At 37.0% G+C, this 72089-nt stretch overlaps 2 protein-coding genes across 3 annotated transcripts; both read right to left on the reverse strand.

Annotated features, from left to right (window-relative positions):
* Positions 1-8529: 8529 nt before the first annotated feature.
* Positions 8530-16361, reverse strand: LOC115918607 (receptor-type tyrosine-protein phosphatase O-like). 2 transcript variants are annotated; one of them, XM_030984796.1, is made up of 4 exons: positions 16043-16361; positions 15614-15768; positions 13893-14037; positions 8530-13173 (listed from the first exon to the last, which is right to left on the reverse strand). In XM_030984796.1, exons 1-4 carry the CDS (start codon positions 16181-16183, stop codon positions 13123-13125), a joined length of 492 nt encoding a protein of 163 aa, XP_030840656.1. In that variant the 5' UTR covers positions 16184-16361; the 3' UTR covers positions 8530-13122. The 2 variants fall into 2 exon arrangements, with proteins under 2 accessions (XP_030840656.1, XP_030840655.1); XM_030984795.1 differs by having other exon boundaries at positions 15614-15771; positions 16043-16344.
* Positions 16362-16389: 28 nt separating this feature from the next.
* LOC100888548 (receptor-type tyrosine-protein phosphatase beta) lies at positions 16390-60259 on the reverse strand. Its single transcript, XM_011662455.2, has 37 exons — positions 59946-60259; positions 57012-57272; positions 56451-56741; positions 53958-54251; positions 52595-52855; positions 52019-52309; positions 50711-51004; positions 49348-49608; positions 48777-49067; positions 47470-47763; positions 46096-46356; positions 45538-45828; positions 44427-44720; positions 43000-43248; positions 42492-42782; positions 41227-41520; positions 39815-40063; positions 39299-39589; positions 38057-38347; positions 36872-37156; positions 35398-35538; positions 29919-30068; positions 28544-28828; positions 28015-28160; positions 27450-27579; positions 26408-26556; positions 25780-25945; positions 25184-25330; positions 23541-23763; positions 22415-22485; positions 21858-21951; positions 20664-20909; positions 19924-20005; positions 18571-18661; positions 17695-17762; positions 16811-16962; positions 16390-16462 (listed from the first exon to the last, which is right to left on the reverse strand). Exons 1-37 carry the CDS (start codon positions 60223-60225, stop codon positions 16390-16392), a joined length of 8028 nt encoding a protein of 2675 aa, XP_011660757.2. The 5' UTR covers positions 60226-60259.
* Between the last annotated feature and the right edge of the window lie 11830 nt (positions 60260-72089).

Raw genomic sequence — 72089 nt, forward strand, 5'->3', positions numbered from 1 at the left:
AAGAAACATTATGCAGAGACATGCAATCCACCTATTGAGTTTAAAATCTGTCAATGTCATTTGTGTTATTCATGTGGTAATGAATATTTTAAGTTTCCATCAATAACTAGTGGATAGTTATTATATGGGTATTACATTAAATTGAATGTAAATGCACATTGTAATTACACCAAATTCCTATAACAGTGGCACGTCTTTAAAAGTTGGAGGTATAGGCCGTTGTGATTTTTTTCTTTCTATTTATCCTCTTTCGAGGGACTTTATTTGTTCATATCATAAAATAACAGCTATTTACAACAGTGTTTAAATACAAAATTCATGCAATTGTAACATATCATACATAGTACAGAACATGAAACTAATGTGACATAATCACTAACTAAAATAATGAAAACATTTTTGTAACTTTTGTAACTTCGTTTGTATCGAATTTCTTTTGATTACATTTCATATTGAGATAGGTGCGAATTTCCACCTTTAATTCTTTTATCCAATATACAGCATGTTTCCTGTGCTTTTCACTTCCAAAACATTCTCTAATATAGTTCCTATAGATAATAAACTGAGCGAAGTTTAAAATAAGATTGACAAGATTCATTTCTCTTCTCTCTATTTCATGACCTATTAAAAGAATTTCTTCGTTCAAAAGGATTTTAAAATTAAACAAAGTATCAATTAATTTGGATACAATCTTCCAAAAAAGCGAAACCTTCTTGCAAGCCAGGAGAAGGTGGTTAGTTGTGTCTGGAATCTTATATATAACATAGATTATTATTTTTAATCTTCCATTTACATAAATTGTCTTTACTGGGCAATATTCTATGAAGATATTTAAAATTAAACTGCTTAATTCTGTTGTCATTTATAAAGTAAAATTTATAATGGAGCAAAGTTTTCCAGTTAAACTCATTGGGTAAATCAAAATAAGCGTTCCAAAAATAAATGCACGGCAGATTCTGTCTATTTTTTACTAACATCAAATTATAATAGTGTTTGGCTTTCATGACCGCTACATCAATGGAGTCACCTGTTACTATTTCTATTGTACTGGATTCCACTGCAGACGGTGGACTATTTACATATTGTAACCTATTACGTAATTTCTGCAACCAAAAATTCGGGAATGCACTTTTTAACTTTGCCAATTTGAAGGCGGAAAGTAATTCATTTTCTTGAAAATTAATACAAATAGAATCAACTTCTTTCCAGATACCGTTAACTAAGACTTGTTTCACTTTAAAAATATTGTTTCTCATCCAGTTTGGAAAATACAATAACTCATTCATAGCTTTAATATTGCTATTATACCAAATCATTTCATTTTCAATATCTGTTACTTTAAACATATCAATATATTTTAATTCAGCCCAAGAACAAAACATGTCAACATAAAAGTTAGGCAACTGTTTTTTTTCTACAAATACGATACATATCGCTCTTTTTGCAATTAAAATGCAAACAAAGTGGCAAATCCCCAATTTTCTTGATCCAATATTTAAACAAAATTTTCCAAGCACTTTGTTCATCTCTTAAATATTTATGAATCCATGAAAGACGGAGTGACCGGCATTTTGACTCTAAGTCAATCATTCCCAACCCCCCTTCTACTTCAGGATTGTGACAGATGTTTCGTTTCACCTTTTCTGTTTTTGAATTCCATAAAAATGTGTAAGCCAGTTTATTTATACGTTTAATTATTTTAGAAGGGATCGGAACTGCCGTGGCAGTATGTACTATCTGAGACATAACTAAATGTTTAATCACAACAACTTTTCCGTACAATGTAAGTTTTCTCATTTTCCATAAATCCAAGGTATTCTTTGTTTTCTCTACTTTACTTTCCCAGTTTAAATTTTGAACGTCAAAAGAATTTTTACCTACATAAATACCAAGACATTTTATAGGGTCTTCAGTGAAATGTAAATCTTCAACTTCATCGTCATTTATATTAAGTTTCATAAGATTTGATTTGGTCCAGTTAATTTTTGGTCCCGCATGTGCTCCAAACAGTGCTACTTCTTTCATTATTTCTTTAACAAATTTTACAGATCTAGTAATAATCGTCGTATCGTCTGCATATTGAACGATACGTATATCTTTAAAATCAGCTTGATCTTCATTGAAGTCTGGGACTTGGATTCCCTCTATTTTGGCGTTTTGTTTAATTCTTTTCCCTAAAACCTCTGCAATTATTATAAATAAAAGTGGAGAAAGTGGGCAACCTTGCCTAACGCCTCTTTCTATTGCAAATTTGTCGGATATCCAACCAAAATTTAAGACACGACCATGAGCACCATTATATAACGTTTCAATCCATCTTAAAAACGAATCTTTAAATTTAAGTTCCCGTAACAAGGACAATAAAAAAACATGACCAATGGTATCGAACGCCTTTTTAAAATCCAAGAACATCATAACAACTGGTTTGTTTGCAAAAAGACAATAATCAATAGTATCCTGAATTAGTCTGGTACATTCAGATGCAGAGCGGTTTTTTAAAAAACCAGCCTGATCCTGTGATACAAGTTTATATATAACTTTCTGTAATCGTATTGAAAGAATGCGAGCTGCAAGTTTATAATCAATGTTTAACAGCGAAATAGGTCGCCAATTATCTAAAACATTTTTGTTACCTTTCTTATATAATAGAGTAAGGATAGCTTGACTTTGTGTGCACGACAATTGTTGTTTGTCGTAACCCTCATTCAGACTGTCAATTACCATATGTTTGATATCCCCCCAGAAGCATTTATAAAATTCAACACTGAGTCCATCGCTTCCAGGTGATTTGTTCATCTTCATTGACTTCAGTGCTTCCCAGCATTCATTCTCTGTGATTTTTCCCTCACATAAATTTGCATCTTCTTCATTCAAAACATTTAAGTTGATATCAGATACGTATTCTTTAAATCCTCGGTATTATTTCCCTTATAGAGTTTACAATAAAATTCTCGTATACCTGTCAAAATTTTCTGTTCATCTTTGATAATTTTTCCGTTACTTTCAAGACAATCTATTTCTTTCTTTTTTTCCTTTAGCTTTTTCAAGCTGAAGAAAATATCTTGTTGACTTTTCACCAAATTCAAGCCACCTTGCCCGAGATCTCACAAATGCACCTTTGCACTGATATTCATACCACTTGTCTATCTTTTGTCTCAAACACTTCATTCTATCTATATCATATGCACATGAACCCTCATCTATTTTCTTACACAAGTTATCATATTCACTTTCCATATTAGCAATATATTTCTTTTTTCTTGTATTAACATCAACTGTATATTTTGTACTAAATTCTTTAATTTTAATTTTACACATTTCCCACCTTAGCTGTTTATCAAATTGACTAAATTCAATATTAACCTTACGAATAATACGTTTAACATTTTGTTTAAACACTTCATCCTTCAGGATAGAATTATTCAGTTTCCAGCAACCCTTTCCTCTACTTTGTGCTAATATTTTAAGTTTCATGGATACCCCGTTATGATCGCATTTCAACACTGGTTTTATGTCGATTGAATAAATATATGAAAAATGCTCTTTCGACATGAGCCAATAATCTAGTCTTGAGTAAATGTTTAGTGACAGCTGCCTCCACGTAAACTGTTTCCTCTCTGGAAACATTTTTCTCCACACATCTACTAAGTTATTATTTTTCCGAAATTTAACAAAATTCTGTTTTGGTAAATATGCATATGAGACTCCACTTGTGTCTAGTTTTTTGTTTTGTACACAATTCCAGTCTCCACCTGCGATCATAACGTCGTTTAGTTTTCTAATCTTTTTCACCCATATACATAAAGATGAATAGAAATGTTCTTTCAGTGTGTTTTTTGCTGGAGCATACACATTTATACATAAATACATTCGATCTTGATACGAAAATCTCAGTGCAATAGCCCTACCATCACCTTTGAAATGTTTGTCGATGACCGTAATAGGGAGACTTTCCTTGACTAAAATTGCTACACCTTTGGAATGGTTTGTACCATGATCGAACAAACAAAATCCTTTCCATTCTTTAGATACTATATTTTCTATGTTTCTTGACAAAAAGGTCTCTTGCAAAAATGCTATGTCGCACTTTTGGCGATGGAGCCAAAGGAATATTTTCTTTCGCTTCATCACTTCACGTATCCCTCGTACATTTAACGTAAAAAAGTGAACATTGTTATCAATTTTATTTTTTCCAGTTTCACAGTTGCTTTGTCCTTCGTTCATGTTGCTTCAGTATCAATTTTTCTGATTTTTGTTTGTAGTCACATTGTACTAGTATTTATTTCTTTTTCTTTGGTGATTTCTTCTTTCGTTTCAGAGGTATGCTTCCTTTAGTGGTCGAAGTTTTCGGGGGAGACTCAGGTGACAGAGATGAGTCTTCCTCACCACTTTCGCTCTGTTGGTCATCGCTGACTGTTTCTTGCGCGTGCTTGATTTCATCGCGAGTCTTGCTTTGCGGTTTCGCGTAAAGGATCGCTCCATCTGATGCGTAGGTGGAAGATGATTCAATAGGCCGTTGTGATAAAGCAATCGAGGTTGAGTGAAATACATTCCTTTGACATTCATATTAGTTACATTAATCTTAGGTTTGGCCTTGTCTAGAAATTCTACTCAAGCCTTAACCTTTTCCTATATTTGTGTTTGGGGATTTTTCCAGTCGAATACCTGACATGGCGCAATCCCTATGAATGTCCAACCATGTTTCCGTATTATGGTAGAGCATAGCAGTAGCCCGTTCATGAGCTAGCGTGAGATATTCCGTTATTTGAGTATTACAATCATCTACATCGGCTCCTTTGTGTTGTATACTATTGCCTGCAGCAGTTCATTATATTGAAATATGCATATTCAAAATCTCGATGAGGAGCGAGACAGGTCACATGTTTTCCCCGTAGATAGAGCTGTTGCAGTAACATTCGATAGAAATAGTGTACTGATGAGGCTTTCGTACATTGAACTGTAACAATACGTATTGTTATAGTTTAGTGCTCTCATATCACTGCTATAAAAGTGTGCAGTTTCCAGTGGCGTAGACAGGTTCGTACACCTGGGGGGATGATTGGGCTGCCAACGCTAGTGAGGGCGCGAAGCGCCCGAGCGAGGGAGCGAAGCGACCGAGCGGGGGGAGGGTGTGGGAGGGGGGTGTCCCCCTCCCACGGTAGGGAGCTTTTGCAATTTTTAACTTGAAATCGTGCAATCTGATGCATACTTAATGAGGTAAAATAACACACACAAACGTGCACACACACACATACTCACGCGCACACGCACACACACACACACACACACACACACACACACACATACTACGCCTTGAATGGACAGACATACATCGACAAGATCTACACACCGTGGCATACGAATACAGAATGGACTGACACATAGTATTGCATATTGAACCACACTACGTATTATCTCTGTGAATTTTGCTGTTACACCTCTTCAGAAAAAACCAATGTCAACTGTGTACACGCAGGTATAGTCTTTGTTGTCTTGATAGGGGTATGTGGTTATGAATGAAAACAGCCTCTGTGGCCATTTGTGAATAGAACACATAAAAACAAACAAATAACGATTAAACTTTGAACAATATGTCTGTTCATTATAAAGCATAATGAATACGTACATACTATGCTTTTTTTTACCTCAAAGAAACAAGCATAGTATCCATAGATGGATATTGGCTGGCGGCTCATTAACATACAGATACAAAAAACATAAACAGTATCACTATGATCCATGGAGTAACAATACTGCTTTGTAAGTTTGTGAAGAAATCGGAACCATAACGGCATTGCATCGTTTCAAATTAGGGCATTATTTACTTCTATTTGATCTCAGTCTTATAATAGTAATAGTAATAATAATAATAATAATAATAATAATAATAATAATAATAATAATAATAATAATAATAATAATAAAAAATAATACTAATACAAATAATAATGCTAATACTAATAGGTTCCTTTTATCTCGCATTTCAAGACAGGGTAAATTCACACTGCGCTTTACAAACTTCTTTAAACATTTCAAACTTATGTCTTCATGCATCAATCAACATATTTTAAATGAATACAAAACAAAGTGCATCTTAAATAAAGCAAAATAAATAAATAGTTAACAATACAGAAAAGATGTAGCTGCTGCAAGCTTAACAACAAACTAATGTATACCAGTCAGTCCTGATATCAGTATTAGTGTAACAATAGTCATATAGTGGGAGCATGAAGTTGAACAATTCATGATTATACATAATTATATATGTTTGTTTGAATAATACTTGTTATAAAGATAATAGTATGGTACTCTCTGTCACGAATTATTATGTATACTGTTGTATCACATTCATTTTCTATTATGTTTAGAATTGGCTTTCACCGTGTGAATGCGGCTAACAATAAACACAATTACAATAATGATGAGGATTATTATTATCATCATCATAATTATTATTATTATTAATATTATAATTGTTATCATTATTATTATTACTATTATTATCATCATTATGACTTATTAAGTAAGCAAATATCATTCCCCAAAACCTGGGGGGATGATTGTACATGCCACCCCCCCCCCCACCTTGTGAGGTGGGGGGGATGCATCCCCCTCATTCCCCCCCCCCCCCCCCGTTGTCTACGCCCCTGGCAGTTTCTAATGCAAATGTAAGGATTTTGATTAATATAGTTAATGACAAACCTGTATACAATACAGGTCGATACAACTACAATTTATCAACTAGGAAAACAAAAAAAAGGTGAAATTGCTTTCCTCGAATGTGGATACAATTGGTTTGAAATCTTCTGTTATTGAAGCAAGTTCACTGTTTTGCTTGATGCATATAGACCATGTCACATGATGGCGCTGTGCTGATCTTGATAATATCGCTGTGTGGCACTAGTGTATATAGAGTTGAGTTTGTCAATCAACGGATTTGGTTGTCAGCTCTGAGGAACCGACAGCACAAAGGCACTCAAATGAAAAACCTTTTTTTTTTCTTCTTTTTTTTTAAATAAAAAAGATTGAGGGGGGGGGGGGGTTAAACTACAGACACGAGACCTACAACAAATCAAACAAACCAAACCATTACCCCGAAGAGATAATAATATGTTAGGTTGAAGGTATGGTGCCATCTTATTCCTTTAAAATTTACACATTTCTTCTCGTAATCTAGATAGTACGATAATATGGCCTCGATCACAACTATTTTTAGCAAAGAAATTCCGTACAACCAACGAGCTGTTCTTTGCTATTTCTAAATTATGCGACTGTAGGAATTTGGTTCAGAGTGCAGGCTTTCGTACCTGATAGCCTGAACTCTGAACGAAAGTAATTTTTACCTCCGAGTAGAGAGTGGCAAATGTAGATAGACGACTTGTCAAAGGACATTAACGCCGCGGGGGAATCGAACCGCGAAACATTGAATCCAAAGTTCGGAGACGAATCCGCTAGACCACAACACTCCTATGTGACTTAACAAGAATTTGTAATAGGGGAAGATGCCGAATGGAGAATTTTGCTCTTCTTGTCAAAGCTTCATTTCCAACCCCTTCTCTTTCTCTCGTTCTCTCTCTCTTTTTCTCTCTCTCCCTTACTGTCCCCCTCTCTCTCTCTCCCTTTCTGTCCCACTCTCTCTCTCTCTCTCTTTTGCCTATGTTTGTGTGCTGTCTGTCCGTCTGCTGCCCCTTTTCTCTCTCTCTCTCTCCCTCTTTCTCTTGCCTCCCTGTTCTTTTTCATTATGGTTGGGAGGGTAAGAGTATTTGTGTTTCCTGTAGCTATAGATGTATACGCCACTGGAACCTTATAACTCGTTATCGAAAAAATATGACCCTGGTAATCCTGGAACGACTTACATGGCATGGTCAAGGTGGTGGATAAACACAATAACTCTGCAAACATGCAAAACTTTGCATGGAATTATGACGGTTTTATTTGTGACTTTGAAAGATCCCTTTTCTAATAAAGACCTATGTATGGAATGCGTTATGAAATTAAGAAGGTGTGTGTATGGTGCAAGTATTCACATATGTAAAGGATTCACACCGGTGTATTACCATGCTGACAACAGCCCACTGTAATACATCAAGTCATGTTTTGCATATCCTTGCAGTCAGGGGCGATGGAGCGTCTTTCAACGTTGGGGAAAGGGGTGCACCTATCAAGGGAAACCTAAAAAGCGAAAACATACAATTGTTAGACTTTGGTATAAACCCCGACATTGTGATTACATTATCATGGATGTCCAAATGTTCTTACTTAAATTGAGGGGGAACGTCGCTAGATGCCATTCCCCCCCCCCCGAACCCCCCTTTTGTTTTTGTTACTCAAGGGGGCGTGGTTGTGCTCCCTATCACCCAATTATGAGGTTTAATACCTTACCAAAAGGGCATAGCGCTTTGACTTGGTTTCAAACTTGGGACCTCACACCTCACATTACAACTATTACACAGGCAATTACACTATACTCATAACAAATGCTTATAATTACACATGATGATTTGACATAGGTAATTCAAAAATGAGAAATGAGAAGTTAGATATACACCCAGCATTTATTCGGTTTATACAGATTAAAGCAACATTCCTTTAACAAAGACCGCTATTCTTAAGAACCGCTATCCATAAACACTACTCTTCATAAGGACCATTATTTATAAGGACCACTATTCATAATCGAAGAAGAGGGTCGCTATTCATAACATGACGAGAGGGTCGCTAGTAATGAGCCAAAAGTGAGGTGGTTATTCAAAGGGGTCGCTATTCATAATAAGAGAAGAGGGCCGCTATTCATAATTCGAGACGTATTATACATGTACGTTAATCGTTTTAAACATCAATAGCGGTCCTTATGAGTAGTGACCGTCAATCTGAATTATGAATAGCGACCCTCATCTCACATTTTTAGTAGCGGTCCTTATGCCTTTATCAAAAGAGACCCCGTTTCCGTTGTATGAATAGCGGTCTTTACGACTAGCGAGGTTATACCTTGAATCTGCCTGTGTTACTTAGCATTGCATTGCAGCAAAAAGAATATCCCATAAATATGAATCTAAAAAGATTATGAAAAAAGATGAGTATAAATGACATTCAAATTATACATTAACTACGTCTAATATCAATATGCAACTTGGTCCCGAGAATATATTTTGAAAGAAGTAGTAAGTTATAATGCACTGTAAGAGCAACGAAGTGATATACTGGTATCACACATATATTTGGTGTTATCGAAGCATCAAACCTATCTAAAGTTCCCTTTTACACGAATTGAAAAGAGGAGGAGCATCAGAAATGTATGTGAAAGCATTATAAGACCTTACCAACAAAAAACATACAGATATACTTCATTAAAACTAAGGCATTAAGTACTTCTAATATCAATATGCAATGTGATCCCGAGTATATATTTTGAAAGAAGTAGTAAACGAAGTGATAAACTGGTATCACACATGTATTTGATGTTATCGAAGCATCAAACCCATCTAAAGTTCCCTTTTACACATATTGAAAAGGCGAAAAGTGTCATCAGAAATATATGTGAAACCATTATAAGACATTACCAAAAACTAAACTTACTGATACACTTCGTAAAAACTAAAGCATTGGTTGGTCATCACAATATAAGTAAATAAATGAGTTGAAATTCATCATGTATATTATCCAAAAAGGATACAAAAAGATAGTTTATACCCAAAACATGTCATTCTATTTGATAAGATATATTTTATCATTTACAGAAAAACTAACCATACATGTACGTATAATGTGACAAAACATTTTTGCTACAACTGAATGACATTGGAACTTAACACATACATGAAGCTAAAGATATTTCCTTCAATATTGAAAATTTGAAAATCGCACTACCCCTTGAATCTGTCCTGTTACTTATCATTGCATTACGGCAAAATTAACATCCCATAAATATGAATATACAAATATTATGAAAAAAGAATCAGTATAAATGACGTTCAAATTATACATTACGTACTTCTAATATCAATATGCAATGTGGTCCCGAGAATATATTTTGAAAGAAGTAGTAAACGAAGTGATAAACTGGTATCACACATGTATTTGATGTTTTTAAAGCATCCAGCCTATCTCAAGTTCCCTTTTACACGTACTGAAAAGTGTCATCAAAAATATATGTGAAAGCATTATAAGACTATAACAAAAACTAAACTTACTGATACACTTCGTAAAAACTAAAGCATTGGTTGGTCATCACAATATAAGTAAATAAATGAGTTGAAATTCATCATGTATACTATACAAAAAGGATATAAAAAGATAGTTTATACAAAAAACATGATATTCTATTTGATAAGATATGTTTAATCATTTACAGAAAGACTAACCATACATGTACGTATATGCAATAGAACATTGTTGCTACAAATGAATGACATTGGGATTTAACACATACATGTAGCTTAACATATTTGCTTCAATATTGAAAAATTAAAAATAGTACTACCCCTTAAATATGCCCCTGTAACTTATCATTGCATTACAGCAAAAAAAGAATCTCCCGTGACTATGTATATAAAAAGATTATGAAAATAGACGAGTATAAATGACATTCAAATTATACATTTAAGTACTTATAATTCCAATATGCAATGTTGTCCCGAGAATATATTTTGAAAGAAGTAGCAAGTTATAAGGCACTTTAAGAGCATAATATATCTCCCAACGAACTGATATACTGGTTTAAACACATCTATTTGGTGTTATTAAAGCGTCAAGCCTATCTCAAGTTCCCCTTTTATTTACACATATTGAAAAAGCGAAAAGTGTCATCAGAAATGTATGTGAAAGCATTATAAGGCATTACCAAAAACTAAACATACATATCAACTTCATTAAAACTAAAGCATTGGTCGGTCATCACAATATAAGAACAGAAATAAGCTAAAATTCATCATGTATTTAATACAAAAGGATATAAAAAAGATAGTTTATAGGAAGAACATGTCATTCTATTTGATAAGATGTATTTAATCATTTACAGAAAGACTAACCATACATGAACGTATATGTAATAGAAAATGCTTGCTACAAATTAATGACATTGGGACTTAACACTTACATGTAACTTGACATATTTGCTTCAATGTGGAAAAATAAAAAATAGTACTACCCCTTAAATCTGCCCCTGTAACTTATCATTGCATTACAGCAAAAAAGAATCTCACGTAAAAAGATTATGAAAATAGCCGAGTATAAATGACATTCAAATATTATTTTAAGTACTTCTAATATCAATATGCAATGTGGTCCCGAGAATATAGTAAGTTATAATGCACTTTAAGAGCATAATATATCTCCCAACGAAGTGATATACTGATATTACACATCTATTTTTTAATTTTTTTTTTTCTTCAAATGATTTTATTTATTATGCAAAAAATAGTACAAGAATAATTATATCACAACAAATGTGCAATGAAACAAAAAATATGATAGAAAAAGCACAAGAAAAGAGGAACTAACATGAAGCAGAGCTTGTTAAAGTGTTTGTTCCTCAGATACTCAATACGAGTAAAAGGGAACTTGAGATAGGTTTGATGTTTTGATAACACCAAATATATGTGTAATTAAAGCGTCAAGCCTATCTCAAGTTCCCTTTTTATTTACACGTATTACAATTCGAAAAGTGTCATTAGAAATATATGTGAAAACATAAAAGACATTACCAAAAACTAAACATACAGATATAATTCGTTACAACTTAGGCATTGGTTGGTCATCACAATATAAGAAAAGAAATAAGCTAAAATTTATCATGTATATTATACAAAAAGATATTTTATACAAAAAACATGTTATTCTCTTTGATATGATATGTTATATAACCCATAACCTTATAACTTTTCATCACTACAGAAAATTATATAATAATAATAATAATCCGTTTTTTTATATAGCGCTCAATACACCGATCCAACGATGTGCCTATAAAAGCGCTTTACAGATATATGATACAGGTATCACCCTTCACCAATTGATATTACATGTGACATATTACATGTGATACTTAAAATAGAGACTTATAACATACATAATATGAACAATTACAAGTGGATAAATGATGATGATAAGTTCAAAAAAATAATAACTTTCATTGCATTTTGTAGGTGTAAAAAATTAGAAATCATTAAGGACTTGGAAAAATATAGTACTATGTACTAGTAACAAAGGAAAATGATGCAAGTATGCAACGTCTCCTCAATGAATACATTAGAATTGATAAACACATTATTCTTAACGTAATCTCTGATATATAGAAGCCCTTGAATATAAAGGTTTTATGTTTTAGCAAGTACAATAAACATTAATATAGAACACTTATCAATATATGGATAAACAATGATTAATGTATAAATGTACATGCAAAATCAAGATTTTTTGTTTGCATATTCAAACTGGAAGACTAATTATTTATGAAAGACATGAACCAATTTCTAATGGCAAATGGATCAATGAGATATACATGTTTAACTCATATGCGATATGTAGCTTGCTGAGTATATTTGCTATTTTTTTTGCTTCTTTTAAAAATCATATAAAATATATTGATTCAGTCTCGCGAGTAAAATATTCTCCATTCAATAAAAATCTTACACGATTCCCTGAACAGTGATAAATGTTATGTTACAAGTTTTCTTGTTCGCACGTCACATAATAAGCTAGGAGGTTTGCCTGAGAGACCTAAACAGTTTCATACAAGGCCCCATCCTAAGAAGAGTTGCGATTGATCCAAATTAATCGCAAGTCCTCCAATCAATCGTAGGCCTTTGCAGCCCTGTATCTCTTATGTGCATATTTTTTCTTCTCTCAAATCTAATACATATTGTACAAATCTTTCATACTAAGCAAAATTAACACATTTTTTTTTTTTAAACTAAAGCCCTATTCAGATATGCACTGTGGTACCGTCTCCTTAAAAAAAAAAAATAAAGTTACATGTAAGTAAATATAGAGGACCTTTGTTGCGTGCAGTTGACATTGATTTACAAGTAAGGACACCGCAGCAGTTTATACAAGGTGGTATACCGCGTCATATGTGGATCTCATCTGTGTGTAGAAGAAACCCATTCTGGAATATGATCCTTATCACTCCTCGATCAAGGAAAGCATGATACGATGAAGATAAATGTATTGGTACTGCAACGAGAATATAAAAACAGGAAAATAGTTACGTCATGTATCAGCGAGAGGCTAAGAAAGAGAGAGAGAGAGAGAGAAAGGATATAGGAGAGAGAGGGGAAGAGTAAGAGAAAGAAAATCATAGAGAGAGAGAGAGATAAACAGAGAGAGAGAGGGAGATAGAGAGAGAAAATTTACACATAAGGGCCACGGTATTGCTTTAATGTGTGGATTGAGAATCATGTATAAGTATTTACATGTGTATGGTTCATACTAATAATAATAACAGTGTCAACTTATAGAGCGCACACACCGTCCAGGGATGATCATGGCGTCATAGATCAACAGATGTTCATTGTATATATGGACAGAAGAAGATTCTTTTCTCCAAGATGAAATAACATTAAAAATGTAGTGATTTACTCCAAATAAAATATCTAATTATTTTCTGTGAAAAAACGCATCATTCGGAAAAATAGGAGAAACATAATTTTTTCGTCACATGACCATATGTGGCAACCTAGATTAAAGTCTGACTAAAGGAATGTATGCACTTTAAGTGCCGGACAGGGGCTCGAACCTACCACCTTAGCATATCAAGCTAAGTGATTAAATCTCTCAACTACGAGAAATCTATTATATTCTTCAATTTCATCATGTACTTCTACATGTCTAAAAGTGGAATTTAGTTTTGATACCAAAATAGACAGGAGAGAACAAAATTACATGTCCCTTACCAGTGTTTGAACTAGGCTGGTTCTCTGCTCTCTGAGCTTCGCTACAGTACCAGCGATGTCGATGTAGTCTGTAGCAGTGGATCGTTGTATGGCATTCATTAACATATCAGCAGCGATGAATGTTCCTGTCCTTCCGATACCAGCACTGCAAAAAAAAAAATATATACGACGTGTAGTCGAAAAGTCTCCTGATGACGGATAGTCAACCTGTTCCAAACGTCGAGCCTCTCATCCTCTCCAAGCGCTATAGTTCTCCTTAGAACTATAAGCTAAAAAAGATAACAAACAGTCCTTTTCAGGACTACACACCCCCAAGAAAGATTACCGAGTCAGATTCCTTTTCAAGACTCCTCAATCCTCTCTCTCTCTCTCTCACATGGTGCACCCGCAAGCCTAATGTAAAAGTCAACCTGTTTTGAAAGTCGAGCTTTGCTTGCTCTCTCATAACCTTATTCAATACCTGGTTCACCAGTCCTTTTCACAACAAGCTCTGCTTTTCTATCGGCTCTGCCACTTTATCTCTCAAAGGAATAGTTGAGTTCTTGTTCAGACAGCAAATGCCTTCTAAGTGCATTGTTATTGCTCGTATTCTTATTTATGACATTTCTAGTGCTCTGATAGGACCTAAAAATGCTATGAAGGTAATTTTAGACCCTCAAAAGTGTGAAATGTAGATCATACAATTCAGCTCCACCTTAACAAAATATGGTGACCGTTAGTTCAATAACAATACACGGGACGGCTGTATTATAGCCAACACGAAAAAGCCAACACAAAGCCAACATCGACATTGGCTGTAATAAAACGTATGAGGCGCTATCTTGTTCTTTCAACGGCTGGTTCAAATTATCGAATATTTGTGGGGCCGCAGATACTATAAAACGTTATATTTATGTATTATTCAGCCGCATCAGAACCGATTTTGATCAAACAAAGATTATTTTGTCATTTTAATTCTATGTTCTTTCAAATTTGACACTCAGTTTTGTATTATCTCACAACAAATAAGTTTGTGTAGCGCCCTCTGCAACATAACTCAACTATCCATTTTAATTGATATGAAGGTCAATTTTAAGAATAGTGTGTACCGTTATTGTATGTACATGTATATTATAATCATTTTTCAATATGTTGTTACACTCTTTGTAAAATGAGATATTGTAAAAACCAATAACAAATATAAACAATCCTTTCGAGACTCCAGTCATGAAAGACCTCTTACCGAATAATATCAAGTATTCCGTTTTTCACCTGTGGTTGGCTAAAGTAACGAACTATGAACTACGAGAGACTGCGGGAGACTACTCTTGGTAAATGAATGTAAATATATTAATGTAGACCCACCGCACACGATCTGCTTTCGATAGGGAACACATACACCCTCACGATAAACTGCTCACTGGTTGAGTTCTAACATGTACCAAATTCCCAACTTCTATTTGTTATCGGTTGCACAGCATCTGGTCCTGCATCAACTGGTCTGCAATAGTATTCCTCTACTTACAATTTACAGACCTCATCCAAGGACCAAACACAATACGTATCTGTAATCCTAACCCTCAAAGATCACATTAATCCCAAAATGCAACATCGCGCGACCCTAGTCCAGAGCAAATCGTCTGTAGGGCATTAACTCATAAGTACATGTACTTGAACACAGAATAAATATCATTTTGCCTTCAAACAGACTAAATGTTGGATCAACATTTGTTGTTACCTACCTGCAGTGAACGATGATCGGACCGGTCAGTGCCCCATCTTCCTGGCTAGTCATCTTGACCTGATAGAGTAGCGCGACGAGAGGGGCAGTGGACGCGGGCACGCCATGGTCGGTCCAGGCGAGGTATTGGTAGTGGGTCACGGTGAGTTCTGTACCCTTCTGTTTGGGATGGGAAAGGAATCTCATTAACAGTCAAGCTTTATGATGATTGTGATTTTTGGGCATAGGAAAAAACATTGCAGACTGACAACTTTCTCGGGGGCTATTTTCCCCAATTTCCCCCCGATTTAAGTGACTTTCCTAAAAAAAAAAAAAAAAATGAAATTCTTAACTGGAAAGAAAATGGGTACTTGTTTTTTGGGGGTTTTCACTTATTTCGAGGATATTTTGGAACCCTGTAAATGTGACGCTTATACAAGGCCTTATATACCTTTCCTATGAGTAGAGTGCGCTGAATGAAGTGCTCGGTCTGCTTACTACCAACAAGGGTGACCGTCACGTTGCCATGCAGATGGGGCTTTTGTCCAGTTGGCCAGTAGTGCTCGCATTTGGTCTGCAAGAGGGAAAGCATTTCATTTGGAATTAATGTCTAGCTTTGATAGTTTGCAGATTCATCTTATATATTGTGTTGATATCAATATCGTCATAAATGAAATCAATATAATAGTGATGGTGCTAATTTATGAATTGCCAACATCGTCATCATCCTCATTTCCGTTATGTTCACCACCACTATCATAATCACCATCATCCTCATAATAATCATCTCCACCATCACTAAATCACCGTCATCACCACACCACCAATACCACCACCACCATCATCATCATCACCATCACCTTTAACATCACTATCAACATATGACCACCGGAATTATCATTATCATCATCATCATCATCATCATCATCATCACTATCCTAACTTTTTCTTGGATAACTAAAACAAATAATATCATCATCATCATCCTCATCCTACCTACCATTAGTATCACTACCATCACCATCACCATAAACATCATAATATCATCAGCCCATACTCCCTCTACAAACTAAAGCAACATCACCATCAATATGATCACTGTAATAACAATAATTGAGAAATGTATAATGCGTACTATATCCACGCTGATGGTACTCACAGCGCTTACAATCAAATAATCAACATCATCCTCATCATCATCAACCCCCTCATTACCAACATCATCTTCCCCCTTACCTTTCCTCTTTCCACCAATGCAGTCATCATCACAATGGTACTGGCCTTGGTCTCCCAAACCATCTCCCAGAAGTGGTCAATGGTGTTTGGCAAGGGTCCTTGGGTCGCAATGTACTTCCTGTTTCCTTGATCATCCTAACATTAAAAAGAGACAAGGTCAGATATAAATATATGGGGAGACTCGAAAGCTCAGTCGGTAGAGCAGTGGTCTCATAATCCGGTGACCCGGGTTCGAAACCAAGGCGATGCACCAGTGCCCTTTGGTAAGGCATTAATCCTCATTACCAGGTCCCTCGGAGAGGACCTAAAGCCGTCGGCCGTCTGGTTGCTTACTTACAAGCATTTATGCTTTCTTAGCAGTCAGGTAAAATAACCACACCACCACATCCTCTGTCAGATACAATGAACGATTCAGCGAAACGGTCATGACATATAATTTAAGATGATATAAATAGTAATATGCTTTACATTTCTGTATATTATAATCCAGAGCTTTAATAGTGAATAAGCACAGGACCTTTGTTATGTGGAGTTACCATCCATTTACACATTTATATCATCAAATACAGACATACATAGACATCACGGCCCGTTATATTTTGTGCTCTTTCTTCCCTAGCTTCTGTTCATTCTTTGGTCTGATTTCTGCTTTTTGTTCATTATTACGATTTCAATCGTAAATTCACGTTATCTTTTGTGTGCTTTGAACCTTTGTTCCTTTAGCTTCCATTTATATTGTCTGATTCTGGCTTTCTGTTCATTCTTACGATTTACTCTGATGAATACAAGACAAAAAGCTACAGTATGCCTGTATCCGTTACTTGTTTTGATAGTGTAAACAATTGTTTGTTATGGCAAGGCATTTACCGCAATGTAACTTGCATTGATGTAATCGTTACCGACTTCTCCTTTCAGTTGGACTCTGTTGTAGTCATCTGCAGGAAAGAAATACAATCAAAGCTATACATATTGTTGATGTTTTTGATCAGAGTTTTACATTAAGCCTAAAGGCGACAAAATATAACCATAATGTTTTTAATGTGTATAAGAAAAGAAGAGGGGTAAACACTTTTAAAAACTTCATGTTTAATGATTACAAGAAAATAGTGGACAAACGTTGACCTATTACACTGCATTAATAACTGCATTTACATATAACAATTAAATCATTGACACCCTTATCATTTTAGTAATTTGTCTAAGTATTTAAAAAATAGATGTTTGTATCGATTAATATTTCTTGAGAATGTGACATATTAAAGGCACAACGTCCTACTTGCAGCTACTTGCTCCCTCTATATAGAAAACTTCCCCAATCGGTGCCTGTTGGTCCCCCATGATTCTCTTTTTCTTATGTTAGTTGAGAGCTGAGTTAATGAGATAGCCACCTGTCAGTGACCTCGCTGTGTGGTCTAATCCCTTCTGGCTCAGTAGTGTTGACGGTCTTTAAAGCTTAAATCTAAGAATACTCAACAAAGCCCTTAATTAAATCAGTCCACCTATCATTCAAAAACCGACAAATTTAGGAGTATGAATAATTAAGTTATTACATGTCATGTAAGGCTTGTATGTCAAAACTATAAAAATGCATGTATCCTCTGGTTTCCTCATAAGTCAAATTTCCCTTTGTTATTGGAACTAAATACATATTTATACTTGCAACATATCTTTAGATAAATATTATTGAAAACTGAAACTTTGAATATAAAGCACCGAAAAGAACAGAAGGTCTGAATTACTTACAAGGCAAGATGTTCCTGAATCTATTCTTATCATCATTTCTGGCATTTCGAGCCACAGTCACCGCTCGAATCTTTTCCATTGCTGGCAAACTCTGAAAGAAAGAAACGAAATATCCACATCCATAAGTCAAACAATCTATTAGAAGGGAAAACGTCTGAATTTATTAATTTGACAATTCTTTTTAATTTATGTGCAGTTTATTCAAACACAAAGAACAGCAGGATTATGACCTTATTAACTTCGCCAAATAGACTCGGTCATGTAAGCCGACTTAAACCAAAAAAGTTTAAAGAGAAGGTTTAGTTATGGGAAGAGATGAACTATCATTTGTAAGCGTTATCATTGTTATTATGCAAGTGTGGAAGAACATCAGATAAAAGATTTTCTTCGGTGTACAGTGCTTGTAACTTTACAAAGACTGAGCCAAATTTCTTATCACGTTGATGATTCCAGAACCTTGCAGTATACACCGATACTTATATGCTATATGATCAACCTTTTCTGATCGATTTCACACCGTTTTTTCACAGTGCAATTGCATGACCAGAATTCAACTTTATTTTTGCTTCATCGGTGGTCTTGTCTCTTAGGTCTGTAGTTGGTCTAGTGTCTGTCTTGTTGGTATAAGTGAGGTATTAGGGATGCAAGAGGGTTCTAGGTTACATGCTGGGTTTTAGTTTACACACGTGGTTTTGTGTTACATGTAAGGTTTTAGGTTACATGTAGGGTTTAGGTTACATGTAGGGTTTTTAATTACGTATAGGATTTGACATTACATGTAGGGTTTTAGATTACAAATACCGTTTTGTGTTACATATAGGGTTTTAGGTTAGATACTGGGTTTTAGGCTACATATAGGTACATTTAGGGTTTGGGGTTACTTACAGGGTTGTGTGTTACATATAGGGTTTTAGGTTACATCTTAGCGTTTAGGTTACATAAAGGGTTTGTGGTACCTAGAGATTAGGTCACATCTAAGGTTTTAGGTTACAGGGTATAATGTTACGGTCAATCAGTATGTTATTTTGAACAGGGAGCAATTGTTGCCAGAGCATATGTCATTTGACCTATGGTAGGTAGACTTCTTTTAAAGGTGAAAATGAATCATCTTGTGTAATTATCAGAATTGAACAATTTAAAATTAAATAAACACAGATGAATGCATGAAAATATTAAAATAAATATATATAAATACTTATGAAAATGAATGAGAAAATAAAAAAACTAAATAAATGACTAAATAACTGAATAAACATAAATGAGTATATGGATAGAGAAACAAATGAATAAACAAATTAATGAATGAATAAATATACAATAAATGAATCAATAAACAAAATTGTAAATACTTACGTTGTATTCATCACTGAAGCCATCATTGTTGCGAGCAGACATCTTTGCAACATGTTGGGCAAACATAATCTTCTTGCTAGGACTGAATTTAAATATAGCATGAAGCAGAAGCAAAATAAAAAAAAATGACAGTTTTAAATTCAATCCATTTGATTCTAATCTGTAGAAAAATGAAAAATGAAATAACTAATTAACTGAAATCATAACTTGTACGAATCCGACATGATTTATCATGCATATACGCTTTGTCAGTAGAAAGATTATGTCACAAATAGACATTACGCTATTGTGCCTTCTGGTTAATACAGTACAGAAATGACGAGGTAAAATATCCTTAGAAATATGTTGCAAAATGTAATGTGTATATACATGGGAAATGGGAAAAAAAAACATCCACAAACGACGATTGCCTGTTCCCATACACTTTCTCCCTGATCTGTGAAACATGATACAGATATGGGATGAGCCCTGTGCTCATTCAGTTTAATTTCCCCACACCGATATGTTTACAAGGATTATAATGCCGTAGATGTAAATGTATGTTCAAATGGACTTTACCGGAGCCTGATTATGTACAAGCTCTGCTTTTATTTACACTATTCAGAATTTACATTGTTTTGTTATTGTCTCTTGCATCTATAATTATTTACCATGCTTACACTGTACTTGAGTTAAGTGAACTACCTGTACTGTTTTGCTAATAACTACTATGCTTGTATGAAGCTAGCGAGGTAGCTTACCGTGAATGTGTGGTCGCAGGTTGGTGGACTTGGGCTGAGGTCCCCTCGTTAGGTGGTATCGTGGAGTAATCCGGTATGTTCGTGAACGAGTGCTCCATCATTCGCGGCTGCCGGTATGCGTACGTCGTATTTACTCCATCGCTGATCAGCACCCTCTTCATAATGCCGTTGCCATTACTATACATGTAGCCAATGGGATATACATTATTGTCGTCAGAGTGCATACCACCATTTGGTTTTCCGCAGCTGTTATTGAAAGATGCAAAAATGAAATTATTCTTAGAATAGTTCTGAATGAAATAATTGGGCATTAGGACACACCTTTTTCAGACCTATATTCACTAGAAGGTAAAAAAAATGGTCATATCATGGCAATTCGACTATCCATTATAAACTGGACATTAGAACACACAGGCACGTACGCAGGGGGGGTGTTTGGGGGGTTAAACCCCCCTTTGGTATTTTTATGTGTGTAAACCCCCCTAAAAAATCCCTAAAACCCCCCCCCCCCTTTGGATTTTTTTTTTTTTTTTAATTATTAAAAAAAAAAAAAAAAAAAAAAAAAATTACCCCCATGGCTGACCTAAGAAAGGAGACCTTACCCCCCCCCCCAACGGAGCGAAATGTCAAATTTTCAAATTTCGAGACCAAAAAAAAGAAAAAAAAGTGTCCTCTTACCCCCCCCCACTGAGCGACTTTTCGGCTGACTGAGTCGTTGCGATTTTTTTGGACTCCCAAAAAAAAAAAAAAAAAAAAAAGTGTCCGCTTACCCCCCCCACTGAGCGACTTTTTGGCAGGCGCGATTTTCAAATTTTCCTGAGTCGTTGCGAAATTTTGGACCCGATTTTAAAACCCCCCCCCTTGAAAAAATCCTGCGTACGCCACTGAGAACACAGACTGTTGTCATCAAAGTATATGACATTCACTGGTTTTCCACATTGTGGTTAATTGAAACAAGAAAGAGAGTTACATGTACATGTATGCGTTTCATGAGTTCGTTTGTCGATGCATTTTTTTTTTTGCTGCTGATCCAAAAATGGATGTGGTAATGCACAGCAATTAGTTTGTGTATGTATATTATTTAGCTTAATTCTTTATGATATTACAAGATTCTTGCATTAACCCACACACACACACCCTCCCACATACCCACACACCTCCCCCCACAGATGTATTCTAACAGTAGTGACTCACCATCCGAATCCCATGGCCATGAAGATGGCGAGGATGGTGAATACGATGATGACTAGGACAGTTGCCGGGATGACAAATATTTCTCTGTCAGGATCTGAAATCAATAGTGGATAGAGATAATTCTTAACAGCAGAAAAAAATTTGAAACAGACATGTCAAAAACAGTCTCATATTATGCCTGATAATATATTGTGCCATTAGTTCTTTCCAACAATATGCATTTCGAATTAAACATCTTACATGAATTCAAAATCGAGGCCATTTATCCACTCTGGCAATGTCTAAGCAAACAGCACAGAAGAAAAAAAAACACACAGGAACGTGCTGGTGTTGCAAAACTGATTGTACCAACAAAGTGTTTACTATTATTAATATCTAAATCATTTTCACCTCCCATTTGTACAATATGACCGACACATAACAAAATCCAAACTAGCGAGGCACGCTTATGTATCGTTTATCTTGTACATGTATATGTATCTTGCTAAGTTATATATATTTTTGCTACACATTTTAGAACAAACATTGTGTACAAAAGATTTAAAGGGTGTACATACCTGTTCTAAATAGCGAGCTAAATTCAGTATCCACATACTTGCCGTCAACACCATACGCTCTAATAGCAAATCTGGTTAAAAAAGAACACAGATAAGAAAATTGTTCGATTTAAAAGTCATGAATATACCATATGACTTTACTTGATTTTGTTGAAATGCTGAGGCTTCAGCCTCGGTTACAAATACCATTACAAGCTGCTACGAACGCCGTACAAACAATTTCAGACCACTTCGTAAGATCTTCTTATGAAGGCCACACGAAACCAGCTTTTCGTAGGCCGTTCTGAGGCCGTTCTGAGACCGTTCGTAATTTCGCAGATTGGTCGATGGTCTAGGCCAAGATTTGTTAAATCCCAGACAAATTACTCCTCTCTTCGTAAGGTGCCCGTAAGAACGTTGTAAAAACAATGTAGGGACCTCGCAAGATATCCATACATTTTGTAGGGTCGGGAGACAATTCTAGAGGCCTCAAATTCTTACGATGTTCGTAAGAACGTCCTAAGTTGTTCATAAAGGGCTCTTTTGGCGTTCCTATGGTGCTCGTAAGGTGAACGTACACAATTTGTGCATGTTATGCAGCGCTTCTTTTGCAACCTGACAACATATACATATAAATCGTAAGATATTTTTACGAATGACTTGAGAATGCCATCAGTTACACGTTCGACCATCTTGCGAGAACAGAAACTTGTAAGATGGCTGTAAGTCTGACGTATGAGCTCAAGGCATTCTTACAGGAAAAAAGGGAAACATCAAGGGCGTTCTAACAAACTCTGTAAGAATGACGTAAGAAACTGTGCCCCATCTAAGATTTCTCTATGAACTTTGGAATTTGTACAAGCAGGGGAATTCGTACGAACCTTTGCCACCGTAGAAAAATTCAAGGGCGTTCTAACGAACTCCGTAAGAATGACGTAAGAAACTGTGCCCCATCTACAAATCTCCATAAACTTTGGAATTCGTACGAGCCTTTGCCACCGTAGCTTTAATGTGATATATATTTTATAAACTATCGTAAAACCAGAGCAGCACACACAAACTTGATGACCAATTAAGTTTGCATGTCACAAAATTTAGGAATTGTGCCCTCCGAGAATCCTGAATATGCCACTAATGTATACTCTACCTGTAATAAGTGGCAGGGTAGAGAGCCCCGTTGCAATAGACAGTGAGGTCGTCAGGATCACAATTCTCCGACCCAACTCTGAAGGTGGCTACAGGTGCTCCATCAGCAAAGGGGTTATAGTCGTTAGGCGTGGGCTGGTAGACGGGAACAGGGCGTGTTCTTCTGGCTTCGGCCCAGGTAAGCTCAAATGTGTTCTGACGTTTGGCTGTGTTGACAATTGTACCTGCAGAAGAAGAAGATGGATGATGAGAATTTGGGGATTTCATATGTTGTATCTGGACCCTTACCACGCAACTAAGTTAACACGTAGTGATCAAATTGTACTTTTATCACTCAACTCTCCCATTTTAGTTAAATCTGAGCAAGTAATATATCTCCTTATAATTTAGGAATAGAAAGTCTAATTATTCCTAGTCCAGGAATTGCTCTCTTTCAACACACTTCCACTGAGCTCTCTTAAGCCATGGCCACCAACTGTAATGAAATGTTGCAAAATCATGGCACATAATTCCAAGACAGTTCTAAAAACATGTGCATATATGTACTATGCCCAAGTAAGCACAGTATAATTTGACTACATGCAGAAGACACTGACGTCACGTCTTTCTCCACATCATGCTTCATAAGGGGGTTAGTAAGGTTTGAAATATGAGATCACTACATCCATGCGCATCTCAAATTGGCAATTTGGCGATTTTGACCACATGTGTCATTGGGCAACTCTCCCGTATATAAAATCATGTATTAAGGATAGCATAACATCATAGATCCTCTAAACAGGAAAGACCCTCCTAAATCATACATTTTGAAGAAAAATAACAATAACAATAACAATCATTTGTTTGTGTTGAAACAAATGGGAAAGTAGTCCAGCACTTCGTCACAATGACATTACCGATTCAGCCAATTTGAAGTGACATACGTATAGTAATTTCAACTTTTAAAAATGTATAACTTTCTTATTTTTTGTCCGGTTTAATTCAAACTTTCTCCTTCTGCTTCTCCAATTTTTTGCTAAGCTTGGGTTCCACGTTCAGTCTAGACAAAAAATAAACCATATGTAGTCAACAGGTAGCGGAATTTTGTTGTTTGAGAGCACTATCTTAAGAGCACCATCTGAAGCTAAACAATATACATGTATGTTTTCGATCAGAATTTCTATCACATCGTCAACCAATTTGTGCTTGATTGATCGCACCTTAAAACATATACAGCTTTCTTATTTTCAATCGGATTTTGCTCAGACTGTCACTGACTTGTTTCTCTCAATGTCCTGCTTCTGTTAAATCCAACTTAATACCAGAGTGGACTTCCCCTTTAACGCATAGCCTACCATGAGGGTGCATGCACACTATCGTTATAGTGCTTAATTGTACATGCGAGCAAGCTATTGCTACGCTGCCATGTGCGTGCACAATTTCTTAGTAGCAGTTATTGTTCATGCTCAATTGACTGTGCTATGTGTTTTGCACTCGCTATTCATAGAACTATCACGTTAATTAGATTATCTCAATATAAACTTGGCACTCCGTGATTTGGGGCTTGGCACAATGGGGATTAGCCCTGTGGCATGATAACAGTTAAAAAATAGGAGTTAGCGCCCTTCTGTTATCTCAGCAGATGCCATTATCATTGATACTTACCGCCATCCACTCGTTCCTGCCCGATGATTGCTAAGCGCACGATGCGTCCAAAACTCGTATCAAAAAGGTTGTAAAAAGTGATGGTGATAGTGGTGATGCCTCGAGAGACCAACAACGGAGTTGCTCCACGAGGTGGAGCTGGTGGAGCTGAACAAACCGAAAATAATGAAAATAAATGAAACTAATTGATTGACCCCTATTTGTATAATGATATCTGAGTCCTACATGAATCTTACTAAAATGAGCTTAAAAGCTGGCTCCAAACCTTCATTGTAGACCCTCTTGTTTTCACAAGCTTTTAACTGTATATACATTGTAAATTGGTTGTGTGCCCATAATGAACAAGCATTTTGATTGATATTATTGTTTTACCTAAATTAATTTTTGATATTTATTAAGTAATTGCGTTGTATACATTCTTCTAATTGTTTTTTCCATCAATTCGTTCCTGTTTTCACGAAGTGACGGTAGTGAGGAAAATCCGCACGCAAATTCTATGCGATTTTCATTCACTACCGTCACTTCGTGAAAACAGGGACGAATTTTATCATTATCATAGTTATTATGATTACCACCGTTAGTACTACTACTCATACCTGTTTCAGCAAACAGGGTTCTCGTGGTCGACCTTCGATTGCTTGATGCGACCTGGTTGGTAGCGTACACCGAGAAAACGTAGTACTGCCCTACAGCCAAGCCAATGACATCCTGTGAGTAATCTGTCTGCCCATTCACAGCCCTAATGGTGGCAATTTCCCTGTACTGTGTTCAAAAATAAAAGATTTGGATTCCCTCTTCATGAATAAAGGCACGATGGCTCAGCATTAGAGCAGTGGTCTTGGAACCGGGAGGTCCTAGGTTCAAAACAAAGTCGATGTGCTGGTGCCCTTTGGTGAGGCACTTAATCTTCACTACAAAGTCCCTTGGCGAGGACTTAAAGCCGTCGGTCTCCTGGTTACCTTATTTAACAAACATGCACATGCTATTTCAAGTATTTTAAGTTGGTTAAAAAAAACATCACACAATCTTTTTCAACCCCCCAAAATACGTGCTGTGGCTAGATTGTGATCCCCTGGCCCTCTGACGAAGAGTCTAACACACAATCAATTAGACCAGGCCACTTTTACATATAGTATAAACATTTGAAGCTACATTTGAATTCTTAGCAGTCACGTATAAACAAAAATCTAACAATTGAAAAATCGAATGTGTGAATAAACTTACTGGAGAGAGGGTACCATCGTCAAGTGAGATGTGAATGGCCAGGGTGTAGTTGGCAATGACGCCATTTGGAAGCAGAGGAGAAGACCAGCTGACCTGAGCATCGAGGATTCCAGTCTGGGTGATGGTCAGTCCACTGACCTCACTAGGCACTGGATAGATTCAAAAGGCAAGAAGTATTGGTTAAAGATAGTAATGATAATAGCAACAACAGAAACACCAACAACAAAAATAATAATAGTGGATATTTTGTGTAACGCTAAAATCTCTTTCAGATATATCACTGCCGTCACTCCACAATATTCATAATAACAATTGAAGTAATAACAATATACACATGTAGTCAAACCTGTCTATTTAGACCGCCCTCGGGAACCAGAAAAAGTGGCCACTGTATACAGCTAACAGTGGCCTTTCTACACAGGTTTTACAACACACATTTCCATCTTCAGGGAGACAAAATGCATGGCTACTATCAGGGCGGATCCAGGGGGCCTAGTGGGCCTTGCCCCCCTCCCCCTGCCTGGCCGAGAACAAAAAAGACAGGCAAAAAAATAAAATAAAATTCTAACCAGAAATGTACCATTTTTGTTTACTTAAGGGCTAGGGTAGGATTTTCAAAATTCCGGGAAAAAAAAGAAAACAAAATTAATGCTCACTGGCATTAGACAAACTGGGAGTTTGACTAACTTTTTATTAGACTAAACAAAAATAATAGACCAAATGGGAAGTAGATTAATTGGGTAGTAAACAAACTGGTTGTAGACTATACAGCACTCCACTGTCCAGAGAACTTGTCACAGGAGCAAACGACCTGTTACTGCCAGGTCCTAAGGTAGGGTGGTCTTACAGGTACAGAAAATATTAATCATGACATGAGAATAAACTGCCAATTCTTGAAGGTGTTATACACGTGAAGTTTAACTTCTTGGATATCCCATTGAAATAAACGTTTTTTTATAGAGTTATCGTGCATATCTTTGGGATGTCTACTAACTTAATTCTTCGCTGGTTTTGGGAAACTGGCCCCAAACTTCTAACTTACTGGATGGCAGTGTTGTTACTGGGAGTGCACTGACAGGATCGCTAGGGACATTGACGTAGACAGCCTGGAGAACAGCGAAATAAGCTGTGTATGAGATCAGATTCTCCTCGGTATGACTCAGGCTTTGTACCTTTATCAGGATAGTATAACATTGATACATGTATTATATATACAAACCATACTGATCATGATAATCGTGATGATGACACTAACAAAAATAATAACAATACTAATAACAATGGTAATAATAATAATAATAATAATAATAACAAGAGTAATAATCATAACAATGTAATTAACAACAACAATGATAATAATTACAATAATAATGATGATGACAATTATGAATATAATAACAATAATTGTAAAAACAATAACATCACTAATACAAATAATGGTATTAATAATGATAACAAACAACAAATATAATAATGATATTATATAAAACGTCTATAATGAAAATGATAGTAACAACAATAATGAAAATAATGGGCTACATTTACACATTTTTTTGCAACCATGATACACTTATTAAAGGAGAGACAGAAAAGTTAATATAACTTACCCGAAGCGTGTTGATGGTAGTGCCCGTGTTTTCTTTGATTGAGATTACAAAATTCGTAACGGTAACACTCGCAAATGGCAAGCTCCATATCCATGTAATAGAAGTAGCGGTAGCCTTGCTTCCGGTGAAATATGGGCTGTATTGCTCTGAAAGAATTGTAATCAAAGAGACCCGTCGATAACAGGGAATTAAGAGCCAGAAATTTTAACTAATTTACAGCCATTTTGCAACATTAAACTTCTTTGACTTGCACAAATTTAACTTTGGAATCCAACTGTTTTCAGCATGGAATGTTCTAAAATCTTGACCATCCACAAAATTTGCATGAATGTCTCTGGTTTTAAGGTAACATTCTTGAGGGTCATTCAGTATAAAGTGACATACAGCAATGTCAGGTAAAAAGCCGTATTAGGAATGTAAGTCCTTACTAAAATTAGATCAAATTAATCCAAACTGCATGAGAATCCAGTTTGAGATTTTGACTGGATTTGGGTGTAATATGCCTTAAATAAAAAAGCCACACACTTACTTGTGACGATGTCAACTGTTACGACATCACTGGACCTTGTTTCACTTCCGTCCGTCTGATCGCTTTCTGCCCACAGGCGGAACTCGTAGCGCGTGCTGGGTATCAGGTTGGACAGCTGGATGAAGGTGTTGGTCGGTGTGGTGGTTTCGTTGGCCAGGACCGCGGAACCCGAAATGCCGTAGGTGTACCAATATCTTGCAACTACTCCCACGCTTGGCTGCCACGTTACCGTGACTTGTGTCAACTCCTTGTTGGTTTCAGAGATGTGGGATGGTAATGCAGGTTCTGAATGCATACAGGATGTGAAGAGGCAGAAGGATAAATGTCTGCCGAAGTCTACTTTACCAAAACAAAATAACATGTTAAAAATGTTTGAATCACGCTAAAAATCTTGCTCTATATGTTAAAGATTACGATTTACTAAATTTAAAATACGGATCAAGTGAAGAACCTACCATAGAAATGCAGGGACTTTGTTCCCAAAGTGTGGGGTAACGGACTGACAGGATATGAAACCAGCTTTGTTTCTGGTTTGTAATGTAATAATGCACACCCACTGCAATGTTCATACTCCCAACAAGAACATGAGAGAGATAATGGGGGTTTAAATAGGGGAACAACTTCATAATTGTGAAAAGCAGACAGCTACATTTGTTTGGGCATTAAAGTATCTTTAATAATAGCTTGACAAACACAATTTTGAAAAAAAGAAAATGGTGTGAGAAGGGGGGCAGACCAACTTGGTCATATTTTTCTGATCACATTAAGCAGTGGATCAGAATGTCATTTGATCAGCTAACTAGAACAGCTGAAAACAGAAATCTACAGACAACCTGCATCTCTATCTATGAAACGTAGATATAGAGATGTATCACTAGCTTTTGTTAAATACCTAAAAAGGCCACCTGTCTATAGCGGCCATATTGTTCGTCTCCCTCCATAGAGTTTGTATGTTTTTTTTTAACTTGTTTATAGAGGAAACCTGTCCATAGTGGCCATGTAGTTTGTATGCTATTAGTGAGTTGTTAAATCTGTCTAGAAAGGATATTTGTCTACAGTGACCATTCCTTAGGTGGCCTTATATAGATAGGGTTTGACTTTACAAACTAAATTTACCACTCACAGGAGACAATAAAAGCAGTCTTGATGGTCCTTATGTACAGGTTCTTAGTTTATTTCAAAGAGTTTAAATAAGTAACTCAATTTAAAAATGTAATGTATAGGCAGTTGGTCTTTTTGTACAGGTTATCGCTAAATCAGGTTCGACTTGATATACAAAATTTACACCGGACACTTCTTTAGTTTGCTTGGGTGGGATCGATATATAGGTTTGACTGTACTACATGAAGATACATACAATCTCAGAAGATCTTACTCATCAGGAAGGGGGAAGACACCTGAGGCTCCCCAATCACCTCTGCCTGGTTCGGTGCATCATCTGGCCGTATCACTGATGCAAGTCGGACAGTATAAGTTTCCCCCGGGACCAGCTTGGACAGCACAATTGTGTTGGTGTCAAGATTCACTTTAAACAAAAATATATATCCAGTTTATTATACCAAAAAATGAATGCTACGGAGGTCCATACCATGAAATATAAGAGCTGATAGATAAACCCTCGAATAGCTTTACATTAAGTTATTAATTTTCTCCTTGTCTGAACGTCATATACAGAAACATCTTAGAGCAACATTCGTTTTGAACAAAAACGTGATAAAAAAATTAGCACCCTGCTCTAGATGAGCGTCGTGTTGTATGACAAATTGTATAACTGGATGGAACTTATTGTGAGGGTGCACTGATGACTGGACAGCTCCTCTCTATACGATGATTCTTAGGCGAGTTTCATATAAATTTGCTAGTATAATAGTCTCAACAGGCTATTAGAAGTTTGTGAGTGATGTTATGTCTCAATGCAGGTCGAGGTCGAAATGTTTTGTCAGAGCGAACATTCTGAATTGAAAGATGAATATATTTATATGATTTGATTTTTGATTTTTGATTTTATTTTATTTATTCATCATCAATAACATCAGTGATTAAACATTTGAATACATCGTGAATGGTACATGTTCATAAATGAATATTATAGATCATATTAAAGAAAAACCTAACAAAGTATTGATATGCTAGACATATGTCTTTTCTCATAGAATATAGAAGGTGATGAAAAGGAGCCAAATAATAGCACATGTGCTAGTCGAGTCTGGCCCCTGTTCTTAGCACACACTTGGCAAAAATAAATATATCATTATCAAAAAATAAAACTTGACAGTAGAAGTATACATGTTGAGTAATACCGTAGCACAATTTCTACACTCCAAATATAATTATGAAGAGGATATACCAGGTTAAAAAGTCATAGATACATGTATCTACAGATTATTTATACAAAAAATTGCATTTTTTTGACAAAAAAAAACAACAAAAATGTAATATGGAGATTATTTACAATATATACATGTGTACTTGCATAATTCAATCACTTATTCATCAAGTAATCGTTGAGATGTTTACGAAAAGTGTTTCTAGACCCTTTGTTTTTGATTTCATCGGGAAGTTCATTCCATAATCGGGTTCCTACACAAGTTACTGAAAATTTGCCTTGTGTTGTTTTATACAGTGGTATACGTAGATGGCCCTTTTCTCTTTTTCTTGTATTGTATCTATGCTCAATTTTATCACAATAATCCGTCAAACAGTGAGGTAAATTATTATGTACTAGGTCATACATAAATGTACATAGAGACAACTCATAGAACTTGTTAATATCTAAGATTTTCAATTCGTAAAACAATGGTGCTGAACGACTCATAAAATGGCTAAATGTGATTGTCCGTATGGCCATCTTCTGTGTATACAGTATGCAATTTAAGTGAGACTTGTAAGTGCTCCCCCACACTTCAATTCCGTATGATATATGAGGTTGAATAAAGGTTTTATACAACAACACTAGGATATTTCTAGGCACAAAATGCCGTAAGCGGAAGAGGATTCCTACTTTTTGTCTGATGCATTTATTAACCATTTGTATGTGGGGTTTCCAAGTCAAGTGTTTATCAATCTTTATCCCAACAAAGAGCGAAGAATCAACTTCTATTATTTCAGCTTCTGATATAGCCAGTTGCCCTTGAACATTAATCTGCCGTCTCTGGTTTCTTATTAGCATATAACTCGTCTTTTGTAAATTAATTGTCAGTTTATTAGCATTACACCAGTCTGAAACAATTTGAAGATTTGTGTTCACTTCAGTCATATCAATTTCTTTTTGCCCTTCAGGAAATGTATGGAATAAGTTTGAGTCATCCGCAAAGAGTCGAAAGTTAAAGTAACGTGTAGCAAATGGCATATCATTAATATAAAGTAGGAAAAGCGTTGGGCCTAGGACAGAGCCTTGCGGTACACCACATGTTAAAGGCAGCATGGGAGATGTTACATTTCCGTACTGTACAAATTGAAATCTTCTATAAAAATAGTCCTTAAACCACTGTAATGCTATTCCTCGTATTCCATAGTGTGAAAGTTTGCTGTATAAAATATCATGATTAATTGTATCAAATGCTTTCTTAAAGTCTACAAATATCCCAAGTGTGATTCTTCCCTCATCCATTGAATTCCTCAAAGTGTTAACTAAATTTATCATTGACAATTTTGTACTGTATTTTTTACGGAAGCCATACTGGTGCTCATATAATACATGATTTTTTTCAAGAAAGTCAAGAAGCCTATTATTTACAATTTTTTCAAAAACCTTCCCAAGAACAGGTAATACTGAAATAGGTCTATAATTTCCTGCTTCATCTTTAGGTCCTTTCTTATAAACAGGTGTCACTTTTGCTATTTTAAAGGCATCTGGGAATTTACCAGAGGTGAAAGACAGATTGAAAATAAATGTAAGGGGAGAAGTTACATAGTGCACAGCATCTTTTATCAGCTTGATTGGCATATTATCATACCCACTAGCTTTCTTTACATTCAAGGCTATTAAATGGTTGTTAACCTCAGTCTCAGTAACTGGTTTCCAGAAGAAAGATTTGTCTACACCATCGTCTAAAACTTTCTCTGTATTACGATTTGTGTTTGGTATGGCATTCGCCAAATTTGGACCAACATTAACAAAGAAGTCATTAAATGCATTTGCAATATCTTGTTCATTACACAGGGTTTCATTAGTACCAGTATCATTCACACACAATTTATCCACCACTGTTGGCTTAAACGAATTGTTTCCACCACTTAAAATCTCGTTTACAGTCTTCCATGTTTTGCTAGTATCACCCTTATTTTCAAGGAATATCCTACTATAGTAATTTCTCTTTGAGTTTCTGATTATTGTAGTTAACATATTCCTGTACTTCTTGTATGTTGTTAAATAGACAGGATTGTGGTTGGTGGCAAGAACCTGTGAATACATTGTATGTTTCTTTTTTATGGAATTCATTATAGCTTTTGTAATCCAAGGTTTCTTAGGTTCGTTCTTTCTCCTTTTACCGTGTTGAGCTACAACTGGTGCATGCTCATCACACACTTTTGTCATGATTTCACAAAAACGGGAGTATGCGAGATCAGCATCATCCGCTGCATAAACTGATTCCCATGTTATATTGGCAAGCTCAGCATGGAATTTTGTAACATCATAGTTCTTGTAAGAACGAGACATTAATTTTCCTCGGCAAGACTTTTTCTTAAATTGTATATTAGACTTAAAAATGGTAAAGATCGGAAAGTGGTCTGTAACGTCAGATTCAATTATTCCTGCATGAATACTGGGAACATTCATATTGGTATATATATGATCAATCAAAGAGAAGCCATGTTGCGTTACTCTAGTAGGAAAATTAATCAATTGATGCATGCCGATACATTGCATGGAGGTGAGAAAGTTATCAGCTGCCATTTCATCGCCTAGAAGATTGATATTGAAGTCTCCAGTTAGCACACATTGACTTTTGTCTAATTTCAGATCATGTACAATACTTAACAGACTATCCTGAAACTCATGAATATCTGTATTTGGCTTGCGATAGATGACACCAATAATGATCTTCTTTTCATTAATTACTACTTCCAACCAAAGTGATTCAGCATGTGCTACTTCAAAATTTCCCAAAAGCCTGTATTTAAGGGAAGAGTGAATGTATGCACCAACACCTCCACCTCTTAAAGTATGATTGCGGCATTTCACCTCTAAAGTATAGCCTTGTATGCCCAAGATGGATGTGTCTGGTACGCTCCACACTTCAGATAAACATATTATATCAAATTTTGATTTGATACTACATTCGTATAACAGTTTTAGGTTTTCTATATTTCTATTCAAAGATCTGATATTGACATGTGTAAGAGAAAATGCATTTTCAGTTTTGGTTTGCAGAACATCATCAAAATTAACAGGAGTTAATTTGTGTGAACTAAGACACAGATTGAGTTCATTGTCCTCCATTTTAAAGTCATTTTTCTATTAATGACTTAAAATTACTCAGATAAAAAGAAAATCAAGCAATGACAAATAGCTTGAAGCGAGCGTAATCCATATCATCAAGTCCAAGATCAAAAAGGTCATCAGGGTTGCGAATTGTTTTAAAATCGCCATCATCCATCTTGCAGACAATTGTTCCTGACCTTGTCGCCACACTCTTGACTCCATCTATCTTTTTGGCCGCCATCATCACCGAGTACCTCAGCCTGGTTAGGTCCTCATTCACATACACCCTCGTGAAGTTGTCCTTGTCTTTCAGACCAAAACGTGCCTGGTACAGGGCATCCCTCCTCCTCCTTGTTGTGAAGCGCACAACAGACTGACGAATCTTCTCCTTATCTGGTGACCACTTCCCTATACGATAACAGGACGAGATGTCAGATGGTTGAATTTCAACATCCACTGCTTTTGCCAATCCAATGACCTTTCTTATTAGGTCATCTTCAGACTCTTCGCCTTCTTCTTCTTCACCATTTTCTGCTAAGCCGCTAATGCGCAGATTTTCTCTTTTTGTTCCCTGCTCCATCTCATCCATGCGAAATTGTGACCGCAGGATCACAGGATTGACAGATTCTTTTACATTGACCATAAAAGCATCTCTCACTGCTTGAACAATGGCTGGTATTGCAGTTTTAATTGCTGCCTCCACTGCACTGGTTATAACCTGTGCCATATTACCATCACCTCCGTAATTCATGTCCCCTAGCTGGTCAGAGAGATCATCAAAATTTATGAAGACCCCCTTGTCCTTCGATGATTCATCTCTGCTTGTGGTGGCTGTCATACCTTGCTGCCTTATTACCTCTTGGTTTACCCCCTCATGAGCGTTAAAAGGACGTTTAGGTGTTGGCATTTGTCCTTGGCTGGCAGACTGGATTTTGCCTGTGGTTTTGGCTTTTTTATTGCTAGCTGGGCGGAGCTTGGGTGGCATAATGAGGTTCTCTTATCGCTGTGGATATACACGAAATAAAGTATGTGGGGCTGAACTTACAGTTTTGCACTCGATGTCAGATTTCAGGAACTGGTTTCTGCTCAAAATACCGTTTTCTGTTTCTACTGAAAACTGTGCATTATCTCCAGATTGTTCTATGCGATGAAAAGATGATGGTCATATAAGTCCAAGATGAGTAAAAAACTATAATAAACTATATCATATATATGCATGCATTATAATTGGTATATGAAAGTGACGGTATTCGTGATCTCATGCTTTGCTTGTTTAGAGTCAGGCCTTTTTAATCATGATAAGGATGCAATGGCATCCGAAGTGTGCATCTTAAACATGTGCCTACGGAGCAATAGGCACAATAAGTAAATTGTTTAAGTACTAATGGATTCAAATAATTTCTATAATATCTCATTGCCCATGACTTACAGGTCACACTCATCGTCGCTGGCATCGTTGTCATGACAACACTGACAATAGGGAAGTTCATTTCATCAGGAGCTGCCCAGGATAACCTTGCTGTGTCTTCCCCGATCTCAGAGAGGATAAGGTTTTGAGGAGGATCAGGTACTTGATATGAAAAGAAAAAAAACGTGTATCAATTCGAAACGAACCCGAGACTACCACAATGCACATAAACCTGTCGATTAATTTTATTCTTGCTTCTTGAAGAAAACGTTTCTGATGACGAATCAAAAGCTTACATGATATAGCAACAACTAATGGTTTTAAAGTGACCTCCATCCATAGAGATTCAATTATGCATAGCAGGTGAATTGGATAGTTCATAAGGTAGGTAAAACTGGGCTTAATAATAATAATAATAATTATCCTTGCTTATATAGCGCCTAACACTTCCTATGCAGTCTCTAAGCGCTCTACAATAATGCAGCTACTTACCCTGGCTTTAGCAGTGCAGTTGTTACGCTTAGTTAGGTTTATGAATATTGGCCCTATACATGCGTTAATTGAAACACATCAGTAAACAGGTCTTACAAAATATACATTAAGTATTATACATTTTAAATTTCATTCCTGTAGGGAGTGGGAGTGGCTCATGTCTCATTGAGACTTTTACATCATGCGAGTATTCAAAAACAGTTAAAAGGGCAACAAATTCACTGGTGATAAGAAAATATGCGGGTAGGAAATTCGATAGCTGCAGCCGGGATAGATTTAATGTCAATTTGTAAAATTGCCATGTTTTTAGAACTTGTTTTTAGAGTGTTGAAGTGTGACGGCATCAACAAATATTTTTTTTTGGAATTTCTCTTTTGGAAAATGAAGAAAAAATTGAGAAATTCTAAAAATAGATTTTTATGATGTCACAGCTTCGGTACTCTTGTTGATGATTATGCAATAAGCATGGTTCTGGACCATAGTTCTAATTTTTTTCTGATTGATGACTGAATTGCTAAGTCTGTCTTGCCACTTTCAAAAGATCCCTTAACCCTAAAAAGGACGGGCTATTTGAGGCCTTAGTACGGCCTGGGGGGGGGGGGCATTATGCCCCCCACCCCCCCCCCCCAAAAAAAAATCTGGGCCGTGAAGCGGCCGATCTCCGCGAAGTTTTGCACGCATGTCAAGTGAAGTGTATAAAATACTACGATAGTTTCAATTTTTTGAAAAATTCACTCATTTGCATATTTATGGTAGTTTATGCAAATAAGGTCAAAAAAAAATCTTTCAAAAGTTGCGCAAGACTCGAAAGAAAAAAGTCAGCAAGCGGCGGGGCGCCATCCATATGCGTTCCGGAACAATCAGAAAAATTGTGGAGGGGGGGGGGGCATGATGGCCCCCTGGCCTTATTAGTGTTAATATACATAGTATTACTTCTTTACTCATTAGTGTTTTTAGCGCTCCTAAATAATCGATTTTCTCTTAGTATAATTATTATACCCACATGTGTAAAATAGGAGGGTTGTGTCTTCGCTTCTTTTGTCTCCACTGATAGCAATAATTCCAACTGTATAGCCATGGCCAGCTGCCAAGTTCTGGATTTTGGCACTGGTCATGTCGCCAGTAATGTTGACAAGAAGCTCATCCCCATCCACACTGCCCTTGTCTGCGGGGTCAAGGGTCACTTTGTAGAGTCCACGGATACCCTCGGGTTGGTCCCATTCCAGCGTCACAGCGCGAGGACCGAGGGAGCCGCCAATGATGCGGATCTCTGCGATGGCGGCTGGATCTGTGGAGGCAAGGCAGCATAATATTTTTGACTGACTGCTGATGGTAGTGCGAAAGCAAAGACTCTATAACACTGTCAGACAAAACTGTAGGTCATCACATTATATTCTTCAAACTGGCAACATTAATGGGTTTTGTTTATTGCTAGATTGTTTATATACAAGTTATGTTTCTGTAAAAAATATGTATTGGTAATAAACAATGTCGATTTTGCTTGGTTTTGTTTTAATTCCTGTTTAAAATACATGGCGTCAACTTTGTGGTGGTCATACCCTATTTGTTCATGCATCTGATTACAATTTGTAGGGCTCTGCATCAAAAGTTACTGAGCCAAACCGCATAGTATAGACTGAGTTTCAGCCATTCCATTACATTGTGATTAAAACTTGAAATGATTGTGAGGGGCTAGTTATTTAATAGAGGTTAGTTATTCTTTGAAATGATTACAATTCATAATAATCGATTCAATATTCCTGAAAATCACATGCACTGCATACATAAATAGGTATATGGTAATGGGAATATACACAAGCTTCACGGCAGTTTGGTCCAACTTTTCAGCTACTTCTGGGCCCCTCTGCATAAATCTTACTAACGATTGAAACTTTGGCCGTCAATATTATCTACCGTGGCAACTTCAATCACCATCAATGCAAATCAAAGTTTCCATGGAAGTTATCATCAGTGGCAAAGTTACCATCAATGCTCAGTTTTATTCAACAGAACCCTCGTCATTTTTTAATGTATTAGGACAGATTCTGAAGAGCGATCATTTCCAAGGAACGTTTTGAATCACTTAAACTGAAACATTTAAATTAGGGCTTTATTTGACGAAATATTGGAATCAATGCTACCGCTGCAGAGAAAATGAATGGATTAAACTGACACGAGAGTCCCTCACCTAATCTGAACGAAATGCTTTCATTTAGATAGCTCGTTTCCTGCGAGTATGAGGAGCAGCTTGTGACATAAACTGTGTACTCCTGGCCCGGATCTAGACCATAGAACCGGGCAGATCGGTAGTTCCGCTTTACAGGAAACCTCTCCTGCTGTCTGTTTGCCCTCGCCTCGTATGGTTCATACCTGACGCAGTACTGGTTAAAGGCATCGGTGCCCAGGTCTTGCCAGGTCACGGTGAATTCGGTGTTGCCTTTAGAGGTTACGGCCAGACTGAGAATCTGGGCAAATGAAGCTGGGATAAGGAAGGAATGAAAATGACAAATCAGTCGCATTTCATTTTGTTAATTATCATCATAATCAATATAACTTTTATTGTTATTCTCCTTGTTTTTCGTCTTCTTCGTATTATTATTATAATTATTATTAGTAGTAGTAGCACTGATAGTAGTAGGCCTGGATCACCTGGGCCTTGGAGGCAGCGCATAATACAAGAATTAAAATGCATGGGAATCGGGTACGTCATTTGCCTCGAAATCGGTTGACTTGATCCTTGCATCTGCTTCTAGAGAATCACAACTGTAATTTCCAAAATGACTTGAGAAGCCGCTGCTGTTTACTGTATCACCGTGGTTCTCTTTGATGTGAAAATGAACGGCAAGTGGGGATGAACAAAAAAAAAGTATCACAAGACAAAGGTCTTATGCGTAATTATACATAATTATCTGAAGAAAAGGGAGAATTAAGAATGTAAGAACATACAACAAGTTTTCCTGATTTCATGAAGATACGCTCAAAATATAATTAGGATGGCGCCTAAATATAAAACATGAACTATTCCAGAAAAGTGTGTGTTCTGCTGTCACTTCTACTCACATAGGCTAGCCATGGCTCCATACGCTACGAAGAAATCCATTACGAGGCTACGAACGGACTTCGAGGTACTTGCAGATAAAATAGCTTCAATAGCTCGATATGACAAACCTGGGGGTTTCTAGGACACTTACCCATTACTTAAACCTAGGATGACTACCCTCCGGGACAACTACCCCGGACAACTATCCCCATACAAATACCCCCTAGGACAACTATCACTTAGGACAACGACCCCAGAAAACTACCCCCGGACAACTACCAAACATTCAGTTTCTTAAAGTTCGGAGAAGACCCTAAAAATCACCATTGGTTTTGTACAGTTTCATGATTGCTTTAGCAATTTATCATGATTGAACGAACATCAGCCTACCTGTGTATGCAGAAAACAATTCCCCGTCGCTGAAAGTCTGAGCATTTCCCTCGCCCACGACCGTAGACACATCGATTAGATACTCTGTGCTCGGCATCAGTCCTTCAAGTAAAACCGATGTCATGTTTGGATAGAGGTACCCCACCTCCGTAAAGTTACCAAGCTCATTCGCTCTCTCAAAGGCGACGTAGTACCAGTCAAATATGGTTTCGTTGCCTGGGTCGGACCAGTCGATTACGAGGGAGGTCAGTTGTCTGTCGGCAGTCTTTATGTTGACTGGTGGTAACGGACCTGAAGGATAATCATATGAGGAATCGTTCACACCTCATTACATTCATAAATTTAAAGAACTCCCCCCCCCCCCCCCCCCCCCCCGGAAAAAAAAAAAACTGTTTTATGGCAGTTTTTATTCAAACAATAAGGGGGGAAAACTTTTGCAAATCTGTACACTTATCTCAGGAAATTTGCTGACATTTTATATATTGATACATTTTTAGTCTTAATTTTCACGCTTACGTGTGTACTGCTGAATGGTTTCACACACACCATCCTGATCAATGAAGACGTTGTATTTCTGACCAGATTGGAGATCTGTGAAGTTAACATACTCGCTGTCGTTGAAAAGACCATAGAGGGTTTCGTTCCCGCAACCGCAACCCAGGCTAAATTCTATGTAAACGTAATCCTGCGTGCTCTTGTCCCATCCGACCTGAAAAGAATCTGCAGACAGTGCAGTAACTGCTACATTGTCATTTGCAGGAGATTCTAGAACAGAGAATGAAAGGGAAAGATGATGGAAAGTCATATGACAGCATTTCAAACGACACTTTTGCATTTACTACTCGTGCAAGTTCAAGTAATTTTGTCTGATACGTTACTGACATAAATTGTTATAGGCAAACCCACCAGTGTATAAGGATTACACGTTTGGCTTCCGAATGAAATCTGGACCAATGCAACCTGTACCTAACGATGACCTTTTCCTAGAGGTCACTTTTCTTGTCTTCCTTCATTATATAGGCTTCACCCTACATGTTATAAAACGCTGTGTTTTGATAACCCTGTGATAGCTTAGATCAGACCTAATATGAAATAAAAAGATTAATGTGTTCTAACCTCCTAAATACTTGGTAACATATTGGGACACTAACTGATCAAATACCCTGGACTTGTCCTTATACTGCTCAGATGATAACCATAATGCAAATACATCTAAAGCTGTGAAAGTTAAAAAAGTAATGAACAAAAATTACATTAAAAAGAACTTAGCAGTAAATTGAAACCTGTTTATAAAGACCGATAAAGGGAGACAAGGTAAGTGTTCCTTATATGCTGGTGGTCTAGGGGAAACACGGATCGTGACCTTTTTCATTGAATACAGGTGGTCATGGCAGAACAAAATAATTTATTTTGATTCAGATATATCCACCTAAACAAATTGACTACATATTGAATAAATATCCACATTATCTGCCTGAAAGAGAACAGTTCCAAAAAATAAATTCAACCTATTTTACAATTTCCTGGGTATTGAAATTGCAAAAATGTTATCTAAAGGTAGATTCAAATGTTGCACTGACATATTGGTAGGTGGTCTGCTTTTACCAGACTGATACAAAAGCAGTACTATGCTTATGACTAAGGCTAAGCAATCAGGGGACCAATGGCTTCAGGTTTTCTCCGAGGGAAAATTGGTGCATCACATTTTCAAGATTGCTGCGCTCATGTCATGTTCAAATGCATAACATAATTTAATACTAAGAATATCTTTAATTATAGATCTCTTGTACACTTTCGTAAGGATTTGTTTTTACATCTAATGGCAAGAATACATCTCATTTTTCAGAATACTTTGACTTATTCTGTGGGGTGAGGTTTCCAGTAAGTCTATTCTGAATGAACAATTTAATAGCTACTATCATACTAACCTGTTCTAAAATCGATCTTCCTTGGCTCACTCCTCACATCGATGGCCCCAAAGACCGTGACCACTGTGACATTGTAATCGGTGTCCGGCAGAATACCGATGAAGGGAAATTCAACCCTGGTTTGGTTCTTGATGATGTCACTCCGGTAGATGTGGGCTGGAGAGTCGGTGAAGCCATGGTCCGGACTGTAGGTCACTTCAAAGAAGTCGTAATCGCCTTCAGGGATATTCCAGGCCACTTGACCAGCACAAGAGGAGATTCTACCCAAAGACAGATTGGCAGGGCTAAAGGGTACTAGATAGGTGGAGCCAGGTAAAAATGTCATAAGTAGAAAGTCAGAGGTGAAAATTTCAAATGTAAACATTTTAGAGGTAAAACTTAAGAGGTAAAAATGTCAGAGTTCAAAATGTCAGAGGTAAACATTTTTGAGGTAATAATAACAGAGGTACAACAAATTTATGATTAAGTTTTGTTGTGCATCTTATAATGTATCAGTTGAGGCAAGATAAGCCTGATTTCATTGTGCAGGACATTGACTTATGTGTCCCAACTGTATCTAATGTTTGCAAGTTTGAGATATGATGAATGGTGCTTAACTCAGCATTCTACTTAATGAAGTAGGTACTAATTTAATCATTCGTTGCTAATTGAGACCATGATCTCTTTGTTTGTCCGGTTTCGTTCGAAAATTTCACCAGAACGAGTCACAAGTTTTTTTCTGCATTTCTTCAGGGTAACTTGCTTTAATGATTGGATTCCTCTTAATGCATCCAAGTAGGCAAACCATCAGAGTGGAGTTTGGTAAAGGGTACACATTTTTATCTTTTTCAGCAAAAGAAAACCCATAAAACTTGTCAAAGATCACTATGTACTTAATTAAGAAAGCGTTAGAACCATCGACGTCATATGGCAAAAAAACGTATTGATGTAACAGATCATTTAAACAAAACACGTTACTTGAAGATTTACGAGGAAACAATCACTCGGACAACCGTTACCGAGGATGATGTAAATGAATAAAATCAGCTTTGTTACAGAATTAATGATTTTGTTTGAGATGAAGTATGTTAGCTACGCTCTACATCCATGTAGTATTGGCGCCCTGCCAAAAGTTCATTTCAAATCTTACGGTCGAAACAAAAATTTTGCGAAACTCCCTTTTTCAATTCCTAAAGCTCGGTGGAGACCCTAAAAATCATCATTGGTTTTGTACAGTTTCATGATTGCTTTAGCAATTTCTCACGATGAAAGGAACATCAGCCTACCTGTGTATGCAGAAAACAATTCCCCGTCGCTGAAAGTCTGGGCATTTCCCTCGCCCACGACCGTAGACACATCGATTAGATACTCTGTGCTCGGCATCAGTCCTTGAAGGAAGACCGAGGTCATGTTCGAATAGAGGTACCCCACCTCCGTAAAGTTACCAAGCTCATTCGCTCTCTCAAAGGCGACGTAGTACCAGTCAAATATGGTTTCGTTGCCTGGGTCGGACCAGTCGATTACGAGGGAGGTCAGTTGTCTGTCGGCAGTCTTTATGTTGACTGGTGGTAACGGACCTGAAGGATAATCATATGAGGAATCGTTCACACATGATTACATTCATAAATTTAAAGAACTCCCCCCCCCCCCCCCGAAAAAAAATAACCTGTTTTATGGCAGTTTTTATTCAAACAATTAGGGGGGAAAAGCTTTCGCAAATCTGTACAATTATCTCAGGAAATTTGCTGACATTTTATATATTAACACATTTTTAGTCTTAATTTTCTCGCTTACGTGTGTACTGCTGAAGGGTTTCACACACACCATCCTGATCAAAGAAGACGTTGTATTTCTGACCAGATTGGAGGTCTGTGAAGTTAACATACTCGCTGTCGTTGAAAAGACCATAGAGGGTTTCGTTCCCGCAACCGCAACCCAGGCTAAATTCTATGTAAACATAATCCTGCGTGCTCTTGTCCCATCCAACCTGAAAAGAATCTGCAGACAGTGCAGTAACTGCTACAATGCCATTTGCAGGAGATTCTAGAACAAAGAAGGAAAGGGAAAGATGATGGAAAGTCATATGACAGCATTTCAAACGACACTTTTGCATTTACTACTCGTGCAAGTTCAAGTAATTTTGTCTGATACGTTACTGACATAAATTGTTATAGGCAAACCCACCAGTGTATAAGGATTACACGTTTGGCTTCCGAATGAAATCTGGACCAATGCAACCTGTACCTAACGATGACCTTTTCCTAGAGGTCACTTTTCTTGTCTTCCTTCATTATATAGGCTTCACCCTACATGTTATAAAACGCTGTGTTTTGATAACCCTGTGATAGCTTAGATCAGACCTAATATGAAATAAAAAGATTAACGTGTTCGCACCTCCTCAATACTTGGTAACATATTGGGACACTAACTGATCAAATACCCTGGACTTGTCCTTATACTGCTCAGATGATAACCATAATGCAAATACATCTAAAGCTGTGAAAGTTACAAAGTTCTGGTAAAAATTACATTCAGAAGTACTTAGCAGTAAATTGAAACCTGTATACAGAGACCGATAAAGGGAGACAATGTTAGTGTTCTCTAAATGCGGGCGGTCTAAGGGAAACACGGATCGTGATCTTCCTGTTCATGTGGTTTTCTTTGAATTTAAGCGGTCATGGCAGAACAAAAAAAACAAAAAATTGATTCAGATACATCCACCTAAACAAATTGACTACATATTGAATATTTATCCCACATCATCTGCCTGAAAGAGAACAGTTCCAAAAAATAAATTCAACCTATTTTACAATTTCCTGGGTATTGAAATTGCAAAAATGTTATCTAAAGGTAGATTCAAATGTGGCACTGACATATTGGTAGGTGGTCTGCTTTTACCAGACTGATACAAAAGCAGTACTATGCTTATGACTAAGGCTAAGCAATCAGGGGACCAATGGCTTCAGGATTTCTCCGAGGGAAAATTGGTGCATCACATTTTCAAGATTGCTGCACCCATGTCATGTTCAAATGCATAACATAATTTAATGCTAAGAATATCTTTAATTATAGATCTCTTGTACACTTTCGTAAGGATTTGTTTTTACATCTAATGGCAAGAATACATCTAATTTTTCAGAATACTTTGACTTATTCTGTGGGGTGAGGTTTCCAGTAAGTCTATTCTGAATGAACAATTTATTAGCTACTATCATACTAACCTGTTCTAAAATCGATCTTCCTTGGCTCACTCCTCACATCGATGGCCCCAAAGACCGTGACCACTGTGACATTGTAATCGGTGTCCGGCAGAATACCGATGAAGGGAAATTCAACCCTGGATTGGTTCTTGATGATGTCACTCCGGTAGATGTGGGCTGGAGAGTCGGTGAAGCCATGGTCCGGACTGTAGGTCACTTCAAAGAAGTCGTAATCGCCTTCAGGGATATTCCAGGCTACTTGACCAGCACAAGAGGAGATTCTACCCAAAGACAGATTGGCAGGGCTAAAGGGTACTAGATAGGTGGAGCCAGGTAAAAATGTCATAAGTAGAAAGTCAGAGGTGAAAATTTCAAATGTAAACATTTTAGAGGTAAAACCTAAGAGGTAAAAATGTCAGAGTTCAAAATGTCAGAGGTAAACATTTTTGAGGTAATAATAACAGAGGTACAACAAATTTATGATTAAGTTTTGTTGTGCATCTTATAATGTATCAGTTGAGGCAAGATTAGCCTGATTTCATTGTGCAGGACCTTTACTTGTGAGTCCCAACTGTATCTAATGTTTTTAAGTTTGAGATAGGATGAATGGTGCTTAACTCAGAATTCCAATAAACGAAGTAGGTACTGATTTAATCATTCGTTGCTAATTAAGACCATGTTCTCATTGTTTTCATGGTTTCGTTCTAAAATTTCACCAGAACGAGTCACAAGTTTTTTTCTGCATTTCTTGAGGGTAACTTGCTTTAATGATTCATGGATTCCTCTTAATGCATCCAAGTAGGCAAACCATCAGAGTGGAGTTTGGTAGAGGGTCCGCATTTTATTATTTTTTCAGCAAAAGAATACCCATAAAACTTGTCAAAGATAATCGGTTTTGTTACAGAATTAATGATTTTGTTTGAGATGAAGTATGTTAGCTATGCCCTACATCATTGTAGGATTGGCGGCCTGCCAAAAGTTCATTTCAAATCTTACGGTCGAAACAAAATTTGCAAAACTTCATTTTTTATAATTCCGAAAGTTCGGGGGAGACCCTAAAAATCATCATTGGTTTTGTACAGTTTCATGATTGCTTTAGCAATTTATCACGATTAAACGAACATCAGCCTACCTGTGTATGCAGAAAACAATTCCCCGTCGCTGAAAGTCTGAGCATTTCCCTCGCCCACGACCGTAGACACATCGATTAGGTACTCTGTGCTCGGCATCAGTCCTTGAAGGAAGACCGAGGTCATGTTTGGATAGAGGTACCCCACCTCCGTAAAGTTACCAAGCTCATTCGCTCTCTCAAAGGCGACGTAGTACCAATCAAATATGGTTTCGTTGCCTGGGTCGGACCAGTCGATTACGAGGGAGGTCAGTTGTCTGTCGGTAGTCTTAATGTTGACTGGTGGTAACGGACCTGAAGGATAATCATATGAGGAATCGTTCACACATGATTACATTCATAAATTTAAAGAATCCCCCCTATAAAAAAATATATATATATAATAACAAATAAATAAATAAATAAATACATACGTAAATACAATCTTAAAATATCTGTATTATGGCAGTTTCTTTTTTTAATTAAGGGAAATATAACTTTTGCTAATCAGATTAATTATCTCATGAAATTTGCTGACATTTTATATGCACAGCACTTTCTAGTCTAAATCTTATCTCTTACGTGTGTACTGCTGAAGGGTTTCGCACAGACCATCCTGATCAATGAATACGTTGTATTTCTGACCAGATTGGAGGTCTGTGATATTAGAAATCTCGCTGCCGTTGCCAAGAGCAAAAAGGGTTTCATTCTCGCACGCAGTCTTGCTCTCGTCATCCAGGTTGAATCGTATGTAATTGTAATCCTGCGTGCTGTGGTACCATCCGAACTGAAAAGAATCTGCAGATAGTGCAGTAACTGCAACATTGCCATTTGCAGGAGATTCTAGAACGAAGAAGCAAAAGGAAAAATGATGGAAAGTCATATGTTACTGACATAATTTGTTATAGGCAAACCCACCAGTGTATAAGGATTAAACGTTTGGCTTCCCATTGAAATCTGGACCAATGGAACCTGTACCTAAAGACCACCTGTTCATAGAGGTCACTTTTCTTGTCTTCCTTCATTATATAGGCTTCACCCTACATCTTATAAAACGCTGTGTTTTGTTTATAACCTGGTGAAAGCTTAGATAAGACCTAATATGAATTAAAAAGAATAATGTGTTCGCACCTCCTCAGTAATTGGCAACTTATTGGGACACTAACTGATCAAATACACTGGACTCGTCCTTATACTGGACAAGTGATAACCCTTAATCAAATACATCTAAAGCTGTGAAAGCTACAAAGTACTGGACAAAAATTACATTCAAAAGTACTTAGCAGTAAATTGAAACCTGTATACAGAGACCGATAAAGGGAGACAATGTTAGTGTTCTTTAAATGCGGGCGGTCTAAGGGAAACACGGATCGTGATCTTCCTGTTCATGTGGTTTTCTTTAAATACAGATGGTCATGGCAGAACAAAATAATTTATTTTGATTCAGATATAACCACCTAAACAAATTGACTACATATTGATTCAGTATCCAACATATTCTGCCTGACAAAGAACAGTTCAAACAAATATATTCCACATATTTTACAATTTCCCGGGGATTCAAATTGCAAAATTGTAATCTAAAGGTAGATTTAGATGTTGCACTTACATATTGGTAGGTGGTCTGTTTATACCAGACTGATAAGAAAGAAGTAGTATGCTTTTAACTAAGGCTTAGCAATCGGGGACCAATGGCTTCAGGTTTTCTCCGAGGGAAAATTGGTGCGTCACTTTTTCAAGATTGCTTCGCCCATGTCATGCTAAAAGGCATAACACAATTTAATGAAAAGAATATCTGAATGTATAGATCTCTTGTACACTTCCGTAAGGATTTGTTTTTACATCTAATGGCAAGAATACATCTCATTTTTCAGAATACTTTGACTTATTCTGTGGGGTGAGGTTTCCCGTAAGTCTTCTCTGAAGGACCAATTTATTAGCTACTATCATACTAACCTGTTCTGAAATCGATGTTCCTCGGCTCACTCCTCACATCGAGGGCCCCAAAGACCGTGATCACTGTGACGTGGTAACGGGTGTCCGGATAAATGCCGATGAAGGAAAATTCAACCCTGGTTTGGTTCTTGGTGATGTCGCTCCGGTAGATGTGGGCTGGAGAGTCGGTGAAGCCATGGTCCGGACTGTAGGTCACTTCAAAGAAATCGTAATTTCCTTCAGGGATATCCCAGGTCACTTGACCAGCGCAAGAGGAGATGCTACCCAAAGACAGATTGGCAGGGCTAAAGGGTACTAGATTGGTGGTGCAAGGTAAAAATATCAGAGGTGAAAATTTCAGATGTAAACATTTTAGAGGTAAAAATGTCAGAAGTAAACATATCTGACGTAAAATCTCAAAGGTAAAAATGTCAGAGCTCAAAATGTCAGAGGTTAAAATGTCAGAGGTAAAAATATCTGCGGAAATAATTTCCGAGATAATAATAGCAGAGGTACAACAAATTTATGATTAAGTTTTGTTGCGCAAATATTAATGTTTCAGTTGAGGCAAGATTGGCCAAATTTCATTTTGCAGGACATTGACTTGTGTGTCCCAACCGCACCACATGTCAGTTTTCAAGTTTGAGATATGATGAATGGTGATTTACTCAGCATTCCAATAAAAGAAGTAAGTACTGATTCAATCATTCGTTGCTTATTACGACCATGTTTTCATTGTTTGTATGGTTTCGTTTGAAAATTTCACCAGAACGGATCCCAGGTTTTTTTTTGCATTTCTTCAGGGTAACTTGCTAAAACGATTGGTTTCCCCTTAATGCACCCAAGTAGGCAAACCATCAGAATAGGGTATGGTAGAGGGTCCGCTTTTTATTATTTTTTCAGCAAAAGAAAACCCATAAAACTTGTCAAAGATCGCCTTATACTTAATTAAGAAAGCGTAAGAACCATTTATGTCATACGTCCCAAGATGTAACAAAATTATTTAAACACAATACGTTACTTAAAGTTTTAAGAGGACACAATCACTCGGACGACCTTTACCAAGGATGATGTAAATGAAAAAAAAATCAGTTCAGTTACAGTATTAATGAGTTTGTTGGAGAAGAAGTATGTCAGCTACGCCCTACATCCCTGTAGTATTGGCAGCCTGCCAAGAGTTCATATCAAATCTTACGGTCGAAAAAAAATCGCGATACTTAATTTTTAAGTTCCTAAAGTTCGGGGGAAACCCTAAAAACTATTATTGGTTTTGTACAGTTACATGCTTGCTTTAGCAATTTATCATGATTGAACGAACATCAGCCTACCTGTGTATGCAGAAAACAGTTCCTCATCGCTGAAAGTCTGGGCATTTCCCTCGCCCACGACTGTAGACACATCGATTAGATACTCTGTGCTCGGCATTAGTCCTTCAAGGAAGACCGATGTCATGTTTGGATAGAGGTACCCCACCTCCGTAAAGTTACCAAGCTCATTCGCTCTCTCAAAGGCGACGTAGTACCAGTCAAACATGGTTTCGTTGCCTGGGTCGTACCAGTCGATTACGAGGGAGGTCAGTTGTCTGTTGGTAGTCTTTATGTTGACTGGTGGTAACGGACCTGAAGGATAATCATATGAGGAATCGTTCACGCATGATTACATTCATAAATTTAAAGAATCCCCCCTATAAAAAAAAAAATATATAAATATATATATAATAACAAATAAATAAATAAATAAATGCATATGTAAATACAATCTTAAAATATCTGTATTATAACAGTTTTTGTTTTAATTATATTGGGGGAATATTACTTTAGCTTATCAGATTAATTATCTCATGAAATTTGCTGACATTTTATATGCACAACACTTTCTAGTCTAAATCTTATCTCTTACGTGTGTACTGCTGAAGGGTTTCGCACACACCATCCTGATCAATGAAGACGTTGTATTTCTGACCAGATTGGAGGTCTGTGATGTTAGAAATCTCGCTGCCGTTGCCAAGAGCAAAGAGGGTTTCATTCTCGCACGCAGTCTTGCTCTCGTCATCCAGGTTGAATCGTATGTAATTGTAATCCTGCGTGCTGTGGTACCATCCGAACTGAAAAGAATCTGCAGATAGTGCAGTAACTGCAACATTGCCATTTGCAGGAGATTCTAGAACGAAGAAGCAAAAGGAAAAATGATGGAAAGTCATACGTTACTGACATAATTTGTTATAGGCAAACCCACCAGTGTATAAGGATTACACGTTTGGCTTCCCATTGAAATCTGGACCAATGGAACCTGTACCTAAAGACCACCTGTTCATAGAGGTCACTTTTCTTGTCTTCCTTCATTATATAGGCTTCACCCTACATCTTATAAAACGCTGTGTTTTGTTTATAACCTGGTGAAAGCTTAGATAAGACCTAATATGAATTAAAAAGAATAATGTGTTCGCACCTCCTCAGTAATTGGCAACTTATTGGGACACTAACTGATCAAATACACTGGACTCGTCCTTATACTGGACAAGTGATAACCCTTAATCAAATACATCTAAAGCTGTGAAAGCTACAAAGTACTGGACAAAAATTACATTCAAAAGTACTTAGCAGTAAATTGAAACCTGTATACAGAGACCGATAAAGGGAGACAATGTTAGTGTTCTTTAAATGCGGGCGGTCTAAGGGAAACACGGATCGTGATCTTCCTGTTCATGTGGTTTTCTTTAAATACAGATGGTCATGGCAGAACAAAATAATTTATTTTGATTCAGATATAACCACCTAAACAAATTGACTACATATTGATTAAGTATCCAACATATTCTGCCTGACAAAGAACAGTTCAAACAAATATATTCCACATATTTTACAATTTCCCGGGGATTCAAATTGCAAAATTGTAATCTAAAGGTAGATTTAGATGTTGCACTTACATATTGGTAGGTGGTCTGTTTATACCAGACTGATAAGAAAGAAGTAGTATGCTTTTAACTAAGGCTTAGCAATCGGGGGACCAATGGCTTCAGGTTTCCTCCGAGGGAAAATTGGTGCGTCACTTTTTCAAGATTGCTTCGCCCATGTCATGCTAAAAGGCATAACACAATTTAATGAAAAGAATATCTGTATGTATAGATCTCTTGTACACTTCCGTAAGGATTTGTTTTTACATCTAATGGCATGAATACTTCTCATTTTTCAGAATACTTTGACTTATTCTGTGGGGTGAGGTTTCCCGTAAGGACCAATTTATTAGCTATTATCATACTAACCTGTTCTGAAATCGATGTTCCTCGGCTCACTCCTCACATCGAGGGCCCCAAAGACCGTGATCACTGTGACGTGGTAACGGGTGTCCGGATAAATGCCGATGAAGGAAAATTCAACCCTGGTTTGGTTCTTGGTGATGTCGCTCCGGTAGATGTGGGCTGGAGAGTCGGTGAAGCCATGGTCCGGACTGTAGGTCACTTCAAAGAAATCGTAATTTCCTTCAGGGATATCCCAGGTCACTTGACCAGCGCAAGAGGAGATGCTACCCAAAGACAGATTGGCAGGGCTAAAGGGTACTAGATTGGTGGTGCAAGGTAAAAATATCAGAGGTGAAAATTTCAGATGTAAACATTTTAGAGGTAAAAATGTCAGAAGTAAACATATCTGACGAAAAATCTCAAAGGTAAAAATGTCAGAGCTCAAAATGTCAGAGGTTAAAATGTCAGAGGTAAAAATATCTGCGGAAATAATTTCCGAGGTTATAATAGCAGAGGTACAACAAATTTATGATTAAGTTTTGTTGCGCAAATATTAATGTTTCAGTTGAGGCAAGATTGGCCCAATTTCATTTTGCAGGACATTGACTTGTGTGTCCCAACCGCACCAAATGTCAGTTTTCAAGTTTGAGATATGATGAATGGTGATTTACTCAGCATTCCAATAAAAGAAGTAAGTACTGATTCAATCATTCGTTGCTTATTACGACCATGTTTTCATTGTTTGTATGGTTTCGTTTGAAAATTTCACCAGAACGGATCCCAGGTTTTTTTTTGCATTTCTTCAGGGTAACTTGCTAAAACGATTGGTTTCCCCTTAATGCACCCAAGTAGGCAAACCATCAGAATAGGGTATGGTAGAGGGTCCGCTTTTTATTATTTTTTCAGCAAAAGAAAACCCATAAAACTTGTCAAAGATCGCCTTATACTTAATTAAGAAAGCTTAAGAACCATTTATGTCATACGTCCCAAGATGTAACAAAATTATTTAAACACAATACGTTACTTAAAGTTTTAAGAGGACACAATCACTCGGACGACCTTTACCAAGGATGATGTAAATGAAAAAAAAATCAGTTCAGTTACAGTATTAATGAGTTTGTTGGAGAAGAAGTATGTCAGCTACGCCCTACATCCCTGTAGTATTGGCAGCCTGCCAAGAGTTCATATCAAATCTTACGGTCGAAAAAAAAATCGCAATACTTAATTTTTAAGTTCCTAAAGTTCGGGGGAAACCCTAAAAATCATCATTGGTTTTGTACAGTTACATGCTTGCTTTAGCAATTTATCATGATTGAACGAACATCAGCCTACCTGTGTATGCAGAAAACAATTCCCCGTCGCTGAAAGTCTGGGCATTTCCCTCGCCCACGACCGTAGACACATCGATTAGATACTCTGTGCTCGGCATCAGTCCTTCAAGGAAGACCGATGTCATGTTTGGATAGAGGTACCCCACCTCCGTAAAGTTACCAAGCTCATTCGCTCTCTCAAAGGCGACGTAGTACCAGTCAAACATGGTTTCGTTGCCTGGGTCGTACCAGTCGATTACGAGGGAGGTCAGTTGTCTGTTGGTAGTCTTTATGTTGACTGGTGGTAACGGACCTGAAGGATAATCATATGAGGAATCGTTCACGCATGATTACATTCATCAATTTAAAGAATCCCCCCTATAAAAAAAAAAAATATATATATATATATATATATAATAACAAATAAATAAATAAATAAATGCATATGTAAATACAATCTTAAAATATCTGTATTATAACAGTTTTTGTTTTAATTATATTGGGGGAATATTACTTTAGCTTATCAGATTAATTATCTCATGAAATCTGCTGACATTTTATATGCACAACACTTTCTAGTCTAAATCTTATCTCTTACGTGTGTACTGCTGAAGGGTTTCGCACACACCATCCTGATCAATGAAAACGTTGTATTTCTGACCAGATTGGAGGTCTGTGATGTTAGAAATCTCGCTGCCGTTGCCAAGAGCAAAGAGGGTTTCATTCTCGCACGCAGTCTTGCTCTCGTCATCCAGGTTGAATCGTATGTAATTGTAATCCTGCGTGCTGTGGTACCATCCGAACTGAAAAGAATCCGCAGATAGTGCAGTAACTGCAACATTGCCATTTGCAGGAGATTCTAGAACGAAGAAGCAAAAGGAAAAATGATGGAAAGTCATACGTTACTGACATAATTTGTTATAGGCAAACCCACCAGTGTATAAGGATTACACGTTTGGCTTCCCATTGAAATCTGGACCAATGGAACCTGTACCTAAAGACCACCTGTTCATAGAGGTCACTTTTCTTGTCTTCCTTCATTATATAGGCTTCACCCTACATCTTATAAAACGCTGTGTTTTGTTTATAACCTGGTGAAAGCTTAGATAAGACCTAATATGAATTAAAAAGAATAATGTGTTCGCACCTCCTCAGTAATTGGCAACTTATTGGGACACTAACTGATCAAATACACTGGACTCGTCCTTATACTGGACAAGTGATAACCCTTAATCAAATACATCTAAAGCTGTGAAAGCTACAAAGTACTGGACAAAAATTACATTCAAAAGTACTTAGCAGTAAATTGAAACCTGTATACAGAGACCGATAAAGGGAGACAATGTTAGTGTTCTTTAAATGCGGGCGGTCTAAGGGAAACACGGATCGTGATCTTCCTGTTCATGTGGTTTTCTTTAAATACAGATGGTCATGGCAGAACAAAATAATTTATTTTGATTCAGATATAACCACCTAAACAAATTGACTACATATTGATTAAGTATCCAACATATTCTGCCTGACAAAGAACAGTTCAAACAAATATATTCCACATATTTTACAATTTCCCGGGGATTCAAATTGCAAAAGTGTAATCTAAAGGAAGATTTAGATGTTGCACTTACATATTGGTAGGTGGTCTGTTTATACCAGACTGATAAGAAAGAAGTAGTATGCTTTTAACTAAGGCTTAGCAATCGGGGGACCAATGGCTTCAGGTTTTCTCCGAGGGAAAATTGGTGCGTCACTTTTTCAAGATTGTTTCGCCCATGTCATGCTAAAAGGCATAACACAATTTAATGAAAAGAATATCTGTATGTATAGATCTCTTGTACACTTCCGTAAGGATTTGTTTTTACATCTAATGGCATGAATACTTCTCATTTTTCAGAATACTTTGACTTATTCTGTGGGGTGAGGTTTCCCGTAAGGACCAATTTATTAGCTATTATCATACTAACCTGTTCTGAAATCGATGTTCCTCGGCTCACTCCTCACATCGAGGGCCCCAAAGACCGTGATCACTGTGACGTGGTAACGGGTGTCCGGATAAATGCCGATGAAGGAAAATTCAACCCTGGTTTGGTTCTTGGTGATGTCGCTCCGGTAGATGTGGGCTGGAGAGTCGGTGAAGCCATGGTCCGGACTGTAGGTCACTTCAAAGAAATCGTAATTTCCTTCAGGGATATCCCAGGTCACTTGACCAGCGCAAGAGGAGATGCTACCCAAAGACAGATTGGCAGGGCTAAAGGGTACTAGATTGGTGGTGCAAGGTAAAAATATCAGAGGTGAAAATTTCAGATGTAAACATTTTAGAGGTAAAAATGTCAGAAGTAAACATATCTGACGAAAAATCTCAAAGGTAAAAATGTCAGAGCTCAAAATGTCAGAGGTTAAAATGTCAGAGGTAAAAATATCTGCGGAAATAATTTCCGAGGTTATAATAGCAGAGGTACAACAAATTTATGATTAAGTTTTGTTGCGCAAATATTAATGTTTCAGTTGAGGCAAGATTGGCCCAATTTCATTTTGCAGGACATTGACTTGTGTGTCCCAACCGCACCAAATGTCAGTTTTCAAGTTTGAGATATGATGAATGGTGATTTACTCAGCATTCCAATAAAAGAAGTAAGTACTGATTCAATCATTCGTTGCTTATTACGACCATGTTTTCATTGTTTGTATGGTTTCGTTTGAAAATTTCACCAGAACGGATCCCAGGTTTTTTTTTGCATTTCTTCAGGGTAACTTGCTAAAACGATTGGTTTCCCCTTAATGCACCCAAGTAGGCAAACCATCAGAATAGGGTATGGTAGAGGGTCCGCTTTTTATTATTTTTTCAGCAAAAGAAAACCCATAAAACTTGTCAAAGATCGCCTTATACTTAATTAAGAAAGCTTAAGAACCATTTATGTCATACGTCCCAAGATGTAACAAAATTATTTAAACACAATACGTTACTTAAAGTTTTAAGAGGACACAATCACTCGGACGACCTTTACCAAGGATGATGTAAATGAAAAAAAAATCAGTTCAGTTACAGTATTAATGAGTTTGTTGGAGAAGAAGTATGTCAGCTACGCCCTACATCCCTGTAGTATTGGCAGCCTGCCAAGAGTTCATATCAAATCTTACGGTCAAAAAAAAATTGCGATACTTAATTTTTAAGTTCCTAAAGTTCGGGGGAAACCCTAAAAACTATCATTGATTTTGTACAGTTACATGCTTGCTTTAGCAATTTATCATGATTGAACGAACATCCCGGCCCCCCCCCCCCACTCAGTGTTATTTAGGGTACGCGTATGCTTGTACCCTCTTTTTGAAAAGACCCCCTATCTGAGCACTGCCAACATTTCCGAACCCCCCCCTTTCGCGGGCTTTTCACGGGCTTTTCCTGCCTTGGAGACCCCCCTAAATCCGGAACGCTGCTCAATGTACCCCCCTATCTCAGGACATGCAGACACCCCCCCCCCCCCCCCCCTCTCATCTCAGATAAGCTGTCATTACTGGTTTGCACTTCTTCAAGTTCAAGTTCTTCTTCTTGATCATTTTGAAGCACAATTTTGTTTAGGGCTTCAATATTACACCATATCACAGACACTGATAACATGAAGGGCCTTGCATCTCAGATTTAACATTGTTAAACGATCCCTTTAATACACAGCCAGGAATACTAATGCAGCTGTGTGTGAATTAGGGTAGCGGAAGCCTACACTACAGTACAAAACTACATACTACTAGGTCTAGATTTAAGTCCCACATATTCATTTTCATGGGTGTAGGAAAATGAGTTTGAAAGTGTTATTATTGCGATCAAACTATAGGGCAAACTACTCACCTGAATGTGCCACCCTGTGAGCCACATGTAGACAGCCACAATATCCACAACGAGGAGACTGTGGGTCCTGCTCAAAGACGTCCCAATCTTGACAATTTTGGCAGGGCCCACGCCTAATAGCCCATCTTGATGCCCCGGCTTGATGCCGAGCCTAGCCCGATATGCATGATGAGCGCGCCGTACAGACTGTACGTTCTGTTGTTATCTCTCTCTCTCTCTCTCTCTCTCTCACACAGATTTTGAGAAGTCCGTACTGCCCCTGTACTGGGACGGGAGTGCATGGGACTCAATGTTTTTACTTTTCATAATGAAATAATCCTGAATGAGCTTTCAAAACTAGCAGGAATTTCTGAAATCTGATCGCGGGATTTCATCAATTTTTCTATGTTCAACTTCAAGATTTTTTATAACCCCCTTTTTTAATTACAAAGAGATGAGAGAAAAACACCCCTTTTTTAAAGAAATCTCCGGGTGAAAGTCAAATACACCCCCTTTTTTTACATTTCTCGGGCTGGACTTTGTCGCACGAAAAGTACCCCTTTACCGGACATTTTGGCAACACGCATGCGGTCATTTCCAAACCTGAGTGGGGGGGCCGGGACGAACATCAGCCTACCTGTGTATGCAGAAAACAATTCCCCGTCGCTGAAAGTCTGAGCATTTCCCTCGCCCACGACCGTAGACACATCGATTAGGTACTCTGTGCTCGGCATCAGTCCTTCAAGGAAGACCGAGGTCATGTTCGAATAGAGGTACCCCACCTCCGTAAAGTTACCAAGTTCATTCGCTCTCTCAAAGGCGACGTAGTACCAGTCAAACATGGTTTCGTTGCCTGGGTCGTACCAGTCGATTACGAGGGAGGTCAGTTGTCTGTTGGTAGTCTTTATGTTGACTGGTGGTAACGGACCTGAAGGATAATCATATGAGGAATCGTTCACGCATGATTACATTCATAAATTTAAAGAATCCCCCCTATAAAAAAATATATATATATAATAACAAATAAATAAATAAATAAATGCATATGTAAATACAATCTTAAAATATCTGTGTTATGGCAGTTTTTGTTTTAATTATATTGGGGGAATATTACTTTAGCTTATCAGATTAATTATCTCATGAAATTTGCTGACATTTTATATGCACAACACTTTCTAGTCTAAATCTTATCTCTTACGTGTGTACTGCTGAAGGGTTTCGCACACACCATCCTGATCAATGAAGACGTTGTATTTCTGACCAGATTGGAGGTCTGTGATGTTAGAAATCTCGCTGCCGTTGCCAAGAGCAAAGAGGGTTTCATTCTCGCACGCAGTCTTGTTCTCGTCATCCAGGTTGAATCGTATGTAATTGTAATCCTGCGTGCTGTGGTACCATCCGAACTGAAAAGAATCTGCAGATAGTGCAGTAACTGCAACATTGCCATTTGCAGGAGATTCTAGAACGAAGAAGCAAAAGGAAAAATGATGGAAAGTCATACGTTACCGACATAATTTGTTACTAGACCAACCCCACCAGTGTATAAAGACCACATGTTTTGCTTCCCATTGAAACATGAATTAAAGGAACTTGTGAGTAAAGGCCATCTGATCAAAGAAGCCATTTTTTCTTGTCTTCCCTCAGGGGTCTTTCTTCAGTCAAACATGCTGTCTAGAAAGATTACCTGTCCATAAAACACTACATTTTTAATTTCCCATGAATATAGGTTCTCATTGAAATCTTTACCAAAGAAACCTGTTCACAAAGACCACCTGTTCATAGAGGTCACTTTTCTTGTCTCCCTTCATTATTTTAGTTTCACCCTACATGTTACCAAACGCCGAATTTTGATAATAACCTGGTGAAATCTTAGATCAGACCTAATTAATGTGTGCACAGAAAGAAAAAAAAATGCTTTATTTTGATTCAGACATATCCACCTAAACAAATTACATATTAATTTAGTGTTTCTTTCTGCATTATCTGCCTGGGAGAGAACAGTTTTACAAATAATTTCCACATATTTTAAAATTTCCCGGGTATTGAAATTGCAAAATTGTGATCTAAAGGTACTTTTAGATGTTGTACTGACATATTGGTAGATGTTCTGTTTTTACCAGACTGGTAAGAAAGCAGGAGTACAAAGAGATTTGACACTTTGAAATTGTTATCTGTTGGTTTGCATCATTATTGCCGCGATTATAGTTTCGTGAATAGATTTACGAAACCTGAGCTTAGAATTAGTAAAAGTATTACTAATGTCTACGTTTTTAAACGACTGTCTGATTTTCTTGTGAAAATTTTACTTTGAAAAATGATTATCGAAATTCATGGTCAGAAATAATCACAATCTAGGGTCTATTATGTTCTTGCATCAAATCAATGCCTGAAAACTGAGTTATTGAACTAGAATTTTTTTATTTTTATAAATAGGCAATTATGAAGTAGGAATTAAGCCTGAAACCTTAGCCTACTAAACAAATCTGAACAAAGTGTAGGCCTATCCTTTTATGAATTAATGAAAAAGTAGCCCCAGAAAAAAGAGCCCTGCAAAAGTTGAAAAAGTAGCCCCCGAAAATTTCCCAAAAGTTTGAAATGGAGCCCCCGAAATGAAAAACTTAATTTTTTGCCTGCGCCCCCCTCTAGAATCCCTTGGATTTCCGCGGTCCTGAGTTGAGTGTATATATAATATAGGCGTGGGGTCCACGGGTTTCAAGGGGCCATAAACCTCCAAAAGCTCGGGGGTTACGTTCTTCAAATTGGGGGGGGGGGGAGAGATCAGATCGCAGCGAGTTGAGTGTATCGGGGGGTTTAGGCGTTTAATTAGGGTCAGATGAGCATATTTTTAATACTTTATTTGTGACACTTGCGGGTTACTAATTGACATGGGGTCAATACGTAGAGTTGCGTAGTGTTGCGTACCAACTACGCTGGCCTACGTTATTATATGCTGAGGGACGGAAAGGGGTACGCAAGATGAACGAAAACAATTCAACATGTGTAATATTTTTTGCTTACTTTCGGCGTAGAAACTTGACGCAGAAAGTATGCCTTTTTACGCAACACTACGCTACATGCCTACGCAACAGTACGCTACCCTACGCCAGATCGAAAAAGCAGTAAAAGCTAATTTCCACACAGTAAGCAACCATAAGCAAACCTGTACGCCAGCCTACGCATAACCTACGCAGGGACTATTTTCCCATTAATACGCAGCCTAATTTCTGCGTAGCCGGTACACCACACTACGAAACTCAACGCAGTTCCAGTGGCTTAAAGAATAACTACCGGTACAGTTGTATCGTTTTTTGTTTTTTTATATAAGGCCAAATTAAAAAAAAACATGTTTAGCGTCCTGCTTTTTCGAAAAATGAGAAGGAGGAGGCCCTTTTTTTTTTTTTTCTTTCAAAATGGCCGCTCCGTACGTTTTCCCTGACATTCGGGCTATTTTTCAAGATGGCGGCCGACATTTAAAAAAAAATTTTTTTTAAATCAGAAAATAAATTTTAGCAGTGCTTTTCATGTTTGTTTTCTTTCAAAAAATTTCAAAAAATTTCAACAAAAAAAAAATGGGAGGCAGCCCCCAAAAAGGAAGCGGGCGGGGACGCTGTTTTTTCCCTTTCGAAAAAAAAAAAAAAATTAAACAAATTTAAAAAAAAAAAAAATTGGGGAGCGGCCCCCAAAAAGGAAGCGGGCGGGGACGTTAAACATGTATATTTTTTTTAATGGCCTGAATGGCAAATAAAGTTCTTCGTGGTTTTAATTTAGACAGTCTCTATATATCTATTTACACCCCCCGCCCCCCTCTATAATCCCGCGGATTTCCGCGGGTCCTGCTAGTGCTTGTATATAAGCCTTATATTAATCAGGTTTTAGGTCTTCTTCGAGGGACAAATGGTGCATCACATTTTCAAGATGGCTGCGCCCATATTTCTTGCTAAAAGGCATAAAATCATGCAAAGAATATCTTCTTAAATATATATATATATATATATATACATCTAAGGGCAAGAATACATCTAAGGGCAAGAATACATCTCATTTTTTTCAGAATACTTCCACTTATTCTGTGAGGTGAGGTTTCCTTTAAGTCTTACCTAAGGAACAATTCATTAGCTACTATCGTACCAACCTGTTTTAAAAGAGATGTGCGAGGGGTTACTCCTTGAATGGAGCGACGAATTAAGGACCGTGACCACTGTGACGTTGTAAAACGTGTCCGGCAGAATGCCGATGAAGGTAAATTCAACCGGCCTCGTGTGGTTCGTGGTGGTTGGGTAGATGTGAGTTGGAGAGCTGGTGAAGCCATGGTCCGGACTGTAGGTCACTTCAACGAATTCGAAACTTGAGACATAAGGGATATAGATCACTTGACCAGCACACGAGGAGATGCTGCCCAAAGACAGTCTCATGGGCTCTAGATTGGTGGTGCCGGGTGAAAATGTCAGAGGTAAAAATGTCAGAGGTTAAAATGTCAGAGGTAAAAATATCAGAGGTAAAAATGTCAGAGGCAAAAATAAGTGAAACAAAATAATGTCAGTGGTAATAATTTCAAAGGTACAACAAAAAAGTCAGAGGTAAAATAATATGTCGGGGTAAAAATCAGTGCATGCCGTCATAATAGCACTTTTTCACACAAAATGTCAAGACGTAATTTACTGGGCTTGTCTATCATATTTCCTTCTTCCATGGCTTCCATATCATAATGTATATTTCGTAAATTACTGTGTACTGTACTTCGTACATGTCCTGCATAATACAATGTGAACACAAACATTGAAACTTATATTTTGTAATCAGGTTTGCATTTATACGTGATTTTCTAATATTTTCGATATTTTAAATTTGTTGAGGTTTTAATGTTTTTTTTAGGTTTGAGGAAGAATTGGCTGCCGACCTATTTTGAACTCGCCGCCCAATGACCAACTGATCTCCCAGGGCCGAACGGGCGGCGACAGCTCGATCGACAGCCTTTGACCTAGCGGCGATTTTTGATCTAGATCGCTCGACGGCGACCGCTCGATTAGGTCGGTGCCTGGGCGGCGAGTGAAAAGTGAGCAGGCGCCGCCGAATTTTAACTCTGCTCTAAAACTTCAGCGGCGACCGAGCGATATGCCCTTAAAACAAGCGGTGCCCGGGCGCCGAAGAGGCTACTTTTTGGGGTTGTGACCATAGCTTTTAACAAGTGTAAGCCCTACAAAGCAGTATGAAATCCAATTATGATGATCTTTTGTGCATCTAATAATGTTTTAGGTGGGGCAAGCTTGGCCCGATTTCATATTGCAGGACATTGACTTGTGTGTCCCAACTGCAATAAATATGTTTCAGTTTCCGATTTGATGAATGATGCTTAACTCGATCAGCATTCTAATAAATAAAGTATGTACTCATGTAATCATTCGTTGCTTTGCCCAAAATTTTAGATTCAAAATCCGTTGCGATGTAAAGCTAACACAAGCAGAATCATTTTTTATTGAAATTGACAACTCGAATCTCAAAAATGTAATTAGCTATTATCGCCCCTTTTCTTTACTCCCAAGTATATCAAAAGTCTGAGAAAAAATGTTTATACTAGGCTATATAAATTTATCAACAAACACAATATACTTAATTCAAATCAATATGACATAGCATTAATTCAAATTTATGAAAAAATTACAAGCGCGAATACTAACAAAGACCATGTTATTGGTATATTCTGTGACCTGAGTAAAGCGTTTGATACGCTCAATCACGTTATCCTTCTTTCCAAACTCAGTAATTATGGGATTCGAAGTCAATCAATCTCATGGTTCAGTAGAGGTGTCATGGTCGAGTAAATACGTAACCGGACTGTCGATTACAAGGTCCGCGGTTCGAGTCCCGCCATGGCACTATATATACTGTCCTTTTGGCAAGACATTGATCTCAGTGCAATTGCCACACTCAACCCAGGTGAGGTAAATGGGTACCTGGTAGGATTATTCCTTGAAATGCACTGTGCACTGATAATACTGCCGGAGCTAAAGCTAGGCCAATTTCCAAAGCTCTTTGGAAGCGCATAGAGATGTTATTTCCTGACGTAATATGCGCTATACAAGAACTGAGCTATCATCATTATTATTATGATTTAAAGATTATTTATCAAACAGAAGACAATATGTTGCATTCAATGGATATAATTCTGATTCCTTATGGTGTCTCTCAATGCTCCACTCTGGGCCCCCTTTTATTTCTGCTCTATGCCAATATCAATACATCCACCCTTCTTTCTTTTTGTGCTATTTGCTGACGACACAAATATCCTTTGTTCTCTTAAAGACCTTAACTCATTAAACGATATCTTAAATCATGAAATTGATAAAGTATCAGACTGGTTTAAGTCCAATAAAGTTTCTCTTAATATTAAAAAAAAGACTCATTTCGTGTATTTCAAACATCATTCTCACAATAGGGACCCATCGGTATATATTGAGATCGATGATATGACAATAGAGATGAAGACTAAGTCTAAGTTTTTGGGTGTAATTATAGATGAAGCTTTGACATGGAATGACCATCTGCACCACGTATACACTGAGCATTTCGAAAAGCATTGGGATAATTTCCAGGTTAAACGTTTTTTCTACACCATGCAACCGTATGCTTATTATATAATACGCTAGTAGTCCCATACATAACATATTGCAACATCGTATGGGCTAATTGCTGTTCGACTAAAATCAAATCTATTCTTAAATTACAAAAGAGAGCTATCCGTACAGGATCACATTATTGGGCTCACACTGGCCCATTATTCTCTAAACTTAGAACACTAAAAAAAAATTATTTGAATACTATTCAAATAGCAGTTATTATGTTCAAGTATATCAATAAACAACTTCCACCATCCTTTGATAACATGTTTAGTTTCGATTGTTCTCAGGCTGTTCATTCCTACCCCACTCGCATATCTAGAAATTTCCACCTAACTAACCCTAAATGAATAATAACGCACAAATCTATTAGACATTTTGGTTCGGATCAGGGGCGTAAATCCGGGGGGGGGGGATGGGGGGCTGCATCCCCCTGGCTTGAAGTAAGGGGGGTGCCCTGTAAAAACATCCCCCCCTGATATTACAAAAAAAAAAGAGAAAAAAAGGAAGAAGAAGAAGAAAAAAATGTGATTGTTTCAATTTCAGCATAGTGCATGAGAAATTAGTTTTTTTTTTAAATGTATGTATAACTGTATAGCCTACACGTATACAGTATGTCACGATCGTTAAGAGTAGTTGCGCGACGTGCGCAAACAAGCACTTCATAAACTTCAGAATAGTTTTTCGTTATTTTGCAAGGTATTATTATAGCCCAGACGTAAAGTGCGCCAGCGCGCGAGCGCTTAAAAAGTGCAATCTTGTACAGTAGATGCCCGGCTCCCCCACTTAGTATTACTTAGGGTACGCGTATGCTCGTTCCCTCCCTTTGAAAGCACCCCCCCCCCCCCCCAACCCTATTTCAGGACTGCCAACATTTCTGAATCCCCCTTTCGACGGCTTTTCGCTGGCTTTTTCTGCCTTGGAGACCCCCCCCCCCTAAATCCGGAACACTGCTAAATGTACCACCCCCCCCCCCCAATTTCAGGTGAGTTCTAGTCGATCGAGGGGGCCTTGGGGCCAATGCTTTTACTTTTCAAAATGAAATAATCCTGAATGAGCTTTCAAAGCTAGCAGGAATTTCAGGAATTTGATCCCGGGATTTGATCAATTTTTCTATGATATTCAAGATATTTTATAACCTCCTTTTTACATTTCTCAGGAGTCCAAAGAGAGAGAGAGAAAAAAAACCCATCCCCTTTTTAAAGAAATTAGGAGTCGAGAATGGTACAACGAATCGTCTTCTTTCTCTAATGATTTAATGAAACGTATAAGCTTCCGCGCAAAGCGCGGGAGGGGGAGGGGGGAACTGAATTCAGACGAGGATTAAGAGTCGAGAACGGAACAACGAATCGTCTTCTTTCTCTAATGATTTAATGAAACGTAAAAGCTTCCGCGCAAAGCGCGGGGGGGGGGGGGGGGGGACTGAATTCAGACGAGGATTAAGAGTCGAGAACAGTACAATAAATCGTCTTTTTTCTCTAATGATTCTTTGAAACGTAAAAGCTTCCCCGCTTCGCGCGGGCGGGGAAGGGAAAAATTGAATTCAGATGAGGATTAAAAGTCGAGAACGGTACAACGAATCGTCTTCTTTCTCTAATGATTTAATGAAACGTAATAGCTTCCGCGCTTCGCAGAGGAGAGAGGGGGGAGAAAGAGAAAAACTGAATTCAGATGAGGATTAAAAGTCGAGAACGGTACAACGAATCGTCTTCTTTCTCTAATGATTTAATGAAACGTAAAAGCTTCCGCGCTTCGCGCAGGAGGGGGGAAGGGAAAAACTGAATTCAGATGAGGATTAAAAGTCGAGAACGGTACAACGAATCGTCTTCTTTCTCTAATTATTTAATGAAACGCAAAAGCTTCTGCGCTTCGCGCAGGAGGGGGGAAGGGAAAAACTGAATTCAGATGAGTATTAAAAGTCGAGAACGGTACAACGAATCGTCTTCTTTCTCCAATGATTTAATGATACGTAAAAGCTTCCGCGCTTCGCACGGGAGGGGGGGGAAAACTAAATTCAGACGAGGATTATTTTCGAGAACGGTACAACGAATCGTCTTCTTTCTCTAATAGTGTTTGTTGTTTGTTCGTTTGTGTGTGTGCGTGTGTGTGTGTGCGTTTGTGTGTGTGTTGTGTGTTTGTGCGTGCGCGATTGCGCGCGCTTGCGTAAATTAGTGTGGGCGTGTGCTCGTGCTAGTATGTGATGGCTATCGCCGATCATCCCCCCCCCCCCCCACTCGGTACGGATTTACGCCCCTGGTTTGGATATTTGGAATAATTTTCCCGACAACATCAAATCTTATTTAACCCTCCATTCCTTGAAAGCCACACTTAAACGAAAAACAATAGAATCATATGAATCTAAATTAGTACAATAGCTTTGTCTGAAACCATAATTTAACATTTCTTTTACTCAACTGCTGTCTGCTGCACCAGCACCAGCTTTCAATGCACCCACTTGATCACTAGGTTTTACCAAGAGAGTTTTGTTGCTAAATCTTGTTTTTCTTTTTTTTCACGAGGCCGCCATCTATTCCCAGCCTAACCACTCAAGATGGCGGTCTCCTGCGTTCTGAAATTTATTTCTTTAGTTAAATGAAAAGTATATACAAATATATGTTATACTTGTTTGTATGCTTTGTATTATGGTTATTGTATAATATTATTAGACATGATTTGCTATGTATGCAATACTTATGTAAAAATGTATAACCTTGTATTCTTATTTGAACGCAGAAATAAAATAAATCAAACAAACAAATTTACGCCCATGTTCTCATTGTTTGTACGGTTTCGTACAAAAATTGCTCCAGAAGGGATTACGGGTTTCTCTGCATTTCTCCAAGGTAACTTGCTATCACGATTGGATTCCCCTTAATGCACCCAAGTAGGCAAACCATCAGAGTTGAGTATTGTAAAGGGTTCGCATTTTGTTATTTGTTCAGGAAAAAAACAAAAAACAAAAAACATAAAATTTGTCAAAGATCACCATATACTTCCTTGTTTGCTAACTTGCTATAAAGGGAGTTGATATTGTTTATCGATTAAGACACTTTCATAGATATATTCTGATATGTTGTATCATGCCTTGATAATTCCAAACATTATTTTTGTTTAATATAACATGGTCAAATGGTTCTGATTATTTTATGACGAAATTATTTGTATTACACAAGAAAGATGTTTCAATAATTTACGATGCCCCGTTTAATGCCCACACTTTGCCACTTTTTCAACAATTAAAGCTTCTAAATGTTTATGATACAAATAATTGTAATATTGCTATTATAATATCTATGTTTATGTGTTCAAAGGGTTTATTACCGAGGTCTGTATCATACATTCAATTATGAAACTCGTTATGCTAGTCATTTTCATTTTCCTAAAGTCCGTACAAATGTCTCAACAAATACCTTTTTTTTCCTTTCAAAGGCCAAGTTTTATGGAAAGATATCCCGTTTAATATGAAAAACTCGGATTTAATGAATATTTGTAAACGATTGTATGAATCCCATATTTTATATCATTGTATTCAATCTCAAATTAAATGACATAACGCTTCAGTAAATGCAGTTTTGTAATGTTTTTCCCCTCCCCCTCCCTTACCGTTTCTCTTTCCCTTTTGTTTTCTTTTGTCTCAGGGTTCAGGTTTTCTCTGCCTTTCTTATTCTTTTTTCTTTTCTCAATAATACAGTGTATACTGTTTAAGGGGTTGACGTTTATGAGGCCAATTGCCCCTTTTTGTTAACCCCATATTCCAATATTTTTTTTTTTGCTCCTTCCCTTTGTGTTTTTTTTTTGTAGTAGGTCTTTTATCTGTATATCATGCATACCATGTTTGTATGTTTAATGTTTTTTTTTTATGGAGAATGAAATAAATGAAATGAAAAATGAAATGAAATGTTCAATCCCAGGATAAATGAATATTAATAGCATTACTTAGCTAAAAGCAAATATTCCCTTGAAGAGATTTGAAGTTCAGATTTTAGGCAAGATAACTTATGGTTATGCCCAAATTTGAAATTTAAGGTGATATAAAGCCCAAGTCCACTCCAAAAATAATTTACTTTCAATAGAACAGGAAAAATCAAACAAACAAATAAAAAAAGGTTTGAGCAAAATCGGATAACTAATAAGAAAGTTATGAATTTTTAATGACATGAACAACTTTGAAAATCACTACACAAATTGGCAACTCACTTATGACTTTGTGACGTATGGTCCTCACTATCCACTAATTATTTTCTTTGTATTGATAATATAAATTTCCTATTTCCACCCTAAGAATCTTATTTCTTCACACCAGCATCCAAGTTAGGTTGTTAGTAATATGTTTTTGTGTGGATGCACAAATAAGGAGTAATTTTTGTCCAGTTAAATCATGATAAACTATATAAAAATCAATAATTATGAAATACAATATTTAAAAAAAAGTATAAATTCTTCAAAAGTTTTGGGTCAATGTATGCACGCAATATGATACAAATCATATAATGGGGAAATCAAGTTTTTGGGGATAAAAAGGGATATTAATGGTATTAAACTATATAAAGCAATTGATAAGTTGTGAGGACATGACGTCACAAACTGATAACCATCTTGGCAATTTGTGTTGTGATTCTCATTGTTCCATAGTTTTACATACTTTTTCAAAAAATCATAACTTTCTTATTAGTTATCCGATTTTGCTCAAACTTTTGTTGATTGGTTTTACGTTGTGTATGCTTTTATTGAAAGTAAGTTATTTTTGGAGTGGACTTGGCCTTTAAGGTGACTGTATACATGACACTCTATTCTCCTACATACCCATATAACAGCGCCTTGTACCCCCCCCCCCCTTCCCGGCTGCTATCGACTCAAGCATTCATGCTTACGATAGTTGGCCTCTGCATTTATCTTGATTATTTTACTTACCTCCATACCTTCAATTATATATATTTATGCATTGTTATGTGTGTTATTTAAGTTGTCTCTCTTTATGTAAATTTGTTCTTATAAACTATTAATGGTATTTGAATGTTTTATATATTTGATTTATCAATAAATGCAGAAACATCTGCTTTAAACAAAAGCGCCTCAAAAATTAAAAATCTTTGAGTGACCGGTTTTTCCATAATGATTTTTCCCATGGACTGTAGTTTTATAAAAACCGTGATGAAAACTGAAAATAGGAATTTCGATTTCCAATCATAAAAATCTTGATAATCAGAAAGGTGATCGGCTTGCAAAAGTCATGGGGTTCCTGACTGACCTAAAGGTTTATAATTATCATTGCAACATGAGCTAAATCCAGGATTTAGTTTCAGAATTTGAGACAAAGATACCCAATCCCTTTAAGTCATAGGGCTGTCCTGAGTGATAAGAACAACAAAAAAAGAAAACTAATTGCGAGAGCTTACATAATCATATATACAATATACTCAATCGATATTTCATAATAGCACAGGACATCTTTATCCGTACTCTAACTTGGACACTCCGGCATCCTAGTTGTGCGAATATATCAATGAGCTGCCAAGCATCTAAACATATATTCACCTTGTGAAACCATACCTGCTGAAACAACGAATGGCACCAGGAAGCAGAAAATCACTAAAATCACTAAAATCACTCTCATTTCAGCCATTTTGGTGTACTGTGCTGATTGTATCTCCTACAAGAGTCCCAAGGTGGGAAATGCGAAAATGGCGTCACACCTTACAATCTGTTATATTCACTTCTTGAAGTCGCAGGGTTAAAAAAATAATGTCTCGTGATGGTTTTATCACGAAAGAGATGCAATGGCAGAAACTTAAGATTAACTTCAAAATCATGTATTTGATAATCCAATTTTTGCCGCTTTTGTCGAGAGAACATTTCAGGCAGTCTGCTGTGGACCCGCGTGAAATATTGATCCCAAAGCGAGATCCACATCAGGCAAATAGTAGGCGTGGTACTTTTCTCAAGTGCACTTGACGATTGGATTAAACTCCTGTCATTTAACGACCGTTGATACTCCAGACCGTACAGGCGAACGATCTAGATGACAAATGTTATGATCCCACGGGGTGTGAAAACTGCCTCTCACTTTTGATCTGCTAAACGTGTATTCTTTGCCTGAGGCCCGAATTCAATTCCAAATTTCCAAAGTTAAATTACACAAGGGTTCGTATCTTTCTACAAAATACACAATACATTAACTTGAGCTACCAATTGTAAGTGAGATGATTGGACTTTCCCTGTATATAAAATGAACCAGTCCAATTTGTTTCGTTCGATGTTTAGGTATTTGTACTACGCAGAGTTTACTGTGAACGTGATACCGACGTCACGCGATGATACGTTCGCTGATTGGACGCTACCATTTCGGTAGAGAACTCAAGTCGGAAACAAGGGTTAACATAAGAAATCCAAACCAGATTACTAAAGGCCTCTTGGCTGTAGCCACTCGCTCTGGCGTTAATTCAGTCGGGTTTTCGCGATAAGTTTCTTTTAACCCTAATAAGACCGGGGGGGGGGGGGGTGTGTGCATCACCCCCCCCCCCCCCTCCATGATTTTTCGAGTCTTCCGCAACTTTAATTTTTTTTTTTTTTTTTACATCGGACCTATGGTTACAAGGTCACGTGACCTTTTGTCTTTGCATGTCAGCCCGAAAGTCGCTCATTTTCGTGATTTGTGTACAAAACATATGGAAAAGTCATTTTTACTAAAAACAGATCAAACATGGGTTATTGGGTCTTGTTTAAAGTTTAGGTGGTTTTGGGGGGAGTCAAAATAGTTGACTTGTAGTTAGAAATGAAATAAAACAACAAAAACAATATTATACATAAGTTTAAAAAAACAATGAAATACATAAGAAATACATAAAAAAAAACAAGGATAACAAAAGGAATAGGCTGGCTCTTCCAAACAAAAGTGTATTATTATTCAGAATGGTCTAATGAATATATGAAGTGACAAATAATGCTTAAATATGAATAATATATATGGGTAAAAATGTGATTGTTATGACCTTATTTGCATAAATTACCATAAATATGCAAATAAGTGATTTTTTTTTTCTTCAAAAAATTGAAATCATCATACTAATCTATACACTTCACTTGATATGCGTGCAAATTTTCGCGGTGATCGGCCGCTTCACGGCCGAGATCTTATGGGGGGCCATAATGCCCCCCCCCCCCGGCCGAACTATGATCTCAAATAGCCCGGCCTTTTTAGGGTTAAGTCGTTCGGCTTCTATCAGACATGAGGCCTTGTCTAAAGGCTGTTTTAAGAGTTGATAGCACTTGGTTGAGTCCACTGTTCGGAATATTAGCAGAGTGAGATAGAAATTGTCGTTTTTATGGCTTACGACGAAGTAGCATTATTATTCTTATTTTATCACCGCCTTTACAGCTATTTACTAATCTTAGGCTTCCTAGGAAATGCTATCAACTATCCCTTCTCTGTCAGTCATCTTGAATTCCTCATTGTAATGCAGTATATCAACTATTTATTTATTAATCTGCTTATCTCTCTCACTGTTTATAGCTTTGGTACTTTTTTGAGATTTCACGTAAATATGCAATGATCTTCAATGATAATCTATAATGCAGTTCACTTTAATATGCAAACCTATTTATCGTGGATATTCCCTGTTCTTTGATCTTATTTTCACTATCTTATAGTACCTTTATTCTTGTCTTCCCTCTCCCCCTCTCTTCTTCTATTCGTATCTGATTCCTCTCTATTGTTTATAAGATGCATGGTTTTTCTTTTCCTTGAATGTCATTAGTTTTGAATTCGTCATTGTAATGCAGCTACTGTATATCAACTATAATATTGATTTATCTATTTATCTCTCTCACTGTTTATAGCTGTGGTATATTTTGAGATTACACGTAAATACAATGATCTCCAATGATTATCTTTAATGCAGTTCACTTTAATTTGCAAATCTATTTATCATGGATATTCCCTGTTCTTTGATCTTATTTTATACTCCCTTTTTTCTTGTCTTCCCTCTCCCCCTCTCTTCTTCTTTTCGTATCTGTTTCCTCTCTTTCGTTTATAAGATGCACGATTTCTCTATTCCTTGTAATGTCAGTAGTGTCATCACAATTTTCATTTTTTTCCTTCTTTTTCCCCCTCATAAGCTTATAGTTTTACTGTGTATCACTATGCGTGTACATGCAAGTTTATTGCCTAATTGTGTATTCTCAATTCTTTACTTGTATAATTATGCTCTTTAATACGTTGTTGACATATTGCAACTTTCCTCTAATAACTTTGATTTTATTGTTCTTCAGTGTAATATACTCATATTAGTTTACCTCGTGCAATATCTTTTTGATAATATTATCCTTGTACTTTTAGGTTGTTACATTCCGTGCTTTTTCATGTTACTCATGCTTTGTGTGAAACCCCTTCTCCTTCCTCTTTTTTTTTTCTCTTCTTTTTTTAAATCTGTTATTTTTACGTTTTAATTCATACTTCAAAATGAGGTGCACTTGGCAGAGATTTTTCTCTTTTTCTATTTTTCTTGTTCTACTCTAGCTGTCCCTCTCTACCCCTCTCCTCAAATCTTTCGTGTATTCCCTGATCAACTTTTCTTTCTTTGTCTTCTTCCTTCTATTCCTCTTTCAAGTTCCGTCTTTCCCTTTCTCTTTCTCTCTCTCTCTCTCTCTCTCTACTTTTTTGATGACACGGAAGGTTTTTAATGATTTTAATATTTGTAATATATTTAAATTTTAACGAATACTTGTAATATATTTAGATTTTGATGTAATATTCGTAATATATTTAGATTTTGATTTAATGTTTGTAATGTATTTAGGTTTTGATGTAATATTTGATTCTCATTTTGTTTCATTATGCATGATTTATAGTCGTCCGTTTTAGTCATTCATATTTTAATCGTTTATTGTGTTGTATATTGACTTTGTAAATTGAATAATTTCGGCTTCCCAGCTGCATGTTCTTTTATTTCAATAAACCGAATCAAATGTTTCATTTGTTGGCACAAATTGAAATTTCAGCACTCGTGTGATAAATTCATTTAACAGTTGATTCCCCTCGGTTGATTCTTTTGTTTGGATTATTTGGCGAAGTGAGATAGAAGGGAATTTTTTTTCAGCGGAACGTTTTATTTATTATTCTTATTTTTTGATCGTCTCTACAATGCTATTTGAGCTATTTGTCGACAATAAACGACCCTATATGGTACTATTTTTCATGTAGCATTATTTTAAAATTACATTGCAAATAAATGATTATCAGCACCTGGTTCTCTCTCCCTCTCTCTCTCTCTTTCTCTCTCTTGGCATTATCCTCCTTTTCCCTATTTACTTCCTTCTTACCACGGAGTATGTAATGTGTATGTGTATGCGTAAATCACAAAGAATATAATCACTATTATCGCCGAAAGGATTCCTCTCCTGTCCCTTCTTGTTCGTCTTCCTCTTCCTAGTAGTAGTAGTAGTAGCAGTAGTAGAAGTAGTAGTAGTAGTAGTAGTAGTAGTAGTAGATGTAGTATTAGTAGTAGTAGTAGTGGTAGAAGTAGTAGTAGTAGTAGTAGTAGTAGCAGTAGTAGATGTAGTAGTAGTACTAGTAGTACTAGTAGAAGTATTAGTTGTAGTAGTTATAGCAGCTTACGTTTTCCGTCTGTTTTAACGACAATATCATCTTTTTCAATCATACTTTT

Source organism: Strongylocentrotus purpuratus, unplaced genomic scaffold (genome assembly GCF_000002235.5).
Source record: "Strongylocentrotus purpuratus isolate Spur 01 unplaced genomic scaffold, Spur_5.0 spur5_scaffold_14, whole genome shotgun sequence".
NCBI classification, from domain to species: domain Eukaryota; kingdom Metazoa; phylum Echinodermata; class Echinoidea; order Camarodonta; family Strongylocentrotidae; genus Strongylocentrotus; species Strongylocentrotus purpuratus.

Coding starts and splice junctions, on each gene's coding strand:
- LOC115918607 (XM_030984795.1), bottom strand. CDS start 16,183: ATGCTTTCCCTCTTGCAGACCAAATGCGAGCACTACTGGCCAACTGGA. Junction 14,038..15,613: donor CCGATCATCGTTCACTGCAG/GTAGGTAACAAC, acceptor TTTTTTTTGCAG/TGCTGGTATCGGAAGGACAG. Junction 13,174..13,892: donor CCAGCCTAGTTCAAACACTG/GTAAGGGACATG, acceptor TTCTCGTTGCAG/TACCAATACATTTATCTTCA.
- LOC100888548 (XM_011662455.2), bottom strand. CDS start 60,225: ATGAGACTGTCTTTGGGCAGCATCTCCTCGTGTGCTGGTCAAGTGATC. Junction 39,590..39,814: donor AACCATTCAGCAGTACACAC/GTAAGCGTGAAA, acceptor ATTATCCTTCAG/GTCCGTTACCACCAGTCAAC. Junction 37,157..38,056: donor AAGCATTTCGTTCAGATTAG/GTGAGGGACTCT, acceptor TTGCCTCCACAG/ATCCAGCCGCCATCGCAGAG.